The 72089-nt window shown below is 35.0% G+C and overlaps 5 protein-coding genes and 1 long non-coding RNA gene across 8 annotated transcripts; 3 read left to right on the top strand and 3 right to left on the bottom strand.

The window, feature by feature from the left end:
• Positions 1-433: 433 nt before the first annotated feature.
• Positions 434-21222, bottom strand: LOC121241142. The gene is made up of 3 exons (XR_005935666.1): positions 21092-21222; positions 7891-7900; positions 434-445 (listed from the first exon to the last, which is right to left on the bottom strand). It is a non-coding gene; the product is annotated as an uncharacterized LOC121241142 (long non-coding RNA).
• Positions 20254-29785, top strand: LOC121241141 (uncharacterized hydrolase YugF). Its single transcript, XM_041138786.1, has 8 exons — positions 20254-20617; positions 22957-23049; positions 25028-25236; positions 26266-26410; positions 26500-26572; positions 27876-28022; positions 28218-28343; positions 29497-29785. The coding sequence occupies exons 1-8, from the start codon at positions 20343-20345 to the stop codon at positions 29584-29586; spliced, it is 1158 nt and encodes a 385-aa protein (XP_040994720.1). The 5' UTR covers positions 20254-20342; the 3' UTR covers positions 29587-29785.
• A 12680-nt stretch (positions 29786-42465) lies between these two features.
• Positions 42466-46827, top strand: LOC121240311 (cytokinin riboside 5'-monophosphate phosphoribohydrolase LOG8-like). 2 transcript variants are annotated; one of them, XM_041137712.1, is made up of 7 exons: positions 42488-42701; positions 42833-42930; positions 43199-43229; positions 43334-43433; positions 43560-43630; positions 45867-46010; positions 46523-46827. In XM_041137712.1, the coding sequence occupies exons 1-7, from the start codon at positions 42546-42548 to the stop codon at positions 46598-46600; spliced, it is 678 nt and encodes a 225-aa protein (XP_040993646.1). In that variant the 5' UTR covers positions 42488-42545; the 3' UTR covers positions 46601-46827. The 2 variants fall into 2 exon arrangements, with proteins under 2 accessions (XP_040993645.1, XP_040993646.1); XM_041137711.1 differs by having other exon boundaries at positions 42466-42701; positions 43334-43630.
• Positions 46828-47030: 203 nt separating this feature from the next.
• On the bottom strand, positions 47031-49535 carry LOC121241297. 2 transcript variants are annotated; one of them, XM_041139004.1, is made up of 2 exons: positions 49377-49535; positions 47031-49198 (listed from the first exon to the last, which is right to left on the bottom strand). In XM_041139004.1, the coding sequence occupies exon 2, from the start codon at positions 49173-49175 to the stop codon at positions 47496-47498; it is 1680 nt and encodes a 559-aa protein (XP_040994938.1). In that variant the 5' UTR covers positions 49176-49198; positions 49377-49535; the 3' UTR covers positions 47031-47495. The 2 variants fall into 2 exon arrangements, with proteins under 2 accessions (XP_040994938.1, XP_040994940.1); XM_041139006.1 differs by having other exon boundaries at positions 47031-49191.
• Positions 49536-59156: 9621 nt separating this feature from the next.
• On the top strand, positions 59157-65343 carry LOC121241235 (protochlorophyllide-dependent translocon component 52, chloroplastic). The gene is given in 7 exon segments (XM_041138925.1): positions 59157-59991; positions 61511-61698; positions 62077-62261; positions 62264-62436; positions 62593-62781; positions 64413-64600; positions 64932-65343. Coding segments are annotated over 7 exon segments (1704 nt in total). The 5' UTR covers positions 59157-59466; the 3' UTR covers positions 65188-65343.
• Positions 65344-66431: 1088 nt separating this feature from the next.
• LOC121241234 (IQ domain-containing protein IQM2-like) lies at positions 66432-69662 on the bottom strand. Its single transcript, XM_041138924.1, has 8 exons — positions 68938-69662; positions 68728-68842; positions 68578-68643; positions 68387-68475; positions 68192-68282; positions 67849-68088; positions 67600-67701; positions 66432-67489 (listed from the first exon to the last, which is right to left on the bottom strand). The coding sequence occupies exons 1-8, from the start codon at positions 69471-69473 to the stop codon at positions 66746-66748; spliced, it is 1983 nt and encodes a 660-aa protein (XP_040994858.1). The 5' UTR covers positions 69474-69662; the 3' UTR covers positions 66432-66745.
• Between the last annotated feature and the right edge of the window lie 2427 nt (positions 69663-72089).

Raw genomic sequence — 72089 nt, 5'->3', positions numbered from 1 at the left:
AGCACATATGGTGGAGGGTGTAGTCAGATAAAAGGTAATGACAAAAGCATGCGCAGGTAAAGGCTTGTCATACTTTGGCATCGATCTACAGGAATTTGCAGATGAGAGTTTAATATTTGAAAGCTTATATTGGTGCCAAAGTGAAATACTGAATTGGATCATCCCCATTTTGTATGATCAAGTGAGGGATGTAATTTTAAGGGGTGTAATCACCAAACGGTGTACTCCTTGGAATCCTTCTCCATGGTGATGGTTCCCATTGTGAGTGATGGTTGAGGAAGTGTCAAATGACATAACCCTTTGATTTAATCAAAAGGTTGTGTCACTTGTTAATGGTTGTGCCATTTGCCAATCATTGTCTTACCAATAGTTATGCTCCTTGCCAACTAGTGCCTCATGGTCCATAAATAGGGTCCATTTGTGCACAATGAAGGTACTTAATTTCCTTTTGTCCATCACCAACTTGTAGGACAAATATCCTCATGGGAGTGTCACCATATTATCAAATCTCTGCTTAATTTTTGTCCATTTTTGTTTTCCAGAATTTTACAAGTTCTAGTATTCTTTTGATCAAATTCTAGAGTACTATTAGCCTCTTTTAACTAATTGTCAGCTTGTTTCCAAACATATTTTCTTTTGCATTTTCCATTTTTGTCTTTCATTTTCTTGTTTTTGATCAGACCAAAGCTCAACAACTAAATCTATTGCCTTTGTCAACCAAGACCAGCCATGTGCCCCTTGTTGGTCTCCTTCTTCCTTGATCATCTTTCCCTACCATTAAACTAAGGATTCACTTGGCACGTGTGGTTCATGTTTTGTCGTAGATGTGTTGCTCCAGCTGACAGTACCTTGACGTGGTTTGTTCCTAATTTTATGATGAATAGCCCTTTGTCGTGACTTTATTGTTGGAAGAAGTGGCTATTAATCTTATTTCCCTATTGGAAGATCTAAAGGATGAGGGCATAGAAAACTCTTTTGGACACACCAAAGTAGTAATTAATTATCTTAGTGCATCATTCCCTATAATCCCTTTGTGTGACTGCATCAAAATTTACTTTTTATAGTGATTTTCTTATTTGTTTTGCCTAGGGACATCAGTGCATCATTTTCCATAATCTAAACAAGCTGATCAAATGTTTCTTTGATTGATGCCAAGAAAGGATCATCCTATGAATTTTTTTGAAATATTTTAATGATGAGGTGGCCAAGTTAAGGAATAAGTTGCTATTTGACTCCAATCTCACGTCATATGTAAGAAGAGCTTGCAACTTCTCAAAAAAGGGGATGACCAATAATTAACATCAAGCACATAAAATTCGTTCAAAATTTGAATCTATATGATGGAGTAAATGGAGTAAGGTATAATAATGCTTTTAGGATTGAATGTGGTGGGAGATTGACAGATGATGAGCGAAAATCTTAGATTCAAGATCCCAAAGCAAAAGTTGGTAAGCCAATCAGTGTCTAACAAAAGGATGTTTGAAAAAAGGCTAGAAAGAGGGGATGTAAAAAATGAATGTTCCATTAAAAATACTTATATAAAAAGTAATAATATGCATACAATTATAAAATTATATTTTAAATTGAGAGTATTTTTAATATTAGTTTATTTAATAAATTAGTTTACAAAAATAATATTCATTTAAAATTGTTGTGAAATTAAGGGAAATAACAAGATAATTGAAAGATTGTTACATAAAACTAGTTGATATTCAAGAGCTCGATATCGTTCACTTTGAATTTCTTATATTGTACAAATGATTCTAAATACACAATTTTATAAGCATATGAGGTTAATAAATATGAAAAGGTTATAGATGAATTAGTAAGATAAATTCATGAATTTAAGAATTTCAAGAGTAGATACATCAATAAGTTAGAATTCTAAGAGATGGGATCCAAACGGCCATCCACTAAATTCATGTATGTATTTATAATACTACCTATTGGATGACTGAATTCAAAGAACATGTCTCGTTAAAATCTTGCCAAGTAAAAACTTAATGAAAAAAAACTAGTGTTGAAAGAAAAGGAGCACAACATTCTTGTGTACCTAAAAATGCTTTAGAGTTGTCTCGTTAAAATATTGCAAAAGATAACTCAGTGGAAAAAAACCTTAGCGAATGAAAAAGAGTCTGTATGATTATTTTCTCTCCTTCAAAAGTATGTAGAGTTTTAATAGTTTATATGAAAGATCATTGAGTTGGTTCATTCCAATGTTGTGTAATTGGGTAATGCTTTAGTGAATAGGTATGCCAAATTATCACATGATCATATTTGCTTCACATCAATATCATCGTTCTTCTAAAACTCGTTCATAAAAGAACTTTAGCGAAATATTATTGGTTTTATCACATTTCATATAGTCTCCCTTGAATTGTGTGGTACAAGCAATATTATCTTTATCTAATGTTATTGGGCTAATTCTGATTGTGGATAAAGCACATTTTTCTCAAATGCGTTGGTTACTGATCTTAACCAAATGCATTACTGGCTTGCTTCATGAATTGTAATAATCTCTTAGTTGTTAGATGAGTAGCAACTAATGTTTAATTGATAAAACTCCATGAAATACTAATACTGCCATAAATAAATAAGTATTTTGTTTGTGATATTTCTTTATACAGATCATAAAGGTAATCTGAGTCAACATAACCAATTAACTGAGGACTCGATCATTTTGAATAAAATAATCACATGTTAACTATTCCACGAAGGTAGCGTAGAATATGTTTGACACCACTCAAATACCTTTGAGTTGGTGTAAAACTGTATTTTCCTTCTAAGTTGACTGAAAATGCAATATCCAATCTGTGCAATTTGTAAGATACATCAAAATACTAATTGAACTAATATACGGTATTTTAGGACTAAAATTTTTTTACCATATTCTTGAGAGCAAAATGGGTCCTTTTCACTTTAAGTGACCAGACAACCAGAGAACTACTTAAATGATGAACTTTGTACATGTAAAATTGCTTCAAAACCTTTTATGTAAAAGTTGATCCATGGACAAGAATTCCATTTAAAAAGTGGTCAATTTGTTGATCAAAACAAAGTTTTATTTTTCCAAGGCTTTACATTTCAAACTCATTTTTTAAATAAGTTGTGGTTTCATGAGTTTTTTTGGAGTCTCAATAAGATTTAAATTATCTATAAATATTACAATAATAGCAAATTCAGAATATGATTGTTTTAATGAAAATACATGGGTAGATTGGATAATTATAAATAACTTTTTTTATTAGATATTCACTGAGACGATTATACCACAAGTAGCCGAATTGCTTTAACTCATATAAATAATTCTTTATAATCAATATGAGGTTGCTACGAGAAACCTAATGCAATAAGTCGTTTTTCTTCTTATGTTTACGTAAAAATGCCCACTTATATCCAACAGACATCACATCTTCAAGTATTTGGAATAAGGTTTAAATATTTTACACTAGAGGTGTAACTGGTCCGGTTCGATCTGATTTCAGACGTTTTAAAATTGAATCGGTATATATTGGTTCTGAGATTTGAAGAACCGATATATAAAAATTATATATAATATAAAGAATCATATAAAAATATTTTATACAATATAAAAAAATTAAATATATATATGAACCATATTGGTCCAGTGTTTGAAAAATGAAACTGGAACCAAACCCATTTTGACCCGTTTTGAGAAAAACAAAACCGGTACCGTACCCAATCTATCGGTTCAGTCCGGTCAGGTCTACCGGTTCACCGGCTTTTTTTACCCCTATTTCATGTTTTTCTAGTGACATCAATTCTGCTTGAATTGATTATTTCCAGTTTAACCAATTATTTCTACGTCAATATTCTTCGATGGTTTTTGTTTTCTTTTTCATCATCACTTATGGTTATATCTAGAACAAATTTAAATAAAAATATGTTGTTGATAATAATTTTATTTTTGATGAATAATTCTCTCGTACTTACAAAATGTATCGAGATCTTATTATTTTTTAGTATATTTTCTTCTTCAGGGGATAACTCTTTATGAGATTTTGCATAAGAGGATTCTATTCTAGAAGAAATTTGTACAAGTAGTCTAAATGAATTTATTGCTCTTGGTGCCTGTTTTGTGGGTATGGTCTCTTTAGGAGTACTAATTTCTTTTATTTGTACTTTTCCATTAAAATGAGTCTTATCCTTTGCACTACTAGGCCTTCCAAGCTTCAAGCGTGTTTTAAACTCATTAGCTGTTATATTATTCAATTGTTCTATAAGGATATCGATCTTTACTCGAATATTAGTAGTTGGAATATGAGACTTTATTATTTCCTTATTGTTAGTAAAAGCATCCGGTAATTGATATATTATAGCTTGCAAATGAATGATGATCTAAACTTCTAGTTCACTTTGATTTGTATGAGGATCAAGATAAGATTGCGTCAAAGTATTTTATGTTATTTATTTTTGTATTTCTGGAAACTTTTCTCCTTTAATGGTGTGAATACTATTTCATCAAAATGACAATATTCAAAACATGCCTTAACAATATTCTTAGTTTAAAGCTCGAGGCATATAATGATGGCAGGAGAATCAAAAGTACTCATTTTAGTTCGTTGGAGAGGTGCAATCGGAGAATACATAGCAAACCAAAAGTATGAAGATGAAAATTATTTTGTGGTTAGCCAAATGAAAGTTTCAATAGGGAATATTTATTCTGCGTAATTGGTCTTATTCGAACCAATGATACAATATACAAAATTCCGTGTTCCCATGCAAAGAAAATTTTGTTTTGAAAAGTAATGGTGAATCAATTTATTGTAGATATTCAATGAATGATTCATTTTGAGTATGTGTAAGGGTAATAGGATATTCAACATTAATAATTATCAAATTTTTTTAATGTAAATCCTCCTGCATTAGCCAATCTAATAGATTGGTTTGGGTAATCATGAAATTGAGCTTGTAATCAAATAATGCAAGAAGTCTAGTAAATGCAACATTTTAAGTAGATAATAGACAAACATGTGACCATTTAGTTGATGCATCTATTAAAATCATAAAACATTTAAATGTCCCACATGGTGGATATATAGGTTCACACACACACATATATATCTATGAATTATTTGTAGAAATGATGGAGATTCAATAATTACCTTAGAAGATGATGGTTTGATAATTAGCTTTCCTTTGGAAGATGCTACAAATGGATAATCACTTGGTAAAAGAGTCTTCTAGTTCTTTAAGGGATGTCTATATGGATTCTTAATTACTCGACGCATCATGATTAATCCTAGATGACCAAAACGAATATGCGAAAAGCATAAAGGCATTTGGGTTAGAGTAGTTCTGGTGTACTACAACATGTAATTCAATTATTTTCATTGTTGTATAATATAATCCAGAGGAGAATACAAAACATTGTCAATAGAAAATTTTGTTCCTTTTGATAACATGATATTATTTCTTCCAAAACATTCAATTAGATTCGGTAAACCAGATATTGTATTGACGTAGACTCTATTTAATGTAAAATATTAAAAATACTTCTTTTCCTTAAGAATTGTGTGTTATATAACTGTCTGTCAGACACATATCTTCACCAATCATCTTAGAATTAGTCAATGCATCCATATAACTCATATCTCCTTATAAACGAAAACATGTATAAAAACTTATTAATGTAAAAGAAAGTTTAACAAGATGTATTAAATATAATAACTTAAACATAATGTGATTACATAATAAAGAAAGAAAATTAATTATTATGGCCATATGCATCACTAATAAAAAGATCATTGTCTCCATTAGGATCTACCAAATGCTTAGACGTTTGATAGGTATGTGACTCATGCTCTTTCATATCACACAGACGACATTTATTTTCATATGTTTTTACATGCTTATTTTGTTTTGGTGGAATGTAACATTTCTCTTTGAAAAACTTTATTAATGTTCCATTTGATTTGTATTGCTTTTTCTACTACATCCATGTCCACGACCATAATTTTCTTTATTTTAATGAAATAAGATTCTATTCACTTATTAGAATAAAGTAGAACTGGTTGGACGAGACTAACGATTTTTCATTAACAACTTTTTATTTTGTTCAACCACTAGTAAAAAATATATTAGTTCAAAATATTGAACTTTCGCACTCGATATTGTTACTGTAAGAGCACATTCGAGACATGCATATATTATATATTTCATTTCAAATATATTCTCGTTAGTGAATTTTTTTTTTATACAACTTCAATTGTGAATTTAGTTTTTAAAAGTGTAGAGTTGTATTAATAATCTTACAACTTCAGGTATATCCAATCATTACGAGTTTTCGGGAGGATTATGCTCTTCTGGTACTCGTATCTTTCCCTTAAACTATTACATATAATTAATGGATATTTTATTATGAAGTATTCAATTTCAATTATTCATGTAAAATGATAATGAATAAATATTATTACTTTGGACCAATTATGTAGGGATGCTTATTTACTTTTTTAATAGTATTTCCATGATTCATTGCATAAAAATGAATCTCAACTTCAATGATTCCTTATAAATAATTGTTATTAGAAACATCAAGGGTAACAAATTCGAATTTTGTAAAGCTTGACATGATTTATAACAAATATATTAAGTATTGAATGCGAAATAAGTATTTAAAAATTAAATTAACAAGAATATTCATTGTATTGATACAATAATATTATACTCTATATAACATCACATAGATTATATCAAGATTTTATAAAATGATTCATAAGTAGATGTCAATATTTATAGAATAGAAACTTATAACAGTTGAAAAATATTACGCAAGTATCTTGCCAAATATCAAAATAACATAACAATTTTCTAAAGTCTCGTGCTAATAACATATTATGAAATTAAGAAAAATAGTAAAAGAATTGAAAGATTATAATATAAGATTAGCTCTTCATGAGCTCAATATCATTCATTTCGAATTTCTTCTGTTGTACAAATGATCCTTATGACACTATTTTATAGGTATAAGATGATAGTAAATGTGAAAAAGTAATACATAAATTAATAAGATACATTTATGCATTTAGAAAATTACGAATATCAAGAATTATACACGAATGGATTGAAAATAGGCCATAGGGAAATAGTCATCTACAAGTTCCTTATATTTATAACAAAAACAAAATTGTGTTAAAATTGTAAAAAAAAAAAAAAAAAAAAAAAAAAAAAGCTGATGGTTACAAATAAAAATCTCATTGAATTATGATGAAGGAAAACACTAGAGACGAATTTACAAATTGAAGTGACGGTTAACTTTTCTACTTTTTTGCTCCCAGCACCCCAGTCCCCTTTCCTTTCTTTCACTTCCCCTTTGTCCATTCTCTCTCTCTCTCTCCATTGCGATCTCTCTTTAGCTCTGCCGTATCCTCACTTGTACGGATCTCTTCTCACTGGAGAGCCTCAGCAGACTGATAGCTCTTAAGTCCAAGGAGCCTCTCTTTAGTGGCTGTGGACTCCAACTTTGATGCAAAGGTGTTCAGGAAGAACTTGAAGAGAAACAAGAATTATAATAAGAAAGGCTTCGGTCACAAGGAGACTCTGGAGCTCATGAACCACGAGTAAACCAGTGAGTTTTTTTTTCTTTGACGAAAACGAGCTCCAAATATCTTCTTGTTGAAAAGCAATCCAAGTGTGAATATGAATTTACAACAACCCCTCAAATGTCTTAGAAAGCTGCTGTAGCCTCTCCAATGTCGGGCTTGGCTGCTGCAGCCCCTCAATTGTCAATAATGGTGGTTGTTTGTCTCTTTAGGCTTCTCCTTTAAAAGGAGATCAATTGTAACGAATTAAGAGTGTGAAAAATACATAGAAGATTCCATTTGTAGAGATGGAGGTTGTTTTGTTGAAGTTTGTAAATTTTGTACAAACTTATTCAAATCTATTGATTTCGCTCCAATGAACATAGGCAAATTGTCGAACCACTTATATATGATCTCTATATAAGTGGGTGTGTGTTTGAGTGTGTTTTTGGGTGGTTCTAGCATAACAATTGATATCAGAGCTTCGGTTTTGCATTATCTAGAAAATTCAAGTTGATCAAAATCAATTTTTGACCACACCAGGAGGTTCGTCTCGAAAAGACGAACATGTTGCCGCAAACGGAATCGAAAGCGGACGTCGGAGGAGTCCACATGCACTCCGAGAAGGTCGGAAGGTGCGATTCATGCGCCAACAATCATCCAGAGGTTGAAGACCAGTGCAGAAGACGCGCGCCCACGCACCCTGCTTGTTGTTGTTCTTCGATCTGGACTGTTCAAAGTTTCGGATTCGTTTTGGGCTTGATCTGAGCCATCCGGAGTCTGATTTTACAATTCAATAGTATTTTCCAACTATTTGGATCATTCCAGACTCATCCATATGGTTAAAATTTTAAAATTCATTTTCCAGAAGTAGCAATGTTCCATATGGAATCAGAAGGAGAAATTGCAAGTGATAAGAGCTCTGGAAATGTTAGTAGCTCGGGACGTAGGTCCATGGTATCAAATGCCAAATTCGAAATTGAGAAGTTCGATAGAACTAATAACTTTGGAATGTGGCAATGTGAAGTCATGGATGTTTTGATCCAACAAGAGTTGGATATTGCATTGGAAGAGAAATTGGAGGACACGACAAATAGAGATTGAGACAAGCTTAATCGACAAGCTTGTGGTACAATCCATTTGTACCTTACCAAAGATCAGAAGTATTTTATCATGAGAGAGACAAAAGTAAGTGAACTTTGGCAAAAATTGGAAGAAAATTACTTGACAAAGAGTATTGAAAGTCACTTGTACTTGAAAAAGAAGATCTTCAAATTCCAATTTCGAGAAGGTATTTCTATGTCTGAACATCTCAATAGTTACAATAAGATACTTGTTGACCTGCAAAACTTGGACGTAGAAATCCAAAATGAAGATAAGGCTTTACTTTTGTTAAATTTCTTGCCAGATACGTATGAGATTTGATTACCACACTTTTGTATGGGAATGAAAATATTAGTTTTAGCGATGTATCTAGTGTTTTAATTTATAATGAGTATCGCAAAGATAAGGAAATACAGCTAAATACATCAAATGAAATCTTTACAGCAAGAGGGAGACCGTAGTCAAGGTATCTAGGAAAGAAGAAGGATTCTTAATCGAAAACATGGGCCATATCACGTGGTTCATCAGTCGGCAGAAGACTCGCTAAAGATGAATGTGCCTTTTGTAGCAATAAAGGATATTGGAAAAAGGATTGTCCCAAGCTAAAGGGGCAACAAAAGAACCAACCCTCAATAGCCAATGTCGCCAACAGAGATGAAGATGCAGATCTTACTTTGACAGGTTTATCATTCATTTGTCATTCTGATGAATGGATTATAGATTCCGAATGTACCTATCACATGTGTCCCAATCGGGACTGGTTTACTGATTTTACAAAGATTGATGGAGCAATACTTATGGGCAACAATAATGCTTGTAAGACTCAGGGAATATGTAGCATCTGACTGAAGCTGCATGATAGAATTGTTAGGACATTGACAGAAGTTCGGTATGTTTCGAACTTGCAGAAGAATCTTATCTTACTTGAGATTCTGGATTCAAAGGGATTCAGAATCACCATAGAAAATGGAATTCTTAAGGTGGTAATGAGAATTCAAGTGACTATGAAGGGCTTAAGGTGAGAAAATTTGTAATTCTTGCAAGGAAGTACTGTTAGTGGAAGAGCTTCCACAGTTTGTAAGAAGCTAGATGAGAATGATCTTGACACCACCAGGCTTTGGCATATGCGTATGGGACACATTGGAGAAAAAGCTTTGTAAGCACTTTTAAAGCAAGGTTTACTCAAATGTGTCAAGACTGACAAATTGTCTTTCTATGAAAACTATTTATTAGGAAAGCAGACGGAAATCAAGTTTGGAATCGTAGTCTATAGTACACAATGGATACTTGACTATATGTACTCTGATGTTTGGGGACCTACCAAAAATGTATCTTTGAGAGGTAAACACTGTTTGTAACATTTGTTGATGGTTATTCTCGTCGTGTATGAGTGTACACGATGAAACATAAAGATGTTGAAGATCTTCCTTGATTGGAAGAAAATAATCTAGACTCAATCTGAAAGGAAGATCAAGTGGCTCAGATTAGATAATGGAGGTGAGTATACTCTAGATCCCTTCATGGAAGTATGCTAGAAAGAGAGAATTGTTAAACACTTCACTGGACGAGGAACACTGCAACAAAATGGTGTGGCATAACGGATGAATCATATTTTGCTAGAGAAAGTACGATGTATGTTCTGGATGCTAGATTCAATAAACAATTTTGGGCTGAAGCTGTGACGTATGCCTGCCACCTCATCAACCAATTACTCGTAGTTGCCAATGACGGGAAGACACCCATTGGAATATGGAAATGTACTCATGATACTAATTATGACTTGATTACGCCCAAAGAGTAATGTAGTAGTTGTAGTATAGCTTTGGGGTGTCAATTCCACAGAGCGACAAATTAAAAGAATTGTAGAAAAAACAAAGAAACTAAAGAAAGAGATTAAATTATTAATGAGAAAATAAAAATTAATTTTAAATGCAAATTAAAGTGAAACAAAATGATTAACGAAAAAAGTACTCAAGTTTGACAAACAGTATAGTGTCGGGAATCCCTTGCACAAATATGGTATTTTAATTATTCTTAATTCATTGAATAACTCAATTGAGAACTCAATTCCTAATAATCTCAATCGGAAGGTATAGATTTATAAATTAAGATCAAACCAAATGTAAACTTTTGAAAAATCATTCACCACTTTTAAAATACGTAAATTATTATTACTATTGAGAAAATCCAACGACGACAATATACTTAGGAAGCGATATTGCAATAAAGAATTAAATCAATATAGAAAATAATTGATCAAACATAATCTAAGAGTCAATCCATTTAATAAAAAAAGCATGACTGGATCCATAAACAGAATAAATTCTATGATTATTTGGAGAAGAAAACATTAACGATGAATTGAGAATGATAAAACAAAAGAGTTTTAGTAATTGAAAATCAAATACATAAATCAAGAATAAATTAAAAATACCATCTAATGTGCAAGTTCATCCCTAACTTTACTTGAGAATTTAGTTACTCATAAATAGAATGGACAACAAAAATCTCAAGAGAAAAATAAATCAAACGGTGGCCATGAAAATTAAGTTTAGATCTTCCTCCTTCAAATTGAGCCTTCTCCCCTTCTTCTAGACTACCAATTTCATGCTAATGATGTGCTTAAATATGATAGGAAAGAAATCATAATGTCTTCATATTCTCGCACACAAAATCGCCTAAATTTTAGGACTCAACTTGGCAGCCATGTACATACTTCAAGGAGTTCGAATTTGGAAATTATTATTAGAGATAACTTTGTAGCCCTTTAAGATAGCTTTCTAACACATTAATAATTGCATCAATCCGATATCTGAACAAAAAATTATGATTAAAATAATGAAATATGTCCATTCTGTCTCCTATGACATTTTGGACTCTAATCCGAATTACTCTCAAATCTCATCATTATCTTTATTTGAAAAGTCCTACACTCTTTGAAAGTTCTTAGATTGTTCCAACATCTTGCCCACTTGAAAGTCCTTTGAATTTGAATGGGTTTGGACTTGCTCTTTTATAGACTCTGAAATTAAACATAAAAATCTGCTTAGGAGTTTTCCAAAATAAATAGAAACTCAATTCAAGAATGCACATTAATTTCAATTATTTTTATTAACATTATAGCATTTTAGTCCAGCAATAGGGTATTTAGAGTGTACTTTCGTACACTCATCATGACTATTTATATATTTTTGGATGCCTAACTTACTATCATGCTAAAGAAAGTAAGTTTGATCCTAAAATCAAGAAAGCAAAATTCTTAGGCTTTAGTACTGGTTTAAAAAGGTACAGACTCTGGTGCATAGAGTCAAAGAATGTAATAATCAGTAGAGATGTTACATTCAACGAGTCTGAGATGCTCAAGTCACATGAGCATAAAGGCTCCCTTGAAGGTAGCCATGATAGCGAAACACCTTGTGATTCGCAGAAGGTGGAATTTACTACTCCAAAAGATTCAGGAGTTGCTAATAAAGAATATAGACAACTTGAGGTTGATAGTCAAGTCACTGTATCTCCAAGTCAACCTGAATCAATTGCAACAAATAGGCCGAGAAGAGAGACATGTTTACCGGGACGTTATGCAGACTTTGTGGCGTATGCAATTCTAGCTGAAGGAGATCAGATTTGAACCACATACAAAGAAGCCATACAGTCTAGTGAACAGACTGAATGGAAAAGTGCAATGAGTGAGGAGATGCAGTCTCTTCATAAGAATCAGACATGAGAGCTTGTGCCGCTTCCAAAAGGAAAGAAGTGAATTGGTTGTAAGTCATTTTCAATCAGAAAGATGATCAAGTTGCTAAAAGTAGAGTGTGATTCAAAACTAGATTGGTAGCCAAGGGCTACGCTCAGACATAGGGAATTGACTATAGTAAAATATTCTCTCTTGTTGTGAAACATTCATCCATTCGGATATTGCTAGATTTGGTTGCACAATATGACCTTGAGTTAGCTCAGCTTGACGTGAAGACAACTTTCTTTCATGGTGATCTAGATGAGGAGATTTATATGTTTCAACCGGAAGGTTTTAAAGAAATTGGTAAAGAAAAATGGGTTTGCAATTTAGAGAAATCTCTTTATGGTTTGAAATAGTCACCTCGACAATGGTATAAGCGTTTCGACCGCTTCATGATTGACATGAAATACACTCGTTGCCAATATGATCACTGTGTGTATTTCAAACAACTTACAGATGGATATTTCATATATTTACTTTTATATGTAGATGACATGTTGATTGCATGTAAAAATAAGGTGGAGATAGATCGATTGAAAGTTCATCTGAGTCATGAGTTTGAAATGAAAGAGTTATGAGAAGCACGAAGAATATTGGGGATGGAGATTAACAGAGATAGGGTGAAAAACACAATTCACCTTACTCAGAAGCAGTATCTGAAGAGAGTACTACAACGCTTCAACATGGACTCGAAGACGAAGCCAGTAAGTGGCCCCATATTTCAAGCTCAGTGCATTGCAATTTCCTAAAAGTGATGAATAGCAGGACTATATGAAAAATGTCCCGTATGCAAGTGTTGTGAGAAGGTTAATGTATGCCATGGTGTGTATATGACTTGATATCTCTCAAGCCGTCAGCTTAGTCAGCCAATATATGCATAATTTTGAAAAGACACATTGGCATACAACTAAATGGATTTTGCGGTACATTCTAGAGACCATAGATCTTGGTTTGAAGTTCGAGAAGAGTGAAGATAGTCTAGTAATTGGATATGTTGACTTAGATTATACAGGTGATCTTGACAAATGACGATCGACAACTATATATGTGTTCACTATGGCTGGAGGACCAGTTAGTTAGCGATCTATTTTGCAGTTTACAATAGCACTATCATCCACAGAGGCTGAATACATGGTTGTAACAGAAGTTGTGAAAGAAGTCATTTGGTTACAGGGGCTAGTAACAGATTTGGGTTTTAAACAGCAAGAGGTTACCATTTATTGTGACAGTCAGAGTGCAATTCATATAGCCAAGAATCAAGTGTATCATTCTCGAACAAAGTATATAGATGTCCGTTTTTACTTCATAAGTGAGATATTAGATGAAGGGGTCATTCTACTTCAGAAGATTGACACTAAAGACAATCCATCAAAAATGTTGACGAAAGTCCTCACAGGGATAAAATTCCAACAATGTTTGGAATTGATCAATATCTCACACTGTTGAGCTCTTTCGGGTGCCTTGGTGCTTTAGGACGCATTTGATAGCAGAAATCTCTCATAGCAGATATAACGAGTATTTTGATGAAGGGGTGAAATCATTCGAAGGAAGTAACAATTTGTAGCATCCTAATATGGCACACTTGGGTGGAGGGGGTGATTGTTGAAAAGCAACCCAAGTATGAATCTGAATTTACAGTAGCCCCTCAAATGTCTTAGAAAATTGTTGCAGCCCCTCCAATGTCAAGCTTGGCTGCTACAGCCCCTCAATTGTTAATAATGGTGGCTGTTTGTCTCCTGAGTCATCTTCTATAAAAAGAGATCAGTTGTAACGAATTAAGAGTGTGAAAAATACGTAGAAGATGCCATTTGTAGAGATAAGGGTTGTTTTGTTGAAGTTTGTAAATTTTGTACAAACTTATTGAAATATATTGTTTCCACTCCAATAGATGTAGGAAAATTGCCGAACTACTTATATATTGTCTCTATCTTGTGTTTGAGTGTGTTTCTAGGTGGTTTTGGCACAACATTTGTTTGCTCAGAAAGCAATTATAAAAAAAATTAAGGAAATATAAATTTTAACTATTCTCCTCTTTGCTTATGTGAAAATGAAAAATTTTAAAATGAATTTAGTTTGTGTATACTTGCCAAGAAGGAATGGGACTGAGGGCTCCCACGCCGGGTATTGAAACTGCCGGCGATGATGTCAGGACGATTACCAAAAGTGGCTGTTGGGGACGAGATGTCAGCGAAGACTACCTTATTGACAGACGACGGGAACACGAAGTGGAAAGAAACGATGGGGCTGAATTTGTGGGACTGACGAAGTGGGGGAAAATGAAATTCGAAAAAAAAAACTGATAAATCTGAAAAAAATAAAAAAAATGACACGTCACTGCCAGTTCAATTTGTGGAACCTTTTGTGGAAGAGTTCTTCTACGGATTAGCCATTGTTCACTGCTGATCCGTAGCACACCTTAGCTGTTATTTTTTTTCTTCCTCTAAACGCTCGTTTTACCCAAACAAATACCCAATTCAAAATCCCACAACATCCCGTATCTGCAGCACTCGCGTCGCCCAACACTTGTGTCGCCCCGTGACGGCCATCACTCGATCTAGTGCCACCCTGCGCGGCCCATCCCTTTGTCTTGCACCACCCCTCGTTCCTCCTCTATCGCCCTTCGAATTTACACATCCCGCATCGCCCAGCACCTGCATCGCGTTGCTTGCCTAGTGCTACTCCGCAACGACCATCCCTCGGCCCAACGATACCCAGCGACGGCTCTCAAAACCTGTTGTGATCTCACAAGTGTTGGTTGGTTCATATATATTTACTTGGTTCTCGGTTCTCGAAAGCAACGTTTAAAGTTGTAGATCATAAAGTTAAGGTCTTTATGATTTAATTTTTTGAATCATAGTTAAGTAGTTAGTATCTGAGCTCAAAAGCCTCAGAAACACAAAATTTCAGAACCAACTTTTGGTACTCTTATATCATACATTGAGCTCTATCTCCAGTACATTGGTCCCTTTTTTTATATTTTCATTACTCTTAGCTACAAATGTAGTTCCTAAAGCTAAAGATTTTGAATGCTAATGTTCTTAAGCCACAGTGATTTTTAGTTTTGTGTTGTTCATGGATAAACTTGAGCTGAAACAGCCTCAAAAACCTCCAAATTATAGCACAGATGGATAATTCCTTTAGCTTAGTTTTCTATGAGATATCCTTAAGCCAAATATTGTAAAGTTCAATACTCTTTCACAAGTTTTCAAACACTCTGTTCGTTAAAGACAAGTATTATGTCTCTCATCTATAACTTGGGTAAAGATCCAGATTTCAGGGACTACGACATCTACGTTTATGTGCTTATCTATAGAATTGAGTTCATGTAACTTAAGAATTCAAAATCAATTCATCTTACCTAGTAAGACCTCGAATTATGTTGTCAGGAAGTGAAATTGATGTTAATCGTACTAGAAGTTCTCTGTAGTTTTTAAGGTTGAGTTTTTTTGACCCACATCATTTTTTTAACCAAGTAGTAATAATCTTAGCAATGCACAGGGTCAGCGTGTTCTTTCTTGAAGTGTTTTTTCTTTTTCTTTTTTTTGCTTTGTTTACTCTTTAGGAAAATTGTAGACTTTCGCCTGTCGGTGATGAAAACTAATAGAGATAAAACAATTTGAGTTTGTTTTAAAATTATCTGTTGCACCTGAAATAATATGATCATCTTCAAACATAGGTAAAATGATAATGTTTTTGCTAATGGAGTTAGGTATTTCACTCTTTCAAAACAAAAGAAGAAGACATCCATATCTGAGTTACTCTATCCTCAATTTCCTCTGTAGTCTAGGCAGCCAAGCAGAGACTCAGATTATTAGTCCATCAGCAAGTATCAACCCTGTGGGAAGTTTCACTTTGGAAACTGCCTCAACAATTTTTTTTGCAAGTAACTTTTCTTTTTTTGTTTTTGCTATATTCCTTAAAAAGAATGCAGTGACGTGCCTCTCCCAATTTTCAAGAGCCAAAGAATCACTTGTAGTAATGTCATTGAAGCTTTTGAACAATATTATTCTTCATCTTATAATTCATATTCTCAAATGATACTTGTCATCATTTTCAAAGGTCTTGTCATCATTTATTTTCTTTTACATTTATTTTTTCCTTTTATGACTTAAAACCTCCCTTTTAGATATTTTTTTTCTCATTGATTTGGCTTTATATCCTCTAACATTGTATGATTGGCAATCTGCTGTAACAGGAAGTAGTTCTTTTTGCAAGTAACTTTATAAGAAAAGTTTCAGGCCAGACATTAGTGTATTTTGTATAAAAGAGTTTGTAAGAAATAGATTGATAGTTGGAATTGTAAAATTTTGTACAAAAGATTTTGTAATATTTTCTTGTCTTTATATTGTTATTTATGTTTATTATCCACTTAGTTTGGCTTTGGTATCAACAGATTTTTTCAACTGTGTGGTTGTTAGCCTAAAGAAATGAGATAGCAAGTACTGTTTTGGATGCAAGGTAGCAACTGTGGTTTTTTCACTTTTTGGTCACAGCACTCTATGCGTAGTTTCCTATTTCTTTTTAATATCTTTCAAATGAATTGCTTTCAACCAGGAAAAAACCGATATGCCGCAAAGAAATGGAAAGTAAAAATTGATTGATTCTATGCTGATATTTGATAAATGATACTCAAGAATTTGTAAATATTTGACGTTGAAGCCACGTTGTTTGCCGGAATGTTATTCACGGAAGTGATTCGGTTGAAAGTGCAAGGAAAGAAATTGCTCTTTGATTCCCCGAAGGCCTTGCCAATTGGGGGAGTAGCCTTCACCCTTGGATCTATGAGTAAGGAGTAGTACTGTCACACAACCAACACCATCGAACAATGAGGAGATGTGAGGTTGTTGTACGACAAGAATGTAAACTGGACTTGTTGTGTGAGGTTTTGTGATGAAATTTATTATGGTTGTGAATAATGTAAACTGGACTTGTGGCTGTGAGGCTTTGTAATGAAATTTGTTGTGGTTGTAAAGAATGTGATAGACAGATTTGTTGATTATCTATTATATTTTGAAGTCTTTGTATTCTTAAAGTTGGTTAATCTTGATGTTTATTGAAATATAAAAATTTTATTTCCAAGTAGATTATAAAAAAATATACTTGCATTTAAACTCTTTCCAGGTGGATTATTTTTATGTTGGATTAGAATAGGTGTTGGATTAATATCCTTTAGAAATAAATTAAGTCTACAGATTTGGTGAGATGTACCTAAGCATGAACTTGTGGGTAATGTGGTCTTAGGGGTCTTTTTTAGAGTGATAGTGCATGACAGAAAGTTGCTGATGTCTAATGATTGGTACTGTTGTACATACATTTGGCTTTGAAAAATGATAGTATGCCCCCTAATTCTACTTTCCAACTCAGTTTTGCTCTTCGTAAATTCCGTTTCTTTCCCTACTCAGTTTTCTATTTCCAAGCAATTGATATGAGTTTTCTAACTCAATTTCCATTTGCAAGCAACTAATATCCATCCATCCAAGCAATATCATTCTCACAAAAACTAAACCAAGCACTTGTACACGTATAATACCTTTCTTCCAAATCAAATAATTTAAAATCCATAGCGATACTCAAATCTTACAAAGCACACATTTATTACAAAATATTTATAGAGAATTCGACAATTATAATTACGGCTAAAGGATTCATTTACAATTTTTCTATTAATACAATACAAAGCACCAACAGGATCGATCCACCAGAAGAATTTGATAGATAAAACACCTGCTGCAAGGCCAATTGAGTTGTGATCACATCGAAGAGATGGTCTTGAGCAGGCCTTCACAATTTCATTTTTAAATTTGCGACAATTGGCCTGAGCACAAATTTAACTATTGTGATTAAGACCATGATTCCTATCATCATCTTTCTTTTGTGGGGTCCTTTTCAGGCTGAGTCTGCATGCATAAGGTCAATTGTGACTTCAAGCAATTGTAATGAGTTAGGTAAAAAATAGAAATGTAAGCAAGTATCCCAAGCACTTAATGTCAATAGTAATATATCTGAAAAAGTAAGGTAGAATTGACTGAAAAAGTAGATTAAGTACTAAATATTGAGCATTCATATCAGAAATTGTTTTTTAATGTGATGCACACAATCAACTGACGAAAAGCATTAAACTCCTATTTAAATTACCTGATCGAAAGACAAAAAACCCATAGGTGCACGTCTCCAATTTGGCATTTTTATCCACCACTATACTCTAGGACACAATCATTTCAAAAGTTTACAAAGATACATCGACAGAGATCTCCATCAAATTTAAAATCCATAACATCGTAGAAGTACCAAGAATTCTATTTCATTGCCCCTCCTGACCAAACAAAACAAAGAAGCAGATAATTGCTCATAACACGAATTGAACAAGAAAAAAAAAATTAAACTGCTTCCAGATCAAGCATCTGAATAAGCATGAATGTGATGTTCACACCAGCTACAGCAAATGGGGTATTCCCAAACTGACCAATTACCTTCCTGCCTTTGGAGAAGATCCTGGAAGGTTTTCTAGATTTAAAGGTTCAGTGAGCTTCAAGAGCAAAAATATGAGCTTCAAGAGCAAAAATAATAGCAAGAGCTGCATAGAAGTCGTACTTAAACTTGCTTGACTCTAAAAATTATCTAGTTGGGAGAGTGCCACAACTCCAGAAATAAAAACAAATTGATGAGGCACACAGAATAGCCAGTGATATGCATCTAGTAGCACACAAGATATAAAACTTCCCACGCCCTGTTGTCAGCATGAAAAACATGAAAAGAAACTTAAGTAAAATAACCCAGAACACTTGCAATGTCCAAAATTTATGAACTATTTCATACTACCAGACTCTAATGGAATACAAGGCAGCAGTGCACTTGAGGTATATGTATGAAATAACCTGCTATCATTTGTTCAGGTTACTTATGTCAAGTAGAACTACAGTCCGAAGCATAAGACGGCTAAAAAATATTAAAATTAACAGGATCATTGTTTATCTTGGGGAAGGAAATACAATTGCCCTCCAAAATACTTCATTATTCAACAGAAATGATAACGCGAAAAATCACAAGGCAAGTGGGTTTACCAAGGTTTCTAAATTTGCTGGGGGGAAAAAGAGAACATATTTCATAGCCAACAAAGAAGCAACTACCAAATTCCAGTGGCTTCTGTTGCCCTTTTGCACGTTTTAATCGACTAGCTTTCTCCCCTTTCAGAAAACACTTTCATTAAAAATTAGCAGTCTTTTAGTTATCAAAATGTGTCTTTCAAAGAGAAAAATAAACATGAGAAAGGCGAGTGGGTTTAGAGCTGCCGAGAGAGAGGTTTGCAAAGCCATGAGAGGCAACATCTACAGGAGGGTACCATTAGTTTCTAGCAAATACAGAGAGAAAAAAGAGATGGAGTAAACAGAGAAAAAAAAGAAGAGAAATGTATGCTAAACCTCCCGCAGATCTGAGGGCTTCGCGTCGGTGGACTGAGAGCGGCCTCGCGTCGGTGGATTGAGGGCGGCTTCGCGTCGAATGGACTAAGGACTTCGCGATGGTGGACTTAGGGACCGAGGGCTTGGGGACTGATCTCCTCGGGAGGTCTGAGGTCGTGCTTGGCTGAGGTCGGTGGTTGGCTTCGAAGGCTGAGATCGAAGAAGACGAAGGGCTGAGGTGGTTCGGGAGGGGGCATTGATGGGGGATGGGGTTGGGGGGAACTGACTGAGGCTGAGAGACGTGCCCAGCAAACCGGTCCAGTGGTGTTAGTGAACCCGGTCCACACGTCAGGTGTGTTACGGCTGCTGCCAACAGTAGGCTGATGCGAAGATTATTTCTTTGTGAAAGGAATCCCAGCGGGACTCGATGGCAAATGTTGGATAGAATACGACTGGATCTGTATGTTGGGTACGTGGAGCAGTACCAAACACGTATCCATCCTCTCCGAGCACGGATTGAGGGACCATTCAATTCCAGAGAGGACACTCTGCTTCTCTGAAGCTATGGCATGCACGACGTCCCCAGTACTGCCACTCGCAAAACCTGATTTTATTCCTCTCTCCTCTCGGATAAAAGAGAAGATTGCATCATCTTCAATCTCTTGTTGCAGAACTCATCCCCGTCAATATTCAGTTCTTCGCAGAGTTTCCAAGTTTCATCCGATTATCTCAAATGGGTGTGTCGTACATTGTCGTTCAAACAATCAGGTTGAACGGAATAGCCTATCCAGTCAGGGAACGGCATCCAATAATGATCTCACGCTTGACGTTCAAATCCGGTAATGGGTTTCGAACCTTGTTATTTTGGAAATATTCGATTTGAATTTGTCGGTCTGGTTCGTTCTGCAGGAAACTGGTGGAAAAGAAGTTTGAAACTTTTCTGTTTGCGGGGTTTGAAATAAATGAATTAATAAACCAAATTTTTTATGAATTAGACATGTGCATACGTCTGTGCCTGTGTTTAACTATAGAAACCTTCGTTTTTTTGAAACATTAACTACAGAAACTTAAGTGCATTGCTTGTGGTAAATTTGTTGTCTTGTCCCACCTTCTGGTAAATTTGTTGACTAAGTTTTGATTAAATGGTACAACCAAGTTTAAGTTCTTTAGTGTTTTCACTCTTTCTATTTGTTTTGGTGATATTTAAAATAGCACTTGTGGCGTTATCTTAATCGACCAATCTTGCCCTTCCTAAACCGATGAATGTTACTGCAAACATGTAGCCTCTAACATCTACCACTTTCAGCCTTTACTTAATTGCTTTTTCAACAAACACTCCTCTGTAGCATTTCAGTCATTGATCTTCATTGCGAGGGGCTGTATCTTCTTAGAAAATTTGTCATTTTTTCCTCTATTGGTGATCACACAAGCTTCTTAGAAAGGGCTAAAGGGGTGCATATCTTACTTGAATCTATTGACCCATCTTATAATAATCAGCCGCGCATTTTTTTCTTTCTTCTAACAAAGAGGCAGATGCGAGGACTAAACATAAAGGACCTCACATGCACGAGGTTCTTTTTTTTTTTTTTTTTTTTTTTTTTTTCTTGTTATTTGTTATGGTACCATTAAGAAATTTGCCAACGGATCATAACTTTCTAGGATATGAATGACTTCGCCAAAGTTTAGGAACATTTTGTATGGTGTATTGATTCCTTACTGCAAACATTGAGGATCTATAGGCTCCTTGCTTCCTTAACTAGAATATTTAAACCCTTCATGATGGAGGTAATCATTCATTTTGAACGGTTACTTTCAGGAAAGTAAGTCAATAGATCCTTTATTTTTGCATCAAGACTCAGCAGGATGGCTGACAAGACCTATCAGAGGATGAGGAAGAATGCGTTTATAGTTTGCTTCGCTATGAACTCTTCATTTCCTTTGTCTTCTTTTCCCTTCATGGAAATCAGCCATCCGAGCTAGGCTTGGGGCTCAGATCTTATTTATTGGGTCCCATTTTGTATATGTTGTTCCATCCTTGAGAAACCATTCTGCAGATGAATTTCCAATCTTCAAATCTGTCAAATATATATGAATTAGATATTTAAAGACATCTGGCTCCAAATACCAACTTGGCGTTGAAACAGGACGCTGCTGAACCTAAACAATACATGTTTTTTAGCATTTTATGATTGTGAAAGAATTATTAGTATGCCTTTATTTAATATGACCTCAACATGCAATTAGTAAATTCAATATATTTTGTTTCCTTCATTATCAATGGGTAATAAAGAGTATACTTTTAATATAGAATGGATTGAAGATGGCCTAACCACTTAGGTACCTCTAGGTTGGTGCCTCTGCATAGACATAATTATGGTGGTTAATTGTCTTGTCAATAATAGTTGGTGGAAGATTTCACTTTGATAGCATAATAACCTAGGGGCCAGCAATGAGCGTAAAAATTCAAATTTCAGTGGTTCATACCAGTGAGGCTTATGTGTGGAGCCTGGTTGTGTTTGTGGCAGCCTAGTTTGATGATCCAACCCGACTGACAAGGATTCGTTGCAGTTTTTTGGTGGATTTTTTTAATGAGTTCTCACACATATATATATATATATATATACATATACACATGTTGTATTATTCCCTGTATGGCTGCCGTACTGCCGTATCGCATTTGCTTATCATCTGAAATAAAATCTTCTGCATCTCTGTGGATGTAGGCACGTTGCCAAACCATGTAAACCTTGTGTCGTGTGTGATTGATTCCACTTTTTTGTTTTACCTTTTGTCTTACCATTCCTAACAGTCAACTCTACTTGCCGATCCTTCTATAAATAATGTGGAGATCGATATGCTTACTGGGCCCCCCTTGTGGTTGTCCTTCCTAGGAAATGTGAGTCCATATAAATTACTGTAAATTGCAATGATTCACTCTACACATTTCAATTTTCTGATTCTTTTGAATTACCATTGTGTCTTTAACATGATCTTGAGTGTCTTTATATGAATACATTTTTTTTAGATCAAGTTCTATTACCTTGTTTGAATAAAAGCTTCACCATTATTTCATGTGATTGTTACACACGATGCAAGCTTTTATTTTGTATATTTTTGTTTTTATTTTTGGACGGAGTCAATTATTATATTTTTCTTAATTTGTCTTTTTGTCTTGTAGTATGTGGAACTGGAGAGGTTATTCTATTCGCTACCAGTACTCTGGGAACAGTGGCCCTGCATTAGTTTTAATTCATGGTTTTGGAGCAAACAGGTCTACATCAATCACATTTTGCTTCTCATTAGCAGCACCTAATTGATATAGGTATTGAATGCATAAATTGCTAAGTATATTCATTCTTCATATAAACTCATGTGCCGATTGCATGCATACTCTGACGCTTGAATTTTGGTTTAAACAAGGGTCAGGTGGGACAACTTCTAGGCATGATTAGGATTGAAACTGTTTTAAGTATATGGTTTGATGGTTTGTCTTTGTGACAATATATTTTGTGTTGTGAAGTTGAACAATGGATGGACCTCATTTAATTGGTAAAACTGCATTTGCCCACTCTTATTTCTGTCTATACAGCATTGCAGGGTAATTTTAGGAGAAAAAACTCAAGTTCAGAGCCTATGAAAGTGTTATAACAAAAAGAGTTATTTCATAAAGTTTTAAATCATCCAGATTGATTACAGTACTGATGGTCCCTTATGTGACTTGGTATTAGGTGTCACACCGTTCTATGCAATAATCAAATCCTCGTATCTCGTCAGTGTTGGTGTATCTTACTTCTTTGTCCTCGAAATTTCTCATGTTAATTAAACATTTACTAGTATGAGTAATATTTGTAACCCAGAATTATGAAAGTGAATTTAGTGTTTAAAAGAAACTCGGTTTTTTAATATTTATTTTTTATTTTTTGATAGCCCAATATGAAAGTGAATTCAGTGTTTAAAAGAAACTCACTTGTTTAATACTTATTTTTGATTTTTTAGTAGTCCAATCCTCTTCGTTTCATAGCACAGGATAAACCCCCTCCCCACCCTAATCACCAGAACCCAAATTTGGTCCCTTTGGTTTGGGTGCATCCATCCATATAGGGCAGTGTGGTTAACAATTAGTTTCTGGAGGATTGATGCATGTGTTGGAATTGTTGTGGGATTATGCTTGGAGAATCACTGGTATATCATTCGGGAAGGTTCTGCAATAGATTTGTAGCAATAGTCATATTTGAAGCTCACCACAGAAATGAAACATCACATTCATTTTATATTTATCTAAATTACTAGACATGATTTTTGTACTGTGTTAATGCCTATAATGAGACAACATATAGTGACTACTCAGTTTGTTAACCACTTCATCGATCATTATGGTTAAGGGATATACTCAAGCAAGGAACCAATATAATGATTGTTGAAATGTATTAACCTGACTGACATGACATCTCCGTGAACTTTCCCTCTAGCTTATTTTTAGCACTATACATACTGATGCTTATGACTCAAAACAAATGCAAGAACACATTGACACCTTCTATTTTTAAATGAGTGGAAGCCTAACCTTCTAGTTTATTTTAAGGAAAGTACTTCATCGTGGTACCCAAGAGGCTTAATTTGGAAAAGCTAGTTCTTTGAAGAGTATATTCCACCAATAGAACTTGCATAATTCTTTGAGGCTAGCCTTATATTTTTAAGCCTTTGGTCGAGTATAGCAAAGCAAAATGGATTTATGAGCATAGAAATGAGATCATAGAAGAGAATATTTAAGTATTTAATACTACTTCAAAATATGTTTTACATCAGGATTGCATACGTTAAGATTGCATCAATGTCTATCCCTGGTAAATGAGCTTAAAAGATGAACTAGAGGCGAAGCTATTATCTATTTATGATATGAACTTAGAAGGGGGAAGTAGCAGAAGCTATTATCTATTTATAATCACCGGTACACAATTTTTTCAAAGGCATATTTCAGAGTGGCCCCAGTCAACAGAAAAAGTACAGCACTAATGGTTATGCATCGAATGATCAGCCAAGAGTCTAACTTCTGAAACTCATTTACATGTCCAAGGGTCTATGAAAAGGCTCAATTCCTTTTGACGGGTTCTGGTTGCAATCTAAAAGCTTGATGGTTTATTTATTTATTTATTTTTTATTTTTGGTAGTGCTCATAATTTTCATTCTTAAATTATTTGCATATTTGGCGTGTCTGTTAGTACTTGTGACTCAATTGTGGATGGCTGCAGTGACCATTGGAGGAAAAATATTCCAGTTCTGGCAAAATCACACAGGGTATACGCGATTGATCTTATTGGTTATGGATACTCGGATAAACCAAATCCTCGTCAATTTAGTGACAACTATTATACATTTGAAACATGGGCCACCCAACTAAATGATTTTTGTAACGATGTGGTTGAGGATGAAGCATTCTTTATATGCAATTCTATTGGAGGTGAGCTCCTTTTCGATTTTCTGGCTTTAATAAATTAGTTATTGGTTATAAGCTTTGATACTTGGCTAATTTATGCATATTCTTTTTTATAAAAGCTTAAAATCCTATTATTTTTTTAGCAGCTATGCAAAATTATTTTTGTGCAATATGCAAGTGTAGAACTAATTTAAATTTCATGACTTTCTATTAAAATATAAGAACCAAAATAAATGCATTTACTTTACAACTGCTGATTATTGAGCTAGGGTCATATTGCAGCCGAGTCTTATATGTTGTAGAGATTTTTATTTCATTATATACTGGTACTCGACTTTGGGTTTAAAAGCAATGTTGCATAATGCTGCATTCTGCCATATATGTTCTGTGTTTTGCATCCTAATATGTTGTTCTTCTGAATTTATTTTTTCCCAGAAACGTCAGAAAAAATGCATAAATCATCTGACCTTTTGGGTTGATGCATGCGAACTTGGAATCAATATGGTTTACAAAGTCTCAAAAAAGGAATTTGTATTCTTCTGTCTTTGCTAATTTTAATAAGATATAGTTTCCAATCGTAAAATGCGATGTGCGCTTGTTTATATTGCTTTGCTCCCTATCTCTGTTTTTTTTTTTTTTTCTTTTCCAGTACTTGCTGCTGAGAATTTTTTTTCTAGGCATATTTATTTTTAATACATTTATCAGACAACCTGAAGGACTATCATCTTGACGTGTGAAGGATGCTTTCTTGCTTGTGCTCATTTCTTAGAACTTTGTGAGAAGATACTGCTGTAAAATATGCTGTCTTTAAAACCTTCACGTCATGTCCTGTCATGATTGGTGTTAAAAACAATAGATATAAATATTCCCATCAAAATTAGCCACCTAATTCAAACCCATTGATATATTTCTTCTCTAGTGCTATTTTCTTTGGAAACAAGCCTTAGATCTAAATTTTTTATTAAATTCAGAAAAGTAGGTTGATGATGAATTTAATAATAGTTGATGATAACGATGCATTCAATGAAATTTCTTTTTCTGGTATTTATGCAGGAGTTGTTGGTCTTCAGGCAGCGGTTATGGCACCGCAGATCTGCAAAGGCATCATCATTCTAAATATATCTCTTCGTATGCTACATATTAAGAAGCAGCCTTGGTTTGGAAGACCTTTCATCAGGTCATTCCAGAGTTTGCTGAGGTAAAGATTTGAGTAATAGCTTCTTTGATGGGCTATTATTTAAGGTTGCATCTGTAAGACTTTTAAAGATAGTCATGCTGTTGTGCCAGGAATACTGCTGTTGGAAAATATTTCTATAAAATTGTTGCTACACCGGAATCTGTGAAAAGTATTCTTTGCCAGGTATTCCGATATACAAATACTGATATTTCTAATCAAATTATTAGTGCTAATTACACGAAGGGCTAATTGAAATAATGAATTTTAATGAATTTAGCTCTAATGTGGTAGTTCAATGCCTCCAACTTCACTATAATTTTTTAAGGTTTACAATTTTACTTGGACCTGTTCGTATGTTTTGCAAGATATCACTAAGTGTGCACAAATGTCTTCAGATGTTGTTAATGGTTACCAAATTTGGCAATGCTTCCAAGTCCTCCACAAGGATAAACTATCATTTTCTTTTCCCTACATCTTTTCCTATAAAAGAACATAAAAATTCTTCCAGTAATTTTCACCATTTCGTGGGAATTTGTAACCATTCTTCTTTTTCCTTCCCTTTTCTTTCACCATATAAACTTCATTGATTCATCATCTGTAGTTCTTTATTTAAATGGAGTAATATCATAAGAAACTAGAATGCAAACCACATTCAGTGGACCTAGTTGAGTTCAAGATATTCTCTTTTGATCTGAATTTAATCTTTGAAACATTGTTGATTCAGAACCAAATCTTGTATGCATCAGATATTTTCACTTCAAGCTTGGAATAATCTATCAACCCATTGATATTTGATGCCTCAATCCGTAGTGATCAGATTGATATACATGCTTTTTTCATTCGAGCAATTATGAATTCATTATTTATTCCTTATCACAAAGTCGGGAAGTTAAAAACTCGCCCTTTTACATACAACTAAGGGCCTGTTTGGGAACACAAATGTTCTCAGATATTCTCAAACTGTTTCACTACTATTCACAGATATTCTTAATATCTAAACAAGCCCTAAGAAGCTTTTATGCATAGAGGTGGTAAAGTATATCAAGTACATGATCAGTTGGCATCTTTTTTATGCACATAAATGGATCCACTAACTCTATATACAGGAAAAGACGAAAAAAAAAGCTACAAATGTGACATACTTGACTGTGTTGTCATTGATTTATATCTGCTGCATATTTCCTGCCTAAGAAAAAGCTTCCTTCAAGAATGAACCTCAATTTTTGTAAATTTTATGGTAATTCATTTTGGAGTTGAAATTCAGGAAATGCTGTGGATTTTAAGTTAAAAGAGATGGTTTAGAGACAGAATATTTACTGGTCATTTTAGACTAACGATTGATGCCTTGATCTTAGAAAGTGCAGTAGCATACACTAGGGACTGAAATGTTGCACAATACCTATTCTAAGTTGTGTGTTTAACTGAAAAGAATGAATCCAGCCATAACTTTACTGGTGCCGATTGCTTCTGATTAAATAAGTTTCAGTGTTACCATGATACCTCCCAAGTGACGGAGGAACTGGTTAAGAAAATACTTAATCCAGGATTGGAACCTGGTGCTGCTGATGTGTTCCTTGAGTTTATTTGCTACTCAGGCGGCCCTCTTCCTGAGGAACTTCTGCCTCAAGTTAAGGTCAGTGTGTCAATTGTATTTCAGTTTGTTAATACATCCTACAAGTACAAAGTTGCGTGAGTCTTGAGAGCAAACATCCATGCCAGAAAGAAAAATGCTCAAATGTAGGACTGTATCCAAGCCAGTCTTGCAGGATCCATTGAAGTGAGACCAGCATTTGTAATGAGACTAATGATCCTACTTTTCTCTTTACAGTGTCCAGTTCTAATAGCATGGGGTGACAAGGATCCTTGGGAACCCATTGAGCTTGGTAGAAACTATGGGAATTTTGATTCTGTTGAAGACTTTGTCATCCTGCCCAATGTTGGGCACTGCCCCCAGGTATTTCTCTCTTTCTCTCTCGCTCTCTCTCTCAGATGTGCACACACACACATTGACTAACTCCCACCCACCCGCCTGCCCTCACAAACAACACATGCGGCAATGTCTTGATTTGGTGGTGTTTGTGTGGCACAATAAAGAGTATTCTACACCTGCTTTGGAGGGCTATGTATATAGTTCTATTTATATTTTGTGTGAAAAATGTTAGCTCCTGCACAGCTTGTACCATGGTAATTATGTTCGCAGTTCATGGATGATTTAATCCATCATTATAAGTTTTTAATCTGTTAGGAGGTATGCAATAAAACTGGAATGTATCCAAAGCTTTGAGGTGTAAGGGCTGTACTAGTACATCCCTTACAATGGATTCAATAAATGAACAGTAATGGACAAAAATCCATTATAATGGACTCAATAAATGAACTGGAATGTATCCAAAGTTTAGCTAGGTGGCACAAAAATCCATTATAATGGACTCAATAAATGAACAATAATTTTAACCCAAGATTTATTCATTGGCCAAATCTGGGCTAGGTAAATATTATTTTCACCATAAACAATTATCTTCTCGTTGCCTATTGTTCCTCCCGTGCAAAAATACTGTAGAAAAAATATATCCATTGTGAATATATGACCGTTGAAAAAATATGATTGTTGTAAAAAAAAAAAAAAACCATTAGAAAATTATATCTGTTAGGAATAATATGAACGTTAGAAAATAAATGTGTATTTTTTTAATAATGAATAAATATTCAAATTACAATTAGAATTAAAATAAATAAAAAGGTAAAAATCAATATTTTAATATAATAGTGATAGATTTGGAGAGTCTGTTATTTGATGTTAAAAAGTGGCTAGTTAAATTTATAAAAATGAATTCTTTAGCCAAATTTGGCTAAACTTGTTGAGTCTACTACTAATGCTCTAAGAATCTAAACAGAACTTTCTGTGCACGTGCTATTATTTCAAGCTCTAAAGCACTGATTTCTGATGTTCCATCAATGCCAAATCATTCACTAACTGTGGAGAGAAAGGGCCTTTTCCCTATCTATACTTGAATGTAATCGCTTGTTGTTTAGACTTCAACATGAAATTAATATTGTTATTGATGATAATCACTTTTGAATATGATGATTTGTTGATGGAAATGAAGGATGAAGCACCTCATCTTGTGAATCCACTTGTCAAGTCATTTGTGGCACGCCATGCTACCCCATCTGCTAGTGTCTCCACAACTATCTGATCAATGGCATGCCAGTTTGTTGCTAGCTTCCTTAGTGCGTCTGAGATGTTTATGGTTTATCCTTTGTCAAGGCACTGCTAGCCAAGTTTCGCATTCCCTTTTAATCAACACTACAGTATGTTCAAATTCAGATGTGGGTTACAGCACTTTTTTCTTCTTTTTTTTTTTTTGGGAAAGGGCTTGCAGTATGTAATTACAGATAGTTGAATCGGGTTCAAAACTTAAAAAATATACAATCTCAATCACATGCACCAAACTCAGTGGTTGGTTTATCATCCAGTCCAGCTTGTGCAGAAGTATTAAAGACGGGGCGGACTACTTAGGTGCATCTTTTTGTGATTATTAAAGACGGGGAGGTATTACAATATGAGAAAATCATGGTGTAAGGACCCCTCAATTATTGAAGTGTCAAATTTGACTGAAATGGATTAATTTTTGTGAACCACTTCTATACATAACTAATCTCTCTCTCTCTCTCTCTTTTCTAATCACTATACATAACTAATTGATAGAAAATAAAGTGCTCCAAGTCCTGTCGATTCAACACAATAAATGCACATAAATTTGTAGAGACTTTGTTTGCTGCTGTTTGACTTGCACTCTTCTGAACCAATTGGAGGCATTTATTGGGTGGGAAAATTGATTATTACAAATTATCTATCTTCTTTGCTATGTTATTTAAAATCGAACATGTGATTTACGTGATGCTTTAATCAGTCATTTTATGTCACATCATAATTGTATTTTCATTCGCATTTAGTTTGCACTCTATTTTCCAATTTGACTTTGAGGTTTTTCCCTTAATTAGAGTATTATTAATTAATTAATGTGCAAATTAATTAGATCCGAAGTTGTAGGCCGTAGATGCAACATTTTAACTTAATTTATGACATCTGACATACGTTAGGGACAATCTCATCTCACCAACAAAAAAATATTCCCATTTGGCCTCTAACGTCTTAATTCCTTTCATAGGTCAGAAAGCAAAGTCATATCTTAAAGTTAATGTTGAGTACTGTAAACATGTTCCAATAGCTAATTAAAACTAATATATTTTCTTTAATTTGTGGTTGAGAGTTCATGTAAAAAACATAAAACATGTAAAAGTAGTTATAAAATTATAAAACTAAGATAAATTTTTGAAAATGGCTTGACCATGTTCATGTTGCAAAAATAGTACCCTGGCCAGCTCACAATCAAATATGGACTAATCAACCATTGAAAACGACAGGAAAAGGGGAAGTTTTCTGTTTCCATCATTATGGTCATGATCGGATCATCGGCCTGGTGGGTTTTCTCAAAATCCATGTTTGAGCTACCAACAAATTAAAGGTGGGAACTGTTTATAAATACTCTTAATTACATATAGAAGAAGGAAGGTTTGAATGATGAGATCGATCCCGCTAACAAATTTGCATATAACAAAGCTAAAAGTGGTTAATTTGATTGTCTTGTGGTTCCTACTTGTTTATGTGGATCTCACCAATAGCTAGCAATTGACATGATTATTAATTAAGGATGATTTCTTTGGCCAGAATAAATCACTGCGGCTCCCACATCATCATCATTTCTAAAGCACGCTTGAAACCCCATTTTTATACCATATCATAATTACATCATGGCCGGATGAAGTCATGACCATCATGCATTTACTAGTGCACCAACATGCATCCCAAGAACCCTTAATTTGCACTGTTAATTTAGGTCCTTTTAACTCTTCCTTATCTTGCTCTTTATAACTAGTTTTATCTGGTTCCATTATCTCTCTGCCTGACCTGATCTAGATTTTACGAGGAAAGTTTGCATGAATCATGATTATTATCATGTTGACTAATTATTACATAAGAAATATGGAATTAATTGTACGTGTATTTGTTCATGTTAGAAGGTTTATGATCATGAGTAGTATATATGGGGAGGAAGGATTATATATGAACCCCTTATATATATGTATTAGGTCATAGCCCCAATATTAATAAAAAGTATACGTAAGAAAGGGATCGACGGATCGAGAGGCAACAATAAAAGGATTATGTTATATTATTATTAGTAAAATCCACACCCATATGGGCATATAGATGCAAATATATTATATATACCACCTCCTAAGTATTTCTTTAACAAAGTTTTTGTCGGCCAAGACGTGACTCAAACAGTAGATGTCTTTCTTTCAAAATGGAAAGCTACGTGATCATATCATCTCAAATTCCAAAGCTCACTACCTACCTACTATGTCTTTCTACTATTTATATATATATATATATATATATATATATATGGAAGATTATATTTGTCAGTGTATTTACCACATTTTGGCTCACTGAATGAGACCAACCTGGCCGGGCACCTTTTATGCAAGGAAGAAGGATTTTAGGGAAACTCTCTCTTTTTCCATTTGTTATTTTAAGCTTAAGATCAACTAGTAAAGAGTTATCAACTAGTAAAGAGCTATAGAGATGCCAAAGAAGATTAGAAAGTGGCGGGTGAAAACTAGTGTGTTACTACCTCTTTAAGTTTCCATTGTTTTGTATGAAAGCTTGGTTGAAGGGCTTAATTAAGCAAAGGGACCTGTTATCACCCAAGGAAAATTATACTCCTAACTGTTCAAGTATAACACCATTAATGTGGCAGACATTAATGGAGACAGACCACATCAGTTTGTATTTGGAAATGGAGATCTCCATATTGAGGAATCAAGCAATCACATTTAAATGAAAAAAAAACACAGAAAAATGCTTGACACTCGATCGGAGACAGACCAGTACTTTTGGCACCCAAACATTTTGGGATAAAAATGGCTAGTCTTTTTGTCCCTGGTGTGCATGTATAATATTCCTCTTAACAAGACTACTCTGCCCCCTACCAAGATTAGCGAGAGCAGTCAAAAGATTAATGAGAGCAGTACTCAAGTCAGAAAACTGACCACTAATTTGTTTGGTCTGCTGTGTCAAGACCACGACACGGTTCCTTAGATTCCAATGATTATTTCTAAAAAGGAATTTCTAGAAGAATGTGTAGGGGTATAATTAAGTTGAAAGCACCTTAATCATATTTGACAAATCTCATCACAAAAATGTCGGGTAGGAAACAAATTTAGCAGAATATTATTGCATAAAAGAAAGAAAGGATTTCGGCTTGAGATTTTTGCATGCACCAATTAAGAAAGACTTAAAAATTCTTTTTACATATTGAAGATGAAGGTACAAATGCAATCCTTACCTTTGTAGCAGGAGGAGCCTGTGAAGTAGAAAGAGGAGATGATCCAATCTCAACATAAACCTCTCGTTTCTAGCTGCCTTACCAACACATAATATGTGATCCAGTTTCTCAGTACTAGAAAAGTTTTGAAGTTGTGCTCTTGATTTTTCTAAATCACTTTCTATGGTATTGATTTTTGTAGAATTATGAAGAACAAATAGAAACGAAATTTGGCAATATAGTGACACTCTCGTGAGAGTATTTATCCTACAAGTTAGTGATGGACAAAGGGAATTGAGTGAATGAATTTGTGCACTAATAACTCCTATTTATAAGCCATCATGTACCGGTTGGCAAATGGTATAACTATTGGTAACTCAATGGTTGCCAAATGACACAACCTTAAGAAGTAACACAACCTTTTGACTAAATCAAAATGTTGTCTTTTAACACTTCACAAGTCACACACAACCTTTTGACTAAATCAAAAGGTTGTCTCTTGACACTTCCTTAACCATCACCCCCATGGAAACCATCACCATGGAGAGTGTGTCATTCCAAACGGTACACCGTTTGGTGATCATACCCCTTAGAATTACATCTCTCACTTGATCACACAAAATGGTGATGATTTAGTTGAGTATATTATCTTGATACTAATATGAGTTTTCCACTACTTAACTATCATCTGCATACTCTTGTAGATCGGCGTCAGAACATGACAAACCTCTACGTGCACACGTTTTTGTCATTATCTTATCTAACTGCACCCTTTACCTTATGTGCTCACACTGATCACATATTAGGGGTGACTTCATTTCATTAAAAAACAATTAGTGAACGGCATCAATTTTCCATGACTGAATCAATAATCAATATCCTTGTTACAATTGACGACTTTGGCCGAATACATAACACATGTATTGACATGCGCTGAATTCTCGTTACGTAATTCCCCTGGAGGCTATTTCTAAGGTTTTTCCTAATCACCTTATCAACGACTTTGCAAATTATTAACCATTTACTTGGGTAGTTAAATCACATTTTACTAAAACTTTAGTGAATAACACTGAGTGCTCGTTTGTTTTTAGAAATGAGATGAGATGACATAAGTTGAGATTAAAATTAAAAAGTTGAATAAAATATTGTTAGAATATATTTTTTAATATTATTTTTATTTTGGAATTTGAAAAAGTTAAATTGTTTATTTTATTTTGTATTGGAAGTTAGAAAATTTGTAATGATTAGATGAGATGAGATGAGATGTTTTCTGAAAACAAACGAGGCCTGAATTTTCGTTAAGTATTTCCTCTCTTGAGTCTTTCCTCAATCACCTTATCAACAACTTTACCATGATCAACCTTTTACATGGTTAATCAACCTGTACTGAAATTTTATCAAGTACTCACCTTAAGGCCATTACTGAAGTTTTTCTTGATCACCTTATCAGTGATTTTAAAAATAACCAAAATTTTCATTTGGGTATCATCATAACTCCAATTTTCTAGGCGTCCCTAGAATTTCCTAACTTATGCATGCCGACCATGAGATTATTTTACCTAGGTTTCTCTTAGTCTCATTCTAGTCACATATTCTCTGAATTTCTACAGAGATAAATCTTTGATCATCGGATCTGCTACCATCTCGGTCGAGGAAATAAAATTAACCTTGACCTTACCTCTTTCTACGATATCTAAAATATAGTGATAATGCACATCAATATCTTTTCCTTTAGAACTCTTTGTTTCACTTTTTATCAATAAGATGACAAACTGATTATCACAAAACACATTGATTGATTCTGTAAATGTACCCAAATTCAATTTTTCAACAAAATGTTTTATCCATACCGCATTACTCACTATAGTACTACAAGCAATATACTCTGTTTCTATAGTAGACTTAGCAACACAGCCTAGTTTCTTACTTAACAAAAAAACTGTTGTTCCACCAAATAAAAATATATATCCAGTTGTAGATTTTTTATCATCTATATCACTTTCAAAATCAGCATTACTATAACCAATTAATTCTAGATCATTGTTCCCAAAGCACAATTTCAAATTTTTGGTATCTTGTAAATATCTTAATATACGCTTCACTGCTTGCCAATGTTCCTTACCTAAATTTGATTGATATCTGCTTATCAATTCTACTGCATGACAAATATCTGGTCTGGTATTTGTCATTGCATACAAGAGGCTTCCCACAACTTGAGCATAGAGAACTTTAAGCATTTCACTTATTTCCTTCTCATTTTTTGGGCACATACTTTTATTTAAAGTATGACCTTTGCAAACATGCGTACTTAAAAATTTACAATTTTTCATACCAAATCTTTTAAGCATTTTTTCTAGATATTTTTCTTGATCTAAATACAATAGATTTAAATTTCTATCTCTAGAAATTCATATACCAAATATAGGCAGTTTCACCTATATTTTTCATTTTAAATTTAGATTTCAAGAATTCTTTTGTTTCATGCATCATATCTAGACAATTACCTGCCAGTAATATATCATCAACATACAATGATAATAATATTAATTTATTATCATTTTTCCATATATATATATACAATGATCTAGTGGACTCATTTCATATCTCATTTCCAAAATAGCTTGGTGAAACTTCAAGTACCACTGTCTTGAAGATTGTTTAAGTCCATACAGTGACCTCCTCAACCTGTAGACTTTCTCTTCGTCTCCTTTAATTTGGAATCCTTCAGGTTGAATCATGAAGATATCATCTTTTAATTCACTATTGAGAAAAGTTATTTTTACAGATAACTAATGTAATTCCAAATTCATCCTAGCAACAATAGACATGTTGATCATTACGGACGTGAACTTTACCACAGGTGAATACGTATCCACAAAGTCTACACCTGGTTGTTGAGTATATCATTTGGCCACTAACCTTACTTTGTACCTTTCCAAACTACCATCAATTTTAATTTTTCTTCTGAGAACCTATTTACAACTAATAACTTTTTTTATCTTTTGGAAGATATGTTAACTCACAAACTTTGTTTATTGATTATATTTCATCTTTCATGGCCTCAAGCTATTTATCTAAATCAATACTATTGATTACCTCAGAAAAATTTTCAGGATCATTTTCTAAATTTTTCAAACTGGTATTTAGTGCATAATAATCTTGAAATAATATTGATGGTCTTTCGATTCTTTTACTCCCACTGTCTCCAACATCAATACCTGAAAATTAATTTTCATCTGACTTTCTTTTATTTTTATTATTCTGTATTTGAATAATATCAGAATTTTCATTATTAGACTTTGTAGAGATATGTTGATTCTCTAAATCATTTAATAAATCTATCTGATCAACAGGAGTAATAAGGTTTGTATTTATCAAGAAAACGACATCCATACTTTCTATTAATCATTTTTCAGAATGATAAAATCTATAGTCACTTCTGTTTTCTACATATTTAATAAATCTGCATTCTCAGGTTTTACTTTTTAATTTATCCCTTAGTGGCCTTGGGATAAGTACTTATGCCTCACAACCCCACACTTTGAGCTTGCTTAAGTCTGATTTATGTCTCATCCATAACATGTAAGATGTAAGAGGTTTTGCTTTGGTTTCAACTCTATTTAATATATATATATATATATATATATATATATATATATATAACAATCGATAATGCTTCACCCAAAAAATGTGTTGGTAGATCAACATATGTCATCATCGATCGCACCATATCCAATAGAATTCTATTTCTCCTTTATGCAATACCATTCTGTTGATGTTTAAATGGCACAGTATAAATGTGTCTTATACCATTCAATTTGCAAAAATTATCCAAAACTCCAAATTCCCCTCTTCTATCACTATTCAAACTTTTAATAGACCTACCCAACTAAGTTTCTACTTCTAATTTAAATTCTTTAAATTTCTTTATTGCCTCAGAATTATTTTTGAGTAAGTAGATATGTCCATATCTTGAATAATCATCAGTGAAAGTAATAAAGTACTTCATTCCTCTATGGGTTTTAGTTTTAAAAGTTCCAAAAATAACAGAATGTATAATTTCAAGAAAATCTGTAGATTTCTAACTTTTTGAAAAATATTTACTATTCATTTTTCCTATGATACATGGTTCACATATATCAAAATTATCTAAGTTTATTTGTGGTATTAATTCACTTTTACACATTCTGATCATCTTATTTTTATTTATATGGTCTAATCTTAAATGCCATAAATATGCACAATTTTTAGACACATTCAAATAATCAGAAATAGGTATTTTATTAATATCAACATTCAATACATACATATCGTGATCTTTCATGCATTTCACTGACACATTACCCTTACTTATTATAACAATTCCAAACTTAAACTCAACTATGTAGCCTTTCTGATCTAGTATAAGCACTGATACTAAATTCCTACGAATATTAGGTACATACAACACATCACTAAGTAAAATAACAGAACCATTCACTTTAAATTTACATGTACCTTGCCCTAAGATATTGCAGTATGTGTTGTTGCTCATATACATTGTGTTCTCCTGTTTGTTTATCTTCAAGTTTAACAAACATATCTTTGTTCCTGCATATATGTCTTGTTGCTGTAGAGTCAACCCACCATGAATCTAACTCTGGTTTCACTAGCATTACTTCTGATACTGTCATCACAATTTTCTTGATTTCTTGTGCTTTTCCCTTATTAGGACATTGTGATTTGTAATACCAATTCTTTCCACACTTAAAACATTTTCCAGTAAATGGTTTACTTTATTTCTTTTAAAACCAGTTTTTTTCTTAAACTATTTGGTTTCTTGTTCTGTGTAGAACGCTTGTCTTGAGCCATCAATAAATTAGATGATTCACTATCTTTATTCCTTCTATTCATCATTTCACCTTCAAGTTCTAAAAATACTAGAAGCGATGTCACCATTATTTCATTTATATTGTGTGTTAAATAAGTAACAATGTGATTCCAAGATGAAGGAAGACTATTTAGTATAGTTGTAACTTACATTTTATCAGTTTGAGGATGACCAATATCATGTAATTCTTTTGTAATTAACTTCATTTGAAGTACATGATCGCCAATATCATAATTCACTTTCATACATGTCTGGTTATACTTATCTAATAATAACTGTATATAAGTATTTAACCTTAAACTATATTTTACTTCAACTGCATCCATAATTTCTTTAGCATTTTCATAGTCTTCAAATAGAGGAATAATGTGATCATTCCTACAATGCAAAATTATAGTTTTTGCCCATGCATTGTGTTCTTCCCATTTATCTTCACTTGAAGCGTTGCTCCCCTTTCATTTAAGCCATTTTCTACAATTTCTTATAGCTTTGGTGTTGTTAATGTATATAAAGTCTTTTCATGGGTTAGAAGAAAAGTTATATGCATTTTCTATGCCATAAAATTCCTTTCATTCAGTTTTTCTATTTTCGAAAGATCAATACTTTTCTTCAGTGTCATGAATAATAAACCTTAAAAGATTAACAATAAGAAGAATGTGGAAATAATAAATATGTACTATTTAAATACAATAGTTCAACCGTGAAAAATTAAAATTATTATAAATTTAATAGTAACAATAACCCTTGGATTTAATCCGAGGTGGCAGCCTTGAAATTCTCGTATTATATTTTAAATAAGGAGAATAATGAAAGTGACGCCCCGATCGAGAATATCCATGACTTTTCCTTGATGTTTCACCACTTTCAAAGAATTTCTGGCGATAATTTCGACCAACAGGTGCTTTGTAATGTTTTGGTATGAAATTTGGAGTACAACGACTTTTGAACGGACCAAATCGAGCTTGAAATGATCTCTTATAGCCTGAAAAAACAAATCTGTCACGAACTAGTTCAGAAAATCGAGTAAACCGGTTCAACTAGTTCATACCGAGTTCAGGTGAATATCGACGATCAGCAGCTCAATTAAAGGCTCGACTAAAAAATCGGCTTATGGCTCAGCTTGGAGAAGATAGAACGGCACCGTTTGGAGGTAGGTGTTGTGCTTGTTCTTTGCCGAAAACGATGTTGTCGATTTTCTTCTTGGGTTGAACGAAAATGTCGTTTAGCCTAGATGGAATTTGAATCTCTTGATCGTTGGACAAAATGACGTTGTCGTTTGGCGAACTCAGATTTTGAATCTGATGACTATTGGACGAAACGGTACAGGGTCTTCTTCTTCCTCGCGTTGGGAGTTTTTAGAAACTGTGAAACTCTTGTCTTAACTTCTGTCCAACCAGATGGTGACCAGCATTGAGGATTCCAACATGCTCCCGAGATCCATGAAGTCTGATGGCGGTGAGGGGCTTTGGCGACCGGCCGAAACAGTGACAGTGTTGAAAATGGACTAGGTAATTCATTGTTTCTTTTTGTAAAATAATGCCAATAATTTTCTTCAAAATAATAACAACTTACAAGATTTTAAAAATTTTCAATGTACTCTAGTCCCCCCACAGTGATTTGAAAAAGCTTCTCTCTTATATTTTCAAGCCTTCAAAATGATTATAATATGGAAGTGTGGTTGCCAAACCAAGCACTCCCGTGAGGGTATTTATCCTACAAGTTGGTGATGGGTAAAGAGAATTGAGTGAATAAATTTGTGCACCAATGACCCCTATTTATAGGCCAATCATGTACCGGTTGGCAAATGACACAACCATTGGTAACTTAATGGTTGGCAAATGACAACTTTAAGAAGTGACACAACCTTTTGACTAAATCAAAAGGTTGTATCTTTTAACACTTCCTTAACCATCACCTCCCATGAGAACCATCATCATGGAGATGGTGTCATTCCAAGTGATACACCGTTTGGTGATCACATCCCTTAGAATTATAATTTTATCTTCTATGGACACATTGTTATCCCTAAGTTGGTCAGCTAGATTTTGGGTTTCATTCAATCGGACCTCTCTCTCTCTCTCTCTCTCTCTCTCTCTCTCTCTCTCTCTCTCTCCCCTTCCTTTTTCACATGCATTCAACTTCTTAAGGTGTGATTTATTGGAGATTTTTTTCAGGTTTTCATAAGCCTATCGAAGGCCATCATCATTGCCAGAGTCATCTTGGGATAATTCTAGCATGATCAGATGTCACAATACTATTTTCTACTGAAGTTATAAAGGCCATAAATTTTTAATTTCATCAATTGAAGAATCATTGTTAAAGTCACTAGAATCTGATTCAATGTGACTCAACTTAGCATTCATGACTTTTCCTTATGATATATATAATATATATATTTGGACAGTTGGATCTAATTTCCCATAACCATTATATCTAGGCCTTGGAGATTTTTTTTATTGGCATCCCTAGAGTCTTTAACTTTTTTTTCTCTTTTGTTTCTGTTAAGGAATCCTAGTAAAATCAAAGATTGAGATGTGTATGAGATTTAAGCTTAGGAGAAATTATTCACAAACCGCCATTCTTCATGCTCAGTGTGGGGGTGGATGGGTTGCCATGCATATCGACAACCCTTGAGTGTCAAGGAGGGAATAGCTAGCGATGGTGGACTTTATTTATAAGAAGTCATGTTATATCCATACCGAATGATCATGCAAAAAGAAGGAAAGAATGGGAATGCTGATATCGTGTTTCGCAGCCCGAGCAGTACCACGGTAGCCAAACTCTCAAGACTTGCAGCTAAGAAGAAGAATGGGCTCTGGTGACGTCCGAGGTCACTCCAATGCCAAAGTCAATAGAGAATATTTGAGTGACAAAGAAAGCTAAAGTGATTCAAGTAGAAGAAGAGTTCTGAGAGCCTTCCCCTGGGAGGGATGTCTGTATTTATACCTGGCTTAGACTCGACTGCCGAGGGAGATCGTGGGGTGTTAAGTCGTGCTTGGGTCAGACTTGCCACCACCCTCCTACTATGGCAGTATGTCAGGTTGTGGTTGTGTCGTCCTACGGCACCTTTGGCAACACATTGTTGCGTGTTGGGCTTCCTGACATGCATTGAATATGGCGTGTCTCTGGCCTGGCGTGCCCATGATCGGACACGCCCAGCCATCTGTACCCTGCTGCAGTTGTCCGCTACGTACCCTATTGCAAGGTTTGCCAGCCCTCTGAGATCCGAGGCGATCGGTGCCTTATGGTGGGCTTCTCGACCTGGCCGAGCCCCATGCCAAGGCTGTCCAGATGGGCGGACAAGTTGTGGGCTCAGCACACAGCTTCTTGGGCTCCTGGCCTGCTTTGGGTTTTCGGTTGAGGGGCTTGGAGCCTCCGCAACTCAATCTCTTTGGGCTTGGGCCTCTCTCCAGAGGGGCACCTCGCAGGACACGAATGTTAAGAGAGGGTACAGGCTAAGAATTATATTGAACTAGTCAATAATGGAAAAGTGGCCTTCACGAGATTCTCTTCAAAGGATCATGGAAAAGTGGCAGTTGAAGAAAAGATGTTCCCGAGCTTCATATTCAGAATTTCATGAGCATGGATGTGACTGGTACGGGCTAGATATGTAAGTCAATTGTGACTAATCCTTTTTAGGTTTCATGCATGCAGATCAGGTAGGCGGCACATCTATTCCTAATGATTGATCGATGAATCTGATATGGGAGCCAAATTGATGATGACATTAGAGAGTTTTAGTCATGAGAGATCAGGCCGACCGTTACATTTCATATTAGATGGGAAGGTATAATGCAGGCTGGACTCTATTATTGATTACTTTGAGCCTCAATCGAGACTGATCTTTTTGTGTTTATCGTGTACAGATGAGCCCCACTTGTATTATTTACGAATGCAGCACTACAAGCTGGAGAGTACTAGTTTGACAGATATCACTTGTATTAATAACCAAGCGGATTGCTAATTCATGGGATCGATACAGAGCTTCATCAATGGGCAGTGATGAATTTGAGAACCAAAATTAAGTAATCAAAGCTGCAGCCTGGTCTGCCTATACATATTACATATTTTTATACATATATATATATATATCTACGTAGCTTGTATGGATTGGAACACTAGATTCTGTATTTATAATACAATTGGGGTCACTGTGGAAATGAGGTGTCCTTGAGCTATTTAGAATAATGTGAAGGAGAAATTGCATTAATCCGTGGCTATTCTAAGCCATTGAAAAATCAGTGCATGTAAGGCCTGGTTATTTGTTGAAAATGGGATTTAACCTTGTCAGTATTTTCCAATTAACTCGATCTTTGTAATTTAAGTAATGGTGTTTGTCGTTTTGTTTCTGCTTAATTGTAAAAGTTGTAAGGTACTGATCTTTCTATATATACTTATTGTGCCCTGATCTTAAATTCAATCATTATTTAAAAAACATTTTTCATGTTGTTCTGGCACCTCAATCGGAGTGCATAGCTTGCTGGGACAATAATATGACAGCACTACTCATAAATAAAAAATTATTCCCTGTGGGGAAGTGAACTTTTTTGATACAAACTAACCACCAAACGCAAACATGCACCTAATTGGATATAATTTCCAGATCCAAGGAGAAGATGATCATCAGAAACCTCCCGGCCCTGTATCACAAGCAGGTGAACAGTGGATATTATTGGTGCACCCACCAAAACAAATCTGAGATAGAAAACAAAGGTGGAAAAGAAAGTGAGAATCCCCTTGGACTCGAAAACTTGCATTATTTTCATTCATATGGGCCATGAAAATGATCTCTCACGTGTCAAGCACGTCCTACGAGCACGTCCTACGAATATAGTACTCGATCATATACTATTATGACGGTCACATATAATATAAAATAAAGTGTAGACTTATGAGGGGACTTGGTTGTATAGTGAATATTTCAGCTGTAGTCTTTTGGGTTCAAGAGAAAATGGGTAAGTTTCAAAGGGTCTGTGTCTTTTGTGGAAGTAATTCAGGGAACAGAAAGATCTTCAGTGATTCAGCTCTTGATCTTGGAAGGGAACTGGTCAGTACTCTCTGTCTCTGTCTCTATCTCTCTCTCCCTCTCTCTCTCACATGATACACTAGTCATGAACAGTACCTATATCCGGGTTTCAAACATTCTTTTAAGGGTTTTAAAAAGGTGTTTTGCTGCAGGCGGAGAGGAAGATGGATTTGGTGTATGGAGGAGGGAGTGTTGGGCTGATGGGATTGGTTTCTCAAACAGCTTTTGATGGTGGATGTCATGTGCTAGGGTAAGAGATTAAATGGGGAAGCATATAAACATAAGATCACTTGGCTTTTTCAGTGTTTAACAACGTAGAATACATAAATATAATATATATGTTCTTGGGTGTAGCTTTTCCTTTTTGATGATTTATTGGGTTTAATTTAATGTATGTTCCAAGTCTCTTTCTGGTGCATATATTTCCATATATATAGACCAAAAAAATTGGGACTAATTCATGTTGTCATTTCGTCTTTATTATAACTGATCATGATCTTTTTCCGTTTCATGGTTAGAGTTATCCCAACTGCACTTATTCCTGTTGAGGTATGAAGATCTCTCTCTCTCTCTCTCTCTCTCTCTCTCTCTCTCTCTCTCTCTCTCTCTCTCTCTTGTGGATGTGACTAGTACTACTTATGAATTGTTCTCAGATATCTGGCCATGCAGTGGGAGAAGTGTTGATTGTATCAGATATGCACGAAAGGAAGGCTGAAATGGCTCGTCAAGCTGATGCTTTTGTCGCTCTTCCTGGTATATATATGCAGATATATGTGAATTTTGAGATCGAAATAAGACTTTCATTAATTAATTTGTTAGATATTGATCGATGCAAGTTTTTCCCCCTTAACCCTTTCTCTCTGTTATATAAATATGCAGGAGGATATGGAACCATGGAAGAGTTGCTTGAGATGATAACATGGTCTCAGCTTGGAATACATAACAAACCAGTAAGTTAAATTGCCTTTTTGCTCCTCATCATGACATATATGAACGTTTATATATATAGAAATTAAGCACTAATTCAATTTAATTTGGGGCATTTACAGTAGTAATTCCCAAAGTTTCCTTATCATGATATATATATATATATATATATATAGAGAGAGAGAGAGAGAGAGAGAGCATGGGTCATCATGTTAATTAGGCCTGCATATTATATATATCCTTCAAAAGGAAAATGGCCACAATTATGACGCACAAAATTAACCTGGCCTATATATATATATATATATATATATATATAAAATATATATAATATTATTCCCTGATCAACTCCAAGAAAGATCAAAAGGGCAGCTTTGACATTGTATTGACTTGAGGAATCTTCCTCGATCGCTAGCTGCACACACACACACACACACATATATATATATATATATGTAATATATATGCTCATCCAATTAATTATATATTTTCAAAGCTAAGTTTCTTTTGAAGTTATATACACATGATCGATCTTGATCTCATGCATGATACATGAAGGATGATCAAGTTGACTTGGTGATCGTTTATTAAAATTAAAGAATAAATTAAGGCATATATATAGTACTTCACATGACATGACATGGCGATGGAGTATTATTAATTTGGTGTTCATAAACTTATAAAGATGCAACTAATTGAAGGTAGAATTACATTTAAAAATAGAACATATATATTAAATAGAAGCATATTGTATGTATTAATTGTCGAGAAAAATATTATAGTTAGTTTAAGCAATTAAACACTGTTTGTAGTCCTTTTCGTTTTCATTATTATTTATTTCCTTCTTTTACACCACTTTTTCTGACCGGCGTCTATTGTGGGAAATAAAGAGTAATTATTGATCGATAACATGCAGTAATTGGGTCATGAGATCAGCCACTGTATTTTTGGGTTCGATTGATCATCATGTCCTAGCCTTAATTCATTATTCTTATCTTCCATATATATATATATATATATATATGTATATATCTTCTCTGTGAGTTGAATCCCTTAACATCTTAACTAATTAAGTCGTGACTCGTGATGAGTACTCGACTTGATCACCATGTATTGGTAGCTGCTTCCAATTCAAGTTACTATATATATATATATATATATATATATATATATATATATATATATTATATATAGGAACTGAAAGTAAGATGGTTTAGGCTTCATTTTTAATTTGTTTAAAAAAATGTTTGATCCAAGGAATAATTAATCAGATAGAATTAACACTGGATCATGCATGGAACTCCTCACCATTACCGGAAGTTCCAGGTAGCAGCAATATGCCTGAGGATGGGGATGTTGATGAGATTGAGGACCTCAGGTTGATCAATTCTGATAGCTTTTAAGAGAGAGGTCTTTTAAGTTTAAGAGCACTTGGCTAGCTAGCTCACTAAATAAATGGAAGAGTCTGGAAATTAACCAGTATAGTATATAGCTTCTAATTCTTCTCCCTAATCCCAATAATTAAAGAGTAATATTACATGTAATCGTAGAGTACGTAAATGCGGTGCAATTGTTTTGAAAAAGAATGAGATTTATTATTAAAAAATTAATTTTTTTTATGTAAATCCCGTATATATTTATTTTTTTTAAAATGATTATATAGCACTTACATACTCACGACTACAACTTTCATTTCTCATAATTAAAAGTAATAATATCTTGACGACCAGCTCATCGAGGAAGCAATTAAAGTAAACCGTGGGGTTTGAATGCCTTAAACCCGTACGTGTATGGCTGTATGTGGTTATTAGCCACATCTGGCCCTCGAGCTTGACAGCTGTCCAAATATGACAGCGATGGCAATGAATCAGACTTAACACCCATTTTAGGCCCTTAATTAGCCTAATCTTTTCTTTGAAAAAAGTAGTTTATACAGTGTCACAGCAATCGCTCTCATTCAATGAAAATGTGTTCCAAGTTTAAATAAGAGAAAGTTCGAAAGTACACATCAAAATTGAAGTCGGTGAGATTGAAGCCAATGAATGAGCACGATCATCAGCATGCATGCATGTTTCAGTAAAAAAAAGAAGCCTTGACTTTAATGCAATGCATTCCGGCCAGTTGTCACCTACTAAGCTCAGAACTTTCATATATATATATATATATATATTTCCTTATTATTTCTTAAAACACAAAGCTCAAAAAGTTGTACTATTAAGGCCGTCATCACACTCAAGCATAATTTGGCTGCAAACACAGGTGGGTCTCTTGAATATAGATGGCTATTATGATTGCTTGCTTGGATTGTTTGACAAAGGGGTGGAAGAAGGATTTATTGATCCGTCTGCCAGGAACATTATCATTTCCGCAAAGACTGCTCGAGAGCTGATACAGAGGATGGAGGTACATATATATATACAATTTCCTTCTACATTAACCACATAAAAAGCACAGAAAATCTCACACTTGGTGAAAATTGCAAAACTATGTTCAATCAGGAAATAGTCGACCAAAAAAGTTAAATAAACAGATGGACAAATTTGAGTGAAGTGTTGAATTCTCCTGTGAGAATAGGACATATTATGAGGGTAGGCTAACTGGGCACATTAGTTATTTAGTTTCTAGGAGTCCTGTACTCTAACTGAGCATGGCAGAAACCTTGGTCAACTTCAAAGCTTCAGGGATGTCAAAGGTCCCAGCACGCTAATTTTATATGATTACAGAATGCTTTACTTCGAATAGAGTTTTTCCACGTTCCAAAATCAAACCAAGAAGTTAAGCAGGCAAAGACTTTCGATGAAAACGTGAATAAAAACCATGGCACTGGCATTTTAACTAGCAGTGATATAATCCCTGAAGTCATTTATCATTTGTCTTATGTAACTAACTTGTTGCTTGTGGATATGTTTCTGTAGGAATACATACCTGTGCATGATCAAGTGGCAACAAGACAAAGTTGGAACATAGAAGAAAATCACAATGTAAGTTTGTAGCTGTATACCCTTCTTTTGCCCTCCAGGAGGGGAAGGGGAAGTGCTTATTGTAATAACATTTTCCTAAAAGGCAGTTGAAATCTTATGTGCAAGCAGATAATATAATAAGAATGTGAGAGAGAGAGAGAGAGAGAGAGAGAGAGAGAGAGACAAAAAAATAAAAAAAGATATTCCAAATGGACAAGGGCACTAATTCTCTGAAGAAACCCTTTCGCTGATTGTGTTTCTTCGATTGACTTCACAAATTGAATGCTTATAGCTACTTGAAAGGAATAATACGACTATAGATTTCGCAAGGCATGAAGGCTGTGAGTGTTAATTTATGGATTCTCATGTTGCTCAGTTAATTATGTATCTAATTTCTATCACCAAAAAGATAAATATAAAAAAATCGTATAAGGATCAACCAAAGATTGTTCAGTACTCAGTAGACACCAAAATAAATTGATATATAAAAACAAGTACAGGAATTGTAATCACAAGCCAAAAGGGCAAAGCTACCCTGCTTCCCATTACATGGGCAAAAAGAAAAAACACCTGAATCTTCCAATAGCATCTTGTCAAAGAGGTAAATTCCAAGTGCATGCTATAAGGAAAAAAAAGCTTTCATTGACCAGCAGAAATATCATTTACACAGCTTTCTTTTCCTCTTTGTTCTTCTTCTTCTTCTTCTTCTCTTCCCTTTACATGATAAACTTAGTTCTCCTCCCATATGGGTAAATAACAAATGAGGAAGTCTTTTGTGAAGCTTCTGGGTCCGGGGTAGTCATTAAACAATACAGATATGAGCTAGTCATAAAGAATGATCGTCAAAGCAATAAAGGAACATATGAACAAAAAGAACAAACCAGAATTGACTCAAAGAATCAAAACATTAGGAGATAACCCAGCCCGTTCAGCACGTATTGACTCCATCCTTGCAATCTGTTGTCAAATTATAGAACGTTTCCACCCGTGTCTTTGCCCTATAAAGGACCTCAGTATCCACGGCAACTCTCATGTAACCATCAAACTCAACAGGTCGTCCATTATTTAGAAGCATTGTCTCATTGTACCATTCACTTGCATTGCCCCACAATTCTTTGTAATCATCGAGCAAATGTACCTTGTACTGAGATCTCAATTTATCAAAGTAATTGTAAAATGGCTCATTTGTGGCTATATACAGATTCCTCCATGGCTGAATCATACTTTTAAGCTTCATAAACAGGGCATCAGGGGATGTATCAGAATCTAGATGAGGCCAAAGCTCTTTATTCTGTGCCTTCTTCCCTCGGACCACGTGGACAGCATCAAAATCCCAGTCCATTCGTCCACTGATTTCTGAAACAAGATTCATCAATCTCTTTGATTTCCAAAGAGCGTGCCATGGCCTCTGGATGTACTTGGCAGCTTGCCCTTCACATACTCTATACCAATAGTTCTCCGGCTCCGGAGCATCAAACTGCCTCCATATAACTGTGTTCTTATCTTTCTTAAGTTGCATCGGCGTCACCTTGTAACTCACAACCTTCCTAGTAGGAACTTTCCTTTTATGGCTCCGACGCCATTTCTTCCAACCCATCAAAAACTCGCCCTCCTCCACAATCGATGTCACCTCCTCAAGATGCTCAAAGTCAAAATAATACCGAAAATCCTTTCCCTCCTCATCTTTATTACTTGGATTATATGCTGCTTCCAAGCATATACTCAAATCCATCACGAACGTCCTATTTAAAAACATAGCCTCCCCTAAACCACACAAGAAACTCCAAAGGTAATGATTCATTCCCTTACAATAATCTCCTCCGCGGGAATAATACAAGTACCTCCCCTTGTTGAAATTCATCAATGATCCCAGACTTGGGATTGTGTCATTGATCTCCTCATCCCGGACTGGTGGGGGCACAATCTTAGCTTTATTTCCACTGCCCCTCCTCGTACCATTTCTGATTCTACTCCTAGGCTGCCGGGCATTAACACCAGAATGCCATGCACCAGCCTGCACCACTTTATACGTACAATTCTCTCCAATTCCAAACTTGAACCTCCTAAAATCCCTATACTTCCTCCATGACTTCTCTTTCTTATTCCTAAACCTCCATGCCACATCGCACTCATCCGGTTTTGACCCGTTAGCTGTCATCTGATACTTCAAGAACACAATGGACTTAAAGACCCGTAAATTGAACTTCTCAACGGCAATCAGAACTCGTGGGTCCGAACAATTCACAACCTGCTTGAACTCGTCGCAAGCCAATTGAAATTCCGGGGTTGAATTGGCAATCTTCTCTTCGGCTTTCTCGATCACAGCCTCGGTAATTGGCTTGCTTTCAGGTGGCATGGCACGCTCCACAGGAAAATCTTCCCCAGTTTTGAGGATAGAATTGTCACTTTGGAAGGTGGCGTTTTCAGATTGGGTGAATAGCTTGGTCAGGGCCGGAGCCGACTCAAGCCATGGGTCTGGGGGTTGGTAGGTGATGGCAATCACGGTGAACACGAGCACCGAGAATACAAACACTGAGAAACACACATTGCTTATCAATTTGATTAGGTTCTGTCCTATGGGCTCAGTGCTTGGATTCGACTCTTTCATGGGTTTGTCCTGAAAGCTGTGATCTTGCAAGAAAAACCCAAACACCCGAACCCCAAATATTAAAATTTTTCCTTTCAGCTAACAAACAGGTCGTGAAATCAGTGCAGAAGAACAAGTGGGTTTATCAAAGGAAATGAAAGGGAATTAGGATTCAAAAGAAAAAAAGAAACTAAGAAAGCAAGTAGAAAGAATTGCACTTACAGTTGAAAACGGGAGATGTGGAATGGGTGTTAGTGCAGAGAAGTGTTTGAGAGCGTGTTTTGAGGCTTTAGCCATAAGCAAGCGAAAAGCCGAAAGTCGTGGGTGGGTGAGGCCCTGAGGGAGGAGGGGTGTTGTTGGATTGTCCTCGTCTGGTGAACCTCTTTACTCTTTGGTGGTTCAGCAGGAGCACTCTCCACGTCAGCATTATTATTATTATTATTATTTCATTATTATTAAGAAATTGATTTAAGGTCTGGTTTGTATTCGCAATTCATCTCAATTAATTTTAACTCATCTCAACTCATCTCACTATTATTTATTACTATTTATCAATTTTAACTCATGAATCTCACTACTATCCACAACACATCTCAACTCATTTCAACTCATCTTTAAATCCAAACGACACATTATAGATAAACAATCTTACTTTTTAAGAGTACTAGTAGTGTCTTCAATAAAGTTAAATTTTAGTCAAAGAATAGCTAAGAGCATTGGCAATGGACTAGTCAAATGTCAATGCAAGTCCAAACTTTAGCTAGATGTGAGGAAAAGCTTTCACATTAGACTAGCCAATGGTTCAAAGCTTAAAACTTAAGCTACAGTAAATCTTAAGTCCTCTCCAAACATGACTAGCTACTATTCACAATGAAAATTAATATTTTATTATTTCATCACTTCCCTCTCTCTTTGAATGGTAAAACATGCATGGCATGCACTAGTAAAATTTTTTATTTATTCTACTGATTGTGAATATTGATAGAGTAGGAACATTATTTCTACAAAGTATGAAGATCTAGGAAATATATGAATTATATTTATAAAAATAAAAATAAAAAAAATAAAAAATATTATATTATATTATTATTTTAACTTTAAGATATCTAGTCTAATATAGACTTATTTAGTCAAAAATTGATACTATAGTTAAAAATTAAGATTCTAACTAAATTTTAGATTTGGCAGCTATTGCCTATGCTCTTGGTGTATAATAAATACGTTGTAATAGACTCAATAAATGAACTGTATTTATAGCTAAAGATTAATTTACTGGCTAAATCGGGCTGGCTAAATATTATTTTATGACTAAAAATTTCCTTCCCGCTATTTCTACTCCCACGCTGCTACATGCTGCTTCTCTCACACACACAAGCAACTTACATACGTAGACATATGTTAGGGAATGTTACATTTTTTGAAACTCGGTCTGACTGTATTCTAACAATATACAATATATTTACAATTAATAAAAAATTAGAGGTTCGGGAAAGCTTGGTGATGTAGCGTCTGGATATGTATTTGTATGTAGTTATTGATAATGCAATTGGGTGAATTTCGTGTACTGGCTTTATTTTTTTCATTTTTATTCTAAGGTAAAAGTAGTTCTGGATTATGAACGTTAGAAAATTAATGTATAACTTTTTAATAATGAATAAATATTTAAATTATAATTAAAATTAAAATAAATTAATATTTTAATAGAATTGTGATAGATTTGTTGAGTTTATTATTTAGTGTTGTAAGAAAGGGTCACCCATAGTGGGCACCCCTTCACCTTCTCTTGGAGGTTATGAAGTGGCTCTTAAGCCACTTCATGAAGCTTGATGGCTGGCTCTTAATGGCCAGCAAGGGAGTTACACTAGAAAGGCTATTTACATAGTCTCTCCTCCTTTTTGGAAAAAACACTTGGATAATCAAGAACGATCTCTCTCTCAAATGGTTCTCTCTAGTCACGGTATCTAGGCTGTGGAACGTGTGAGTGTTATTCTGGTATTATCACATAGCACACTCTACCATCGACGTGAAGATTGTATACAAATAACGACATTGGAGAATCCGTAGAACAACCGCACTAGATCTGAAATATTTCCTATGAGGTAATATCGCTTCCACTGTGCATTCTAATCTAGTTTTTTCTAACATTGGTATCAGAGCCAGATCGGTTGTTCCCGTTTTGTTTTTTGATGTGCATGTTGTATTTCATTTACGAGAAAATTTTTTTATGCACGATGATTTGTAAACATTGTTGCCGACGAGTTGGTCGTTACGGTGGTAGTGCCGCTGCACAAGCAATGATTGTGACCCACACAAAGCGGAGCACGACCTTGGTGTGGCTGTTCACATGCGGCATTGCAACCACCGTGATGTGTCACGCACCTGATGGTGTTTATACACCTCGGTGCTGCGTCCACCAAAGGGTTGGTTGCACCCACATGACATGCATCCAAGGGTGCTGCAACCGTGCACCTCCAAGCGGTGCCGCAAACGTGGACTGAAAATATACATACACAAAGCCGCGGCCAGCGACTGCTTCACATGGAAGCGTTGCGTACGCCCAGGTGCGACGTGCACGACCTGGAGCTGCTTGCCCTTTAGTGCATTACGCACTTGAGGTGCGGTGGCACCTGGTACTGATGCAGCATGCCAAAGCGTGGAGGTTTGTCGTGCTGCAATGGTGCACTGCGCACCTAAGAGCGCGCACGGTTTCGGTCCCACCGCTGTGCACATCTAGCTGCAGCGCTACCAGGGGCCCAGCGGCAAGTGGCAAAGCTGCAGGAAGTGCCCACGACGGCTTCAACCAAAGCACCTGGCTGGTGCGGTATGCTTTGCCGCACCCAGAGCCGCATGCAACGGCGATGTAGCAACCTATGCAGAAGCTGCATGCTACGCCGGGTGGGGCAGCGCCGCCATCGCTTTCTGTTGCCGCTAGGAGCTGTGCGCACCAGGTGCTGTGCACACCAGGGGTAGCGCGCACCAGGTGCGGTGGGCACCAATGAGCGGCGGGAGCCCTGGCACAGTGGCTGAAAGCTTGAAAGGGTGGCGGTGGCGGTTACATGCTATTTTTTTTCTTCCGTTAAGTTACTCTGTAACCGTTGGGGAGGAGGAAGAAGAACAGTGAATTTTTTTTTTTGTTTATGTTTCATCTATACGGGATGGAGGCTACAAGGTGAAATGGGTTGCGGGCTGTAAAACAAATGGGTTGTTTTTTAATAAATAAAGATTTTCGGCCTGGCCCTTATATATTTTTTTTCAGCAAAACAAAAACAGTTTTAGTTATCAGTTTTAGGCTTATACTGCTTTTGGGCCATTTTTTTTTTTTTTTTAAATCCGGTCTATATCATATCCTGTTAAGAGTGCTTGTGGATTGAGTTGTGAGCCCAGCAGGCACAAGCACGCTTTGCAGTTAGGCGCCCAAGGGTGTGCGGCCCATTGGCTGTCTAAGAACAGTGACTTTTGACAAAATGCTTGGGTGGTGTTTTGAACCCAAGACCTCACACACAAGGGCTATAAGCTCCACCATTGAGCTAGAACTTATTGTTAGTGTGTGCTGATTTTATTTACTAATTCATAATTGTGGCATAAATTTTTTTTTTTTAAATATATTTTTTGCATGTGCTTGTTAAATACATGCATGTCATAATATTATGATGTCATATTTTATCACATTTGTTAGGCTTTTTATTTTATGTTATAAATTGCCTGGATTATTATTTTTTTTTTGTAAATAATAATTATTTGGATGAAATGTGATGTGATTATTTTTCATACATGTATTGTGATTGCATGTAATTGTGAGCTTAATTTATCACTTATATTGTTAGACTATTTTTTAGAATTGTCTTCAGTTTTTTAGAATGTGAAAAATTAGAGATTAAGTAGCCCGAGTTTGATTAATCCATGCTTCTGATTGGCTCAAATGAATTTTTTCGATCTGAGAAGAAATTTTTTTTCATGTGACTAACTCAGTAGATTGCTTATCCTAGTGGGAGTATGGTTGAAATTGATTTGGAATTAATCTCCTATACGATATAAATTTGCGCAAAAATTAAATTAGAAATTAATAATTAGACATTGAGGCGCAAGAGATGATTAGGAAGCTTAGCGAATTTTCGATCTTGCGACGTGTATTAATTATTTTTGTTCTAACTTAGATTAACGCGGCAAATTTTATAGATGTGTGTGCAATAAGATGCGCATAATTTAGTAACTTTGAGATAACCAAGAATAAAGCCTAGAGATTATATATGCGATTTAATTGTCATATTAATCTCCTCCATGAGCAGTAGTTAGAAACGAATGAAAATTATTTTGAGTGTCAGATAGTCTTAGACCATCATTATTGTGAAACCTCTAAAATATCTAGAATAAAATTGGAAGTGCGCATGGGACGCATGCACTACAATTTTTATAGAAGTTGATGGGATCAACTATCATATAGAGCTAAATCACTATTTTGCCTTTAAGAATCTTGTGGGTAATAGTAGAAATTGCGTGTTGTTTTTGTAATGCAAAGATTAATTGCTCCTATATTTTGAGGTTGAGCATTATAATCTTAAAGCAACTTAAATTACTCACAGATAAGAACATATTCTCTAAAACTTGCTAGTATGTCTAGCGAATAAGGATATTAAAATCCGAGTGTGCAACTGTGTTGAGGACATTCTTAATTGGCACATTCATTGTTTAAAATTTTTATCAATGCACCTTATATGGTATTAGCACTAGTAATCTTGCTCAAGTTTTATTTCTCTCTAGCGAGAACAGATATGTTCTTATAGATATATAAACTTTTGAGCACCCATTGAGAGTAATACCAATCACCTTGGAGGTTTGCATGGCAACTGTGGCAAAAGTTTAAATAATTAGGTATGACTTATCTAAATCTAAACTAAAAATTTTGCTCGTGGTTGCACTGATGCAAGATAGGTTTTAGGCTAAGATAATTTCTCGCAAAGCCTTTTTTCTTTTCTCTCCTATAGTGGATTGGAGAATATGAAAAATATTGAGTATGCAAGAAATAAGGATATATCGCTAGTTAGCGGCTAAAATTCACATACTGCACTTGTTGCACAAAACGATACTTTTATTAGCGCTTTTTTAATGCGATATTAGTGAAGTCTATACCTAATTTGATTTAAGACTTATTGAAAGTAGTGGTGTTAGTGAAAATTTCTAGAGGTTTAGAAGTTGGATGGTCACTCATTGACTCAGTAGTATTATTTCTCAGGTAGAGAAATGATATACTAAAATATGTCATAGAGGCATAGGATGATGGGTGTGAAGCTTGAGAAATTGAAAATTTTCTTGCTAATGAGATCCCTCTCCTTGGTTTAGTAGAGTCAAAGAGAAAAGGCAATATGAGCATTTTTTATGTGAAAGTTCCTATACATGCACACTAAGGACTTTGATAATAAATATGTTGTTTCATCATATAAATGCGATCCAATTTTTTTTTTTTGGAAAATATATTTTTCAATTAAATTTTTTTTTTCGAAATCACAATCGTATGAGTTATATGATGAGAATAATTATCTCGCAGTTTATTGACTTGCTGAGAATGGTGTTATAAATGAATTATGGCGCAAAGCAGTTGTTACATCACACTTGGGTTGATGTAGTATGGGGTTGCAACTTTAATTCTGATTTGTCGTCCTTAGATTGAGTTTATTCGCTTTTGAGAAAGGCTGAGTGACTATTTTGTGTAAACGTGAATTCTATTAAAAATCGAGAGGATCTAAGCTTCATCATTTTTTGGTTGAGTCAAGAGAATTACTCGTATTTTCGGTGAGGGTGGGGAATTGTGGATTTTTGTAACACTTATTTTTGGAAAGAACGTTTTCATCACGTTTCATTCCACATTACCTTAACCTTAATATTTTCAAAATTCTTTTTATATAAGATTGCTGAAAATAGTGGGAGTAATTCAACAACTAGTGGGAGTATACCTTTGAGTTAAGATGTACCATTAGTGATAGTGACTCCTAAAAGTTATAGAATATAAGGATCCTCATAAATAGCGTGGTAGCTTTATATCAATATTCTCTCATCGTTTAGAGACTAGAAGAAAATATTTGTAATATGACTCTGCTAAAGGTATTGAATTCACATAGTAGGAATCTCAACATAAAATCTTAGATTCGCTTCACTTATATGATCCAACTTAGGGTTGTTGATCTAATTGACAAAGGAAAAGTGGAGTTAATAGAGGTATAGATCTATCTCTTGGCACTAATTGAGTTGCATTTAGATAGCTATTAATCGCATATTTATTAAAAACTTTTCTTGAATGTGTTAAATAGCTGATTCTCATAAGAGAATTAGATGGTTGGCTTTTGTGCTGTTTAGGCATGGAGTACTTTGAGCGCATGATTGTTACTAGTACTTTTTTGGTACAGAAAGTGAATGAACGTTGTTGGTACTGTTTACATGCGACCTAAACAAACCATCTATTCAAAGATACTCAATGTACCTATTCATTGTTTTTTATTAAACGACCTATTGAATAAAATGGGATTTTTTGAACGCTGTTGACAATATTAGAAAAGTGTCATATTAAGAGATATTGAGAATTGGTTATCTTAGATAATTAATTGTCGCCTAATAAGAGGTTTTCCATACTACGAGGTAATGGACATGGGTTTGTGGAAAGTAGTTCAGGTTTCATGTCTTGTGAGACTGTTTATAAGAAAAACAGTTTCTAAGAACTCTTGTTCAAAATCCATAGACAATTAATGAGATGGAAAATACTAAAGAATCTCGTTTTGCCTATACTGTTTGGTGTTTCTATTATGGTTTGCTCATGGAAGTTAGAGGTTTAGATTTTGTTAGAGGGTTTGTTAGAGGGTAAATATGGCTTACTTGGTTAAGTGAGTTTGTGATGCGATTATCGTTAAAAGTAATGACTAGACTATTATGATTGTCTTTGAGGGCAAAGGCCTTAATCGCTTTACCCTTAATGAAAAATAAATAATGGTTATTTCACATGCTTTTGTTGAGTGCAAGAGATTTATATGAAACCTTGAAGTCGCAAATTAAGTTTGCTGAATAACATTTGTGGTCACCTTGTAGATTCTTAAAAATCGCAGTTAGACTTGCTGACTAGAATCTACGGCTTATATTGTGAGTCTGACCTAAATGAGATTCGCGATGAGTCATCGCTGACTTCATGGTTGTGAAAAGGATTTTTACATGTAAAAGCTGAGTCTCTTGGTAAGAGCATGTTTTGGAAAGTTAGTACCCATTAGAATGCGCATTGAGAGAAATGGTCATTAAACACCACTTGAGAGTTGTGGTTTAATAATTAGTTGTTGACCATGTGATTTCTCTGTACCTCATGGTATTGCTCGTCATGCACATGATACTAATATGTTCTATGATCATGTGGCGTGATTGGAAGCATTCTTTGGTAAGCACACACATTCACCATAAATTTAGGAGTTATGGTAAAAAATGTATATTGACAGGCTTAGATCGGCTCACTCACACGAGCGATCGCCTTTGGCGCTACAAAGAGGTAGCGAGCAAAGATGAGACAATGTGTTACTCGGTACTTATCCGGAGAGAGATAAGTTGGAAGACACAAAAGATATGTCGCCTTAGTGGAAGCTAAGATGAGGTCTAAGGACAGTACATGGTTACCCACAATCCATGTAGCCTGTGGTTTAGCCAGATGCGAGACCCTATTTGGCGCTTTGGATAGCGAGCAAATGGAGGGACTCAGGTTAGGCGCTAAAATAGTGACTAAACTAAGATCTGTACGGTGAATTGAGAATAGATATACGCTCTTTCTTTGGAAAGAGAACTCCACCGTAGCATGTATTTCATACTACATGTGCTTTTGCGACCAACAATAGAGGTGAGTGAATGGTTCCCTGCTTCCTCACCATGTGAGTCCTGTAGGTTATAATTGATGATCTTAATTTATTTATGCCCTTAGGAGACCTTTGACTATGTCACTACGTTGATGTTTTAGTGTCTGCTACTTTGGCATGTTATCTATAGTCATAATGATGCGGTTTAAAGAGGCATTGCTGGGAAAGTGACTAGACTGAAACTAAATGACATGAGCGCGAAGGGAAGACTATTTGGTAACACATCAATAATGGTGTGTACTCATTGCCGGCAAGTTATGTTGCTTCTTGGGAGTTGCAATATAGTTGTGAGTACATTATGTTTTATGGAGATTGAGCATTGCTCTGAGTCATTTGGACTCGAGAGGGATTAGGGATGCTTAGTCTGATGTGATCAAATGAGTTGGGGCATAACAATACACTTTGAGGGATGTTGTTATGCTGGTCTTCTCTTGGAGAGATTTGGTATAGTGCTCCCATTTTTCTTTTACAGCTGTGCTCGATGGTCGCACGGCCTATTTGCCAGTATGAACAAGATTGAGAACATTTTGAGAGATGCAGACCTGGGGTCTTGCCCACTATGTGAGAGTGAGAGATGTAAGAAATAGGCACCTATAGTGGGCACCCCTTCACCTTCTCTTGGAGGTTATGAAGTGGCTCTTAAGCCACTTCATGAGGCTTGATGGCTGGCTCTTAATGGCCAGCAAGGGGGTTACACTAGAGAGGTTATTTACATAGTCTCTCCCCCTCTTTGGAAAAAATACTTGGATAATCAAGAACGATCTCTCTCTCAAATGGTTCTCTCTAGTCACGACATCTAGGCTGTGGAACGTGTGAGTGTTGTTCTGGTATTGTCACGTAGCACACTCCACTATCGATGTGAAGATTGTGGACAAATAACGACACTAGAGAATCCATGGAACAACCGCACTAGATCTGAGATATTTCCTATGAGGTAATATCGCTTCCACTGTGTATTCTGATCTAATTTTTTCTAACAAATGTTGTTGAAAAGTGGCTAGCTAAATTTGTAAAAATGAATTTTCTAATCAAATTTTGGCCAAAATTTATTGAAACCACTACTAGTGCTCTTATTATAGGATAAACTATGAATCAACATAAAAAAAATAAATTTTTATTAATTAAAATGAATAAACGTGCATATTTTAAAATTATATTTAAAATCACTCTTATTGTTATTATTAATTTATTATTATTAAGCACAACAAATATAAATTTATAAACTAGATTATTAAAAATATGCATTTCAGGACGAATACCTGACGAATTTATAGATCTAGATTAGAATTGAAAGAAAAAGATGTGAAAAGATTTCCGGCTAGAGTTGCAATGAAAGTGGCAATAAATAATAATAATAATAATAATCTATCCATAAGCCGGGTTACCACACTCTATGTGGCAAGCTGGTTTAAGTACTAACAAGTGAACCGGTTCTGTCTTAATCCCTTCATCTCCCCTATGAAATATTCTCCTTCTTTTCCCTCTTCATAGCCTTACATGTAGAAAATTTGATAAAAATAAAAAACAAAATAAAAATCAAATCAATCCAAAATTAAGATCGAGAAGAGAGAGCTTGAGGAGAGAGAAGACTTTGTAATAAAGAGCTTGACGAGAGAGAGAGCGTTTGATGAGAGAGATGAGTTTGGTGAAAGAGTTTGAGGAGAGAGAGATTGAAATCAGATAGATGGGTATGACATAAATTTTTTTTTCAAAAAAGAAAAGTACATCAGTTGTAGAGTATGCCGTATGGAATGAAAAATGATTGATGTATAACATATAAAAAAAAAAAAAAATAACCCAACTTGCAAGGCGAGGTGAGGTGAGGCAAATTGTCAATCAATGGTCCAATTAATATCACATATATAATGAGTCAATGACACGATATATTATTAATTAAGATGAAAAAGGAAGATCAATAATTACCAGTTAAGTTCTGTATGTATTCTGCTTTCTGAATTGTTCAATTAATTACAACCAATGGGTTGCATTTGCATTGACATTGACGACGGAAGCTTCTTGCAAAAAAGTTGAAGGTTAATCAACAAAAATTACTGAAGATTGTCGGATATAGAATTTAGAATTTTGTTCAATGCTTTGCACGGTAATCATAAAACTATGCGGCTATGCTTTTATGTTTTTATTATTATTATTATTATTATGGTCGGAGCTCTCTGTTGATGCCGTTAATTCGGTTTCAAAGCCACAAGCAGAGCCATACACTCAGACCCCTTCCCATTCACTCACACTGCTTTATCCCATCTTATGGGATAATCAACTTAGATGGTACATTCGATTTCTAGTTTTTCACGCTTTCTTAGACCTCAACGGATTCAGAGCCAGGCCACGAACTTACACTTGACTCTACCTCTCCATACTTGTGAACATTAACAGCTCCAAATTTCTCACCGTCTCCGGTTCGAGCTGTGAAACCAGTAGCCATGGAATCTATGAAAGCTTCCTCTCTTACTTCACTTAGCATTCGAACTGCATTCGATAGAACCCAATTCAGAAAACCCATGTTCCTGAATTTTCATTTCGGCCCAATAACCCGCTCATCGTTCCCTTTAGTTGGGACAAACCAACCTAAATTCAAGGTTTTTACCACCATATCATCCACGGATTCAACAGAAACCAAAAACCCACCTGACTCAGAGCTTGAAACACGCAGTAAAGATGAGAAATTTGATTGGTATGCACAGTGGTATCCAGTTATGCCGGTCTGTGATCTGGACAAGAGGGTGCCACATGCGAAAAAAGTGATGGGTCTTGATGTGGTTGTGTGGTGGGATAGGAATGAGTGTGCTTGGAAAGTGTTTGAGGATAGCTGCCCTCATAGGTTAGCCCCACTGTCTGAAGGGCGGATTGATCAGAGGGGCAGGTTGCAGTGCGTGTACCATGGTTGGTGTTTTAATGGCTCTGGTGACTGCAAGTTCATCCCCCAAGCACCTCCTGATGGCCCTCCGGTAATATTCTTCAAGTGTGGGGAACTTGGGATCAACATTATGTAAATCCTTTTGGATGTTTTCTTTTTCTTTGAATATATTGGGATGTTGTATCTAATATTGGTTTGTGACACGATTCCAAATTTAGATACTTTACCTATGCCTTTTCATTGACTACACAGCATAATCAGTTGGAATAAAGATATGAAATCAGATCTAGTATGTCAGCATAATCGAAATAGTTGCATCTACTAGTATGCCTTCTCTTTTCCTTGATCCCAAGCCTCAAGCCATAGCACAAACAAGCCTAATCGCTGAAAGCTGAACACCACTTACACATACAGCTACAGGCCTAATGTGAATACAAGTCTAGTTATTTATAACAAAGATAAAATGTGAACATCCATATGCTCTTGTTTCATCATCTTGTATACTGTCATCCATCTTTTGAATGTTTAAGACTTGCGAGGTTTACGATTTTATGTGAAGATAAATTCTAGAAATTTACAGCGACAATCTTTCTACTCCATACTAGGATCCCCCCTGGTTTTAACCTCTTATATCACAGTTTTGTTTGGTATTATTATATTTTCCCATATAGATATAAGGAACAGGCTATGCCAATCGTGTATCCAGGAGTCCTTACAATAGCATATGGAACTTGGTTTTAGAATTTTACATAATAGAAGCTAAAGGATATTAACACTTGGTCTCACCATTGTTGAAAAAAATCAAAATACAATTAATTGCCTTGTTTCAAAAGACTAGAATAAAATGGTTAGGATTCATGTTACTGTTTTTTCCTTCTGCTAACAAGGTGTCTATGGAGTATAATGTAGACCTTTTTGTTTTTTAGCCTGATGTTAAATCTTCTTACTGGTGTTGCAAAGTTTTGAGAACCATATAGTATATCAGTTACTCTAGAATGGGATTGAGGAGGGCCACGAAGCTCACTTATGAGCACCAGCAAGCTTGTTTTCCAATTAAAAGAAGTTGACAAGTCATTATTATGCTACACATTCTTATTGTTTACTTAAAAGCACTTGAAAATTGAGAATCAACCACATGAACGAGGACCAATGTGTCCCTAATGACACTATTCTCCTCAGGTGCTGTGGCCATTCCTTCTGTTTATTGTACCTCTTTCAGTAGTCTTCATTCCACTGGACTTATGATGTTGAAATCTCTAGGTCTTCCCTTCATAAAATTTGAAAGAAAGAAAATATGAAGAAATTGGTTTGGCCATTCCTTTTGTTTTTTAGGCATTGGAATCTAAAATTTTTAATTAATTTTTCAGGCATTGGAGTCTAAAATTTTTTGGATTGTTGTAGCATGTTGTAGATGTCTACATATGATAAGCTTGCATACGACTAATGGAAAGATGGGAAAAAATTGTGTCAGTCTTGTATCATTTAGTTGAAATTAAATATGACAATATCGAAACTGAACTTTTCTCAAGCAGTGCACACACTACAATTCCAAGTATTTGTATTTATTAGGAAACATTTATGGTGATTAACCTTTCCAAATTATCATGCAGGTGCACACATTCAAGAGAGCATGTGTAGGGGTTTATCCAAGTACTGTGCAGAATGCCATTGTTTGGTTTTGGCCAAACACTGATCCTCAATACAAAGATATTATTATGGACAGAAAACCACCCTATATATCAGAAATAGATGATCCTTCTTATACTAAATTGATGGGAAATAGGGATATTCCTTTTGGGTATGGTCTTTCAGTCTCTTCTGAATTAAACCTGTTTTCTATTATAAAATAGAGATTTCATTGTTGCTACTTCTGTACCATATCTGGCCTATTTTCTGTTATATGATATAGAACTTCTTGGCACACAAGATTTTTACATATTTACTGTTACTAGTTTCTGTTTTTATTTTGGCCAATAGTGTTGAAAGAAATTATAATTTTCTTACTTGTTCTAAAAGAATTCCCTGCCTTTTTATTTTGAATTATTATCTGGAGTTTCTTCAAATGAATTTCTCACTAGAAGCTGTGCATGTATTCATTGGGGATTGGTTTTTCAGTCATGCTTTTAAATATTTTCTCTTTAGAAAATCTGACTGCAAGTATTAATTTTTCATTCAGTTATGAGGTATTAATGGAAAATCTTATGGACCCTGCTCATGTTCCATATGCGCATTATGGAATAATGCGATCGCAACAACCCAAAAACAGATAAGTATTTTCAGATAATCCTTATTTCAATTCAATTTGTTCTGGTCTCTAAATTTATAACTGAGATCAAGCTGCCTTCACAGTGAAGGCTGATAGAGAGGGGGCAGACCTCTCGAATTGATTATTGAAAGGTTAGACATCAATGGGTTTGAGGCAGATCAAGAGGTGAGGAGCAGAAGCAAGTTTTTTCCCCCCTGTGTGTTTTATGCTTATACTGACTCTATGGTGGATCAAGCTAATGGATCTGCATCATCCGCTGGAACCAAAGAGGTAGTAAATCACAACGAACAATCTTGCATAAAATGCTGATCAACAAAAGTTGGGATCTATCTAGTCTAATCCTTAATATCTTTTTTTTTTTCTTTTTTTTTTTTTGTGTGTGTGTTCTTAGCGTACTCTTACTTAAGTAGTTTTTGGTTGATGCAGAAAACTTCAGTGCAGCGGAAATTTTCTTTAGTATTTATATGTGTTCCAGTTAGTCCAGGTAATAGCAGACTGATATGGACCTTCCCAAGAAACTTTGGCCTTTGGATTGATAAGGTTGTGCCACGATGGATGTTTCATGTGGGACAAAACCTGATTTTAGATTCAGATTTATATCTTCTTCACGTTGAGGTGACTCCAATCTCTTTTGTTATTACAAAGTTATTTTCAATATAGATATTTGGCATATTCATTTAAAATTTACTTTTGCTTTTGGGGAGTTACTATCAAAATTACTGTAAGATCACCAGATCAACCATATTGACAGATTCCAAAGTTCTGCTACTAAAAAAGAAAACATGTGGGGTTTTACTTCCCATGTCTTATGAGAGTGGAAAAGAAAGTAAACATTCAGGGGAAAAATATGCCCTTCTTCTTTTCTGTTATATTGGCAAGATTTGCGTTAGTCCACCACTACCCTATCCTTTACAACTGGATCAAAAGGGTCACCTATTTTTTTCCCCTTAAGAAAGTTACATCCTGGCCTTTTCTCACAACAACCTAGCTTGATGGTTATTCGCAGTGGGCTCAACATATTAGAATAAAATGTTTTTCAATGATTGTGCTTTAACATATCACGTTCTTTTTTTTCAATTTATTCCAGAGATGCAATGATTGCCTTGTGGCAATTACGGACTCCATATGGGCTTAAGCACCACTTAATTACCTAACACAACTAACCCCTAAGAACTTCCTGGAAATAGGTTTAAATGCTTGAAGCTTCCCCTTTCTTCCACCTGTACTACAGTGGATTGACTGCTGAAATCTTTTTTTTTTTTAAATAGATTGACTGCAGAATCATATCTTCATCTTGACGGGTGATTCCTTGGGTATATGAGATGAGACCTAGAATTCTGCTTTCTCTAAGATGATGATTCAAATTTGAAGGTCCCCCCATGCTCAGAATACTTGTGTACAAGTGAACATGAATTGCTTCCTTCCAGATAGAGTGAAGGTTACTAGGACCTAGTCGTTTGGCCCGAGAGTGTGAGTAACATGAGAGAGAGAGAGAGAGAGAGAGAGAGAGCTGCTGCATACCATCATAGCTCCTTCTAGCTAATTTGTTCTCTCCTCTTAATCCAATAGTCGAAAACCTCCCAATTCCATCCTCTATGCTGTCGTGATGGATTGTTTTCATGATGCATCACTACTTTTTTCTGCTTGTCCATTTCAATTGCCCTATGTTTTCATGATGGATTGTTTGTTTGGACTTTCTTCCCTTTGTTTCCCGACAAAACAACAATAAATCTTGTGTCTTTCTGATGTTCACATTTGATTATTCATTTGTTAAAGCATATAGCTTCTTCGATCTTTCTAATTTAGCTGCTGATCTCTTGTTTCTATTTGAACAGAAATATTTAGTAGGGGTAACATGTAGCCATGAAAATCTCTTCCCATTTCAATCTGCTTTAACAGATTATCTTGTGCTGCATAACAGCGGTTCTTTATGGTCATTTTCAGGACTCTGCATAGAGACTTCACTTCTGACCTTCTCAACCCGTAAATGTCTAGTCAGTCTTATGAGAGCTTTTAGCTGATGGGTTTGAAATCGATCACTACACTTTTCCACTACAGAATTACAATATTCTCTCTGTGATGGGTTCACTAAAGCACAAGTCTTTAGTCAAGTTTCCAGACTGGAGAGCGAATTTAGCCATGACTGATGTTCTTTATATGCATGATCATCAATCACAATTCTATAGACTCAGTAACATTTTATAATATTTGAATCTTGGCATCTGACTCTGGAGCTCTTTCTGTAGGAGCGGAAGATAATAGATGCTGGTCCTACCAATTGGCAGAAAGCTTGTTTTGTGCCAACAAAGTCAGATGCCCTTGTGGTTGGATTTAGAAAATGGTTAAACAAGTATGCTGGAGGTCAAGTTGATTGGAGAGGCAAGTACAGTGGGGCTCTTCCCCCAACTCCTCCTAGAGAACAGCTGATGGATAGGTAATTCATACAACTATTGGTGTATTCCTGCTCCAATTTGATGAAGTTATTTGACATTGGGCATTGATTACTTTTTCTCTTAAATTTTGAAGTATTTTACAAAAGTTCCATGGATCTTTGCACAAGAAGCTAAACCTGTTTCTTGTTGCAACCTTGAATGTTGAAACTGGAGGACAATTGAAGTTATGGTTGTAATTTGGTAACTTTAGAAGATTTAGAAAGTGCTCACTCTGAATTGATACATGTGCATTCATTCTTACATATGATGGCCCTTGAAACTAGTCTGCATTATGAGAAAAAGGTCACAGAAACTATTTTTACAATCTTTCAGGTACTGGTCTCATGTGGTGAACTGCCGCAGTTGCAGTGTTGCATACAAGGGTCTCAATGTTCTTGAAGTTGTCCTTCAAGTTGCCTCTGTCGCTTCAATTGGGATAGTTGCTGCTATTAAGCAGGGTGCGATGTCAGCAGCTGCAAGAACAACCATCGTTTTGTTGGCAGTACTATGCTATGCATCCTCGAGATGGTTGGCTCACTTCATCTACAAGAATTTTCATTACCATGACTACAGTCATGCTCTTCGTTGAGATTAGTCTCACTTACTTTTCGGCCTTAAAGTCTAATCTTTGGCAGTGTAAAATATAGCATCTGCCGTGTACAATAAAGGTGGATGAAACTTGAAAACTATGTATAAAATTTAAACTTGCATAAACTTGGGATTGTGTTGGAGGTTGGCCATTTCATCCGGATCTCTATTCAATAGCGTAGTGAATTGTAGGAAAGGGCCATTTTGTAAGAATTGAGTGGAAGTAGCGAGTGGAAATGAATGAACTACCCTTTGTAGCAATAAAGGACAAGCCATTTTGCTGCCTTAACTACTTTTTGTCATTTTCAATGCCTGTCAATTTTTTTTAATTTCCTACCCAGAAATCGAAAGAGTTTTTTTTTTTTTTTTTTTTTTTTTCCATTTCCAATCTATTTTCTGTAGCTGTAAACTAGTTGTATATCTATATATTTTTGTTAAGTAAAAGCATGAAAGTTGCTGCAGTTATTGGCATGAGCGAGCATTTGAATCTCTATATGTTCTTTTTCAAGTTAAAAGTATCAACTTGGAAAGCCTAATATCAATTATAGCATGCACCTGAAAATGACAAACGTGAGTGCAAAAACGTTGTCGTTTGTTACCTAGTCACTGTCTATGTAGACTAGACGTTCTTACATTCATCCAGCAGTCCAAGAAACAAGAATTTCTTGTTTTTATTGGCCGCAAGATCAGAATGCCACTATAAACAAATTTCTCCATCGTAAGCTTATGTAGACATGTCAATGCATGCAGAAATATTCTCAGTTTTCCACACCGCCTTACCGTCTCAGACGAGAAGGGCTAAAGCGCTGCTCCACCATGATTCTAAGCTACAAACAGAGTATTTGATTTGTACGAGAAAAGAACAATTATACAAAGCCCGTTAGTTGTGAAACAGTCGGGAAGGTGGAGTTTCAGGTCGTCATGGAAGTGCACAGGACTTCATTTAAACAAGCACCACCTGATATTGAATGAATACGTGACCTTGGCTCGAATTATAATAGCCGCATTATTCTTATATAATACTGCATTTCATTTGGTCTTGTGGGGCGGGCCTGCACAATAGAGCTCTTTTCCAGTTCAGAGTTTGAAACCTTGAGGGCAGGGGATCCATGGCGCTCATATTAATCCTACTCAATCAACACTACGTACACTAGAAATTGTTGAGAAGTGAAACCATATAGATTAGTGCTGAGGACGCTCGAAAACACCGTAGTATCGGAATTGAAATCCCAAAGGAAGTCTATATTCAGTGCTGAGAATGCTCAGAAACACCATAGTGTTTGATGACTTCAGAAGTAAACACTGCTAGGGAAAAATGTTATCTTCGTTTGTATTAAAAGGGCATCAATCAACCCCACAAAATTGTACAATATTTTGCTTCTATACAAGATGAAGGAGCAATGTATACGTGATTTTGAATGAAAAGAATGAGAAAGAATTCCTATATCATCTATTATATATTCACAGAAGAGAATAGATCAAACAGATTTCCTGATCCTACTCATCGCATGTAGCAATTGCAGTTACTTATTTCCTCTAATCAATGGGGAGGATTGTGTTCACGAATGGTGATCGGTTTTTAGAGTGGTTGGAGCATTTTCCCTACCAGAACTTCTTGGCGTCAATACCCTAGAGCTCAGCCCTCTAACGAGTCGAAACAAATATGACCTAGAAAGGGCATCACTTTTTGGAGATAAGTTTACTAGCTCCAAAGCTTGGAACTGGAGCTTTGAGGGATAGTCCCTTACACAGCCAATGCGGGGTCCAGCTCCCGTTGTCCATTTGCAGGACAATTGCTTCCCTAATTGATATGAGTTCATTCCTTTATGTGAATTAATCCTTTTGAGAATTGATTCTTCAGGAATGATTTCTACTTCGATCTCTTCAGGCTGATCATCACCCAAGTTCTGCTTTGAAGCCATGTAATCTTGTCCAGAAGATAATGTTTCTTCTGCTGTTTCATGACCACCCCCAGGAGATTCTGCTGGTAAACTGTTAAGACATGGTCCAAAATCTTGCTTTTCACTGTCTAACCTCTCATACAATGCATTCCTTTTCGGTATTTCAAGGTTACCAAATTTTCTTCTAAAGCTAGATAACCGGCTTGATATGGGCAGTTCCAATGCAGTGGTCGTCTCTTCTTCTGTTGAATCAGTTTTCTCTTGAGTCAAATCTTCAGCACAGGTCTCTTCATAGTCGAAGCCACTCAACTTGTTAGTCAAGTCTTCTTCAGATGAACTTCTAAGATGACCACTGCTTCTTTGCTTGCTATATAATTCAAGTTCCTCATCGACAGGACTCATCTGTATATAACAGAAAATAAAATCCTCAGTATATTGGCTTTTAATGCTTATCTATGAGGGGGAAAAAAGATATCATGGCATTCAAAGAATACAAAGCCCTTTTGTTTTACCTTTACATCTGTGAGATCCACTTTGTTATCTTTGAGGAAGGAGACAAAGTCCTTAAAATTTTCTTCTGTCGGCTGATAATGACCACTGTGAGGCCAAACTGCCTGATGAGAGAAACCATTATTAAGAGACTGGTGATAATGGGAACTATGTTAAAAGGAAGTACAAATGTATTAGCTTTAATTCTTTTATTACCGGAGTTTCTTCTACTTTACCACAAGAATTAGTTAGCTCCGATCCAATAGCTATACCTTTAGGATTCCATTTTCAACAACTAATCTCCCAGCAGCAGATGTAGCTCCTCCGGCCAAGAAGCTAGAATGCTGGAAAGCACCTTTCTTCTTCTTACCAACATACATGCACATAGATGTGCTTAGAACAAAAATCCACTTAGCATCTTTGTCTTCTCCGACCGTGTCAAGGACCTTCCCAGATTGCTTATAGAAGAACTTTCCATCCTCCACAATAACTTCATAAGCCAACCTTTCCATCTATAAAAACAATGAAAAGAAAAATGGATCTCACTAAGTAAGGCAAAAAAAAAACAAATAAAAAAAGAAATAAAAGATATAAAGTAAAGAAATAAAGGCCTACCGGACCCAAATACTTGATACACTGCTGTTGAAGTTTTGATCGAGGGCATTTTTCAACAAGATTTATTTCCTTCCCTTCTCCTATATCCAGCCTACATTTCCATAATCAGTATATTTACATTCAAATCCAAGCTCTTGACATCTGAAATCAAAATTCTAGTAGTGAAGCAAAAACATTTTGTTTAAAGAATATTACCAGTAGAAGAAGGGTTCTTTACTCTGAGAATGAAGCCATTTATCATAATAAAAGTGTAAATTATGTCCGTATCGATGCCGTGGATCAATCTGTTTTAGAAAAATAAATATCAAAATCAGTAAAGACTGATGAATAAAAACTGAAAAATATAAATCTTAAACTAAAACATTTTTCTAGCGCAATTGACTTACAGCCTCAAGCCAGTGTTGTAAAGCGAGTTTTTGAGCTTTATCATTCTTTGATAAACCTTTTCCAACCTGCAGTAAAAAAGAGATGCTTGAACTTGGAAATAAATTACAAAACATAAGAACATAGCATATAGCAAACAGTTTGAAATTTACCTTGGCAGCTCTGGTTCTTGCTCTCGACCATCGTGAAATGGCAGATTCATGTTTTTCAATATCGAAGAATGATATAGAACTTCTCTTGAGTTCGGCAAAATCTAAGAGCTTCCACCTATAATCAACACATAATTTAATTAGTAAAAAATAGAAAGACATCAGAATTTTGTAGAAAAGGACAGTATTGGTGCATGCAAACCGGATGTCTACCAGCTCTGCTCAACTAGAACTGCACAATCTGCTAGCTTCCTTCGGGTTCGGAAGCTTTTGTACACTTTCTGCAACTTCACTGCAGCCACATTCTCAGGGTTGGTGGGATCCAAAATTGGTAATGGTTGGACCATCCCCACCTGACCATCTGATTTTGGGGATTGATCATCCATTACTTTGTTTTGTTGGCTGTTTGATTCCATGCGTTCTTTGTCCAGTGGAGCCTTGACTGAGGCCATATTTTCCAATTTTATACTTTTGTCTCTAACCGATGCTTCTATTGCTATATTTCCAGAACTCAAGGTTTTGAATATTGTGGGTTCAGAATCTCCACTGTTGAAAGTGACAGATCGCACAGGAGTTTTGACTTCGTCATCCCAAAAACTGATGGACTTGACGATTATAGATTCTAAGCCATTTTGCACATCACTGTATTCAGCAAATGGGCAGGAAAGAGAAATCCCCATTTGATGAGGGAAGGTGTCTTCGGAACAATAAAACCAGATTCCTGTCAATACAAAACAAACAAAATGCATTGAAGTAAATCGAAGTGAAACATTTTAGACTATGTATCATATAAGTCAAACATCTCAAAGAATGGATTAGAGCAAGTTGCTGTCAATACGAGCTTAAATTCACAAAATCTATGGAAATAACAATAGATAATCGTTAACGTTGAAAAACAAATGGGTTTGAAAGTAATTGACTGAAACGGCAAAAAGCCAAAAAACACCCACTCTCTCCTAATAGCATTGTCTATAAGGTAGAACCTTCAATGTTTGATATAACTAGGGGAGCCGAGCAATGGCTTGCTATCGAACATTTTAGTTGTCGATAAGCCAATTAGAAAAGTCCATGGTATCTGCAATAACAACTATCCGAAAAATGCTTCTCATTTTTTTTCCTATTGAAAGACAAACACGTATCTTTGAAACCGAAAACCAATACAGAAAACAGAAAATACCCATTTCATACAAATAGGATAAAAGCTTATTCTAAATGAGCTTAAATAATATTCCAAGACCCATCAGCTGAAAAACCATTTCTGGGGAGAGGAATCTACGAAAGAAAGCATCAACATATATCATCCTATTAAAATCCAATTCAAAACACCCAGAACATGCATTTCATCAAAATAGCATAACAGCAAAGGCTAATGCAGAGATACAAATGTATATATACCATTCTGTAGTGGGTTCTGTATGATCTTGTAAACAGACACAACAAGAAAAGAATACAAAACAGTACAATATATATAATATGGAAGAAAAGAGCTTTAAAACCAAACGATGATTAAAGGCTGTACCTTAAATTTAGGATTACTGAGAGAACCAACAAATGTGTGTTGTATATTAATGGAAAAGAACTCCGAATTTGATGGAAAGGTGAGAATTTTATTTTGTTTTTTATTGCTTTTGGTAAGGGTTGGCTTTGGATAATATTGCAAAGAAAGTTGCTCCTCTTTCACCCTCCTCCTCCCTGTCTCTCCCTCTCTATACAAAGCTTGCAGTTTCAAGTCTAAAAGTTGACGGTGATTGTATTATATATAGCGCAGAGAGAGACAGGGAGGGTGGAGGATTTTTTTTTTTTTTTTTGGTAGTGAAAACTGAAGAGAGAGAGAGGTCGTTACTTTCCAACCACGTGGGGAGGACTAATTTAAAGGGCGTAGCTATTTTCCCTTTTCTTCGGAAAATGATTAAAGTTATTATTAAATAATAATTTGTTTACAATTATTAATAAAATAATATTATTTTAAATTTAATTTTAACTTTTATTTTTGATTTGATGTGTTTAAATATAATAAAAAGTATTATTATATTTAAAATTATCTATAACTCGTAAATAGATTGTTAACGCCCTTCAAAAAATACTACTGTATTTATATTTTTAACTATTAAAATTTATTTTATCTCATTTTACTTTATCTCATTTTATAATAAAATAGAAGGATATTATAAGCATGATTTTTTCGAAAATGATCAACTCTCTGAAAAAGTCAACTTAACTGTCGTCTTACATGATATCGCTACTGCTTATGTCATTCGACCCATTCCATCACAGCTAACGTAACTTAGCTCGCAAGCTTAATTTTTAAGTAAGATTAATATTATTTCCCTATATAAATATTAAACGTCATCCATCATTTGAAAAATATTTGGTCTATTAAAAATTTAATAAAAATAAATTTATAAATTGATATAATTTCATACATACAGTACACTAAATTGTTTTAAAACTCATTTTATTATAAAACAGATTGACATTTCACATCTAACCATATGAATTTATAAGTTTATTTTTATAAAATATATTTGTTGATGTAACATTTCTCGTAAAATTATATATATATATATATATACACACACACATGTAAGGCTGTGATGAATATTGAGATGAGTTGAGTTGTGAATAGTAATATTTTATGGGTCCAATTGAAATAATTTAGGTCTAGTTTGCTTTCAAGACTAAATTCAAAATTTTGAAAATCTCTTATCTCATTATTACAATTTTTTCAAATTTTTATATAAAATAAAATAAATAATTTAATTTTTTTAAATCTCAAAATAAAAATAATATTAAAAAATATATTCTAACAATATTTTATTCAACTTTTTAACTTTAATATCAACTCATCTGATCTCATCTTTGTAAATAAATAAAGTTTTAATTTTTTTAAGTTGAAATAAGTTTAAATTTTTAAGTTGAGATGAATTTAACTTTTTATTATTAAAAATTAAAAAAAATAATAGATTAGATCAATAATCATTTTAAGATGAGTTTAGTTTAGTCCATACCTTAAATTGCTGGGAAAGGGAACGACGTTTGAGCTGGAAGCAAAGACGTTCCATGATGTATTGGGCATATACAGGTGGAGTGTTTTGTGTGGACACGAGTTGTTGGAATGGAATATGAAATTATGAATACGAATTAGTTTGTCAGCAAATGCAATGTCCCTTCATTGAATATGTATGTACATGATGATTGGACAGTGATCAAAGCTGAAGGTCTTCGAAACTTCCATGCCATCTTCTGGGATGACCTATCAGTTGACTTGTGTCCAAAATTAATAAGGCCGGTTTGATATATTATTACGAGTAATCTTAGATATAAATTTTAAATAGATAAATTTTATATAAATTTTTTATAAAATA

Source organism: Juglans microcarpa x Juglans regia, chromosome 7S (genome assembly GCF_004785595.1).
Source record: "Juglans microcarpa x Juglans regia isolate MS1-56 chromosome 7S, Jm3101_v1.0, whole genome shotgun sequence".
Lineage (NCBI taxonomy): Eukaryota > Viridiplantae > Streptophyta > Magnoliopsida > Fagales > Juglandaceae > Juglans > Juglans microcarpa x Juglans regia.
Note: the sequence above shows the minus strand (reverse complement) of the source record. Positions and strands in the feature narration are given on the sequence as shown.

Excerpts from the sequence above, each read along its gene's own strand:
- LOC121241141 (XM_041138786.1), top strand. The coding sequence starts at position 20,343 with ATGGCATGCACGACGTCCCCAGTACTGCCACTCGCAAAACCTGATTTT. Across the intron at positions 26,573-27,875 it reads TGAAAAGTATTCTTTGCCAG|TGTTACCATGATACCTCCCA; the intron begins GTATTCCGATAT and ends AATAAGTTTCAG. Across the intron at positions 28,344-29,496 it reads ATGTTGGGCACTGCCCCCAG|GATGAAGCACCTCATCTTGT; the intron begins GTATTTCTCTCT and ends ATGGAAATGAAG.
- LOC121240311 (XM_041137711.1), top strand. The coding sequence starts at position 42,546 with ATGAGGGGACTTGGTTGTATAGTGAATATTTCAGCTGTAGTCTTTTGG. Across the intron at positions 42,702-42,832 it reads TTGATCTTGGAAGGGAACTG|GCGGAGAGGAAGATGGATTT; the intron begins GTCAGTACTCTC and ends GTTTTGCTGCAG. Across the intron at positions 46,011-46,522 it reads AGCTGATACAGAGGATGGAG|GAATACATACCTGTGCATGA; the intron begins GTACATATATAT and ends ATGTTTCTGTAG.
- LOC121241234 (XM_041138924.1), bottom strand. The coding sequence starts at position 69,473 with ATGCATTTTGTTTGTTTTGTATTGACAGGAATCTGGTTTTATTGTTCC. Across the intron at positions 68,089-68,191 it reads GTATCAAGTATTTGGGTCCG|ATGGAAAGGTTGGCTTATGA; the intron begins GTAGGCCTTTAT and ends TTGTTTTTATAG. Across the intron at positions 67,702-67,848 it reads TTGAAAATGGAATCCTAAAG|GCAGTTTGGCCTCACAGTGG; the intron begins GTATAGCTATTG and ends TTCTCTCATCAG.
- LOC121241297 (XM_041139004.1), bottom strand. The coding sequence starts at position 49,175 with ATGAAAGAGTCGAATCCAAGCACTGAGCCCATAGGACAGAACCTAATC.